Below are 71,446 nucleotides of genomic sequence, written 5' to 3'. Positions count from 1 at the left end.
CGCTTTAGCAGATCTTGCGTGTACTTTGTTTGGGAGATGAAGGTGCCGTCCTTGAGTTGCTTCACTTGGAACCCAAGGAAGTAGTTCAACTCGCCCATCATCGACATCTCGAATTTCTGCGTCATCACCCTGCTAAACTCTTCACAAGACTTTTGGTTAGTAGAACCAAATATTATGTCATCGACATAAATTTGGCACACAAACAGATCACCATCACATGTCTTAGTAAAAAGAGTTGGATCGGCTTTCCCAACCTTGAAAGAATTAACAATTAGAAAGTCTCTAAGGCATTCATACCATGCTCTTGGGGCTTGCTTAAGTCCATAGAGCGCCTTAGAGAGCTTACACACGTGGTCGGGGTACCGTTCATCCTCAAAGCCAGGGGGTTGCTCCACGTACACCTCCTCCTTGATCGGCCCGTTGAGGAAAGCGCTCTTCACATCCATTTGGTACAACCTGAAAGAATGGTGAGCGGCATATGCTAGCAAGATGCGAATTGACTCTAGCCTAGCCACAGGAGCAAACGTCTCCTCAAAGTCCAAACCTGCGACTTGGGCATAACCTTTTGCCACAAGTCGAGCCTTGTTCCTTGTCACCACCCCGTGCTCGTCCTGTTTGTTGCGGAACACCCACTTGGTTCCCACAACGTTTTGCTTGGGACGAGGCACCAGTGTCCAAACTTCATTGCGCTTGAAGTTGTTGAGTTCCTCCTGCATGGCCAACACCCAGTCCGGATCTAGCAAGGCCTCTTCTACCCTGAAAGGCTCAATAGAAGAGACAAAGGAGTAATGCTCACAAAAATTAACTAATCGAGATCGAGTAGTTACTCCCTTGCTAATATCACCCAGAATTTGATCGACGGGATGATCCCTTTGAATCATCGCTCGAACTTGGGTTGGAGGTGCCGGTTGCGCTTCTTCCTCCATCACGTGATCATCTTGTGCTCCCCCTTGATCACACGCCTCCTTTTGATGAACCTGTTCATCGTCTTGAGTTGGGGGGTGCACCGTTGTTGAGGAAGAAGGTTGATTTCGTTCATCTTGTTCCTGTGGCCGCACTTCTCCAATCGCCATGGTTCGTATAGCGGCCGTTGGAACATCTTCTTCATCTACATCATCACAATCAACAACTTGCTCTCTTGGAGAGCCATTAGTCTCATCAAATACAACGTCGCTAGAGACTTCAACCAAACCCGATGATTTGTTGAAGACTCTATACGCCTTTGTATTTGAGTCATAACCTAACAAAAACCCTTCTACAGCTTTGGGAGCAAACTTAGAATTTCTACCCTTATTTACTAGAATGTAGCACTTACTCCCAAATACACGAAAGTACGATACATTGGGTTTGTTACCGGTTAGTAGCTCATACGAAGTCTTCTCGAGGAGGCGATGAAGGTAGACCCTGTTGATGGCGTGGCAAGCTGTGTTCACGGCTTCCGACCAGAAACACTCGGGGGTCTTGAATTCTCCAAGCATCGTCCTCGCCATATCGATTAGCGTCCTGTTCTTCCTCTCTACCACACCATTTTGCTGTGGTGTGTAGGGAGCGGAGAACTCGTGCTTGATCCCTTCCTCCTCAAGGAACTCCTCCACTTGAAGGTTCTTGAACTCGGACCCGTTGTCGCTCCTTATCTTCTTCACCTTGAGCTCAAACTCATTTTGAGCTCTCCTGAGGAAGCGCTTGAGGGTCCCTTGGGTTTCAGACTTATCCTGCAAAAAGAACACCCAAGTGAAGCGGGAAAAGTCATCAACAATAACTAGACCATACTTACTCCCTCCTATGCTCAGATAGGCGACGGGTCCGAAGAGGTCCATATGCAGTAGCTCCAGGGGTCTTGAAGTGGTCATCACATTCTTGCTGTGATGCGCTCCTCCCACTTGTTTACCTGCTTGACAAGCTGCACAAGGTCTATCTTTTTCGAATTGCACGTTAGTCAAACCTATCACGTGTTCTCCCTTTAGAAGCTTGTGAAGGTTCTTCATCCCCACATGTGCTAAGCGGCGATGCCACAGCCAGCCCATGCTAGTCTTAGCTATTAAGCATGCATCTAGACCGGCCTCTTCTTTTGCAAAATCAACTAAATAAAGTTTGCCGTCTAATACACCCTTAAAAGCTAGTGAACCATCACTTCTTCTAAAGACAGACACGTCTACATTTGTAAATAGACAGTTATATCCCATATGACATAATTGACTAACAGATAGCAAATTATATCCAAGACTCTCCACTAAAAACACATTAGAGATAGAATGCTCATTAGAAATTGCAATTTTACCTAACCCTTTTACCTTGCCTTGATTCCCATCACCGAATACAATTGAATCTTGGGAATCTTTATTCTTGACGTAGGAGGTGAACATCTTCTTCTCCCCCGTCATATGGTTTGTGCATCCGCTATCAATAATCCAGCTTGAACCCCCGGATGCATAAACCTGCAAGACAAATTTAGGCTTGGGACTTAGGTACCCAACTCTTGTTGGGTCCTACAAGGTTAGTGCAAATATCCTTAGGGACCCAAATGCAGGTTTTGTCTCCCTTGCATTTTGCCCCTAACTTCCTAGCAACTATCTTACTATCCTTTCTACAAATAGCAAAGGAAGCATTTAGGGCATGATAAATTGTAGAAGGTCCATGAACTTTCCTATGAGTATTAACAACATTTCTCCTAGGCATATTGTGAATAACATTTCTTCTACCAACCTTTCTATCATGCACAACATGAGAACTAGAAGCAGTCATAGCATAAGAATCATAAGCATGTGAATCAAAAGCATCATAACTTCTAGAAGCATTTCTAGAATTTTTCCTATCATGATACAAAAAGGCATGGTTCTTTTTAGCACTAGTAGCCATAGGGGCCTTCCCTTTCTCCTTAGCGGGAATGGGAGCCTTATGGCTTGTTAAGTTCTTGGCTTCCCTTTTGAAGCCAAGTCCATCCTTAATTGAGGGGTGTCTACCAATCGTGTAGGCATCCCTTGCAAATTTTAGCTTATCAAATTCGCTTTTGCTAGCCTTAAGTTGAGCATTAAGACTAGCCACTTCATCATTCAATTTAGAAATTGAAACTAGATGTTTACTACAAGCATCAACATTAAGATCTTTACACCTAGTGCACGTTTCAACAATTTCTACACAAGATGTTGATTTACTAGCTACTTCTAGTTTAGCATTTAAGTCATCATTAACACTCTTTAAAGTAGCAATGTTTTCATGACAAGAAGATAATTCACTAGAAAGCACTTCATTTCTTTTAACTTCTAAAGCATAGGATTTTTGTGCCTCTATAAACTTATCATGTTCATCATACAACAAATCCTCTTGCTTTTCTAAAAGCCTATCCTTTTCATTCAAGGCATCAATCAATTTATTGATTTTATCAATTTTATTTCTATCCAATCCCTTGAACAAACTAGAGTAATCTATTTCATCATCACTAGACTCATCGTCACTAGAAGAATCATAAGTGACATCATTACGAGTGATTACCTTCTTCTCTCTTGCCATGAGGCAAGTGTGACGCTCGTTGGGGAAGAGGGATGACTTGTTGAATGCAGTGGCGGCGAGTCCCTCATTGTCGGAGTCAGACGAGGAGCAGTCCGAATCCCACTCCTTGCCAAGATGAGCCTCGCCCTTTGCCTTCTTATAATTCTTCTTCTTCTCCCTCTTGTTCCCTTGGTCCTGATCACTATCATTGTCGGGACAGTTAGCAATAAAATGACCAAGCTTACCACATTTGAAGCACGAACGCTTCCCCTTGGCTTTGGTCTTGCTTGGCTGTCCCTTGCGACCTTTAAGCGCCGTCTTGAATCTTTTGATGATGAGGGCCATCTCTTCATCATTAAGTCCGGCCGCCTCAATTTGTGCCACCCTGCTAGGTAGCGCCTCCTTGCTTCTTGTTGCCTTGAGAGCAAGGGGTTGAGGCTCGTTGATCGGTCCATTCAAGGCGTCGTCCACGTATCTTGCCTCCTTGATCATCATCCGCCCGCTTACGAATTTTCCGAGTACCTCCTCGGGCGTCATCTTCGTGTACCTAGGATTCTCACGAATATTGTTCACGAGATGAGGATCAAGAACGGTAAATGACCTTAGCATTAGGCGGACGACGTCGTGATCCGTCCATCGCGTGCTTCCGTAGCTCCTTATTTTGTTGATAAGGATCTTGAGCCGGTTGTATGTTTGCGTCGGCTCCTCGCCCCTTATCATCGCGAATCGTCTGAGCTCGCCCTCCACCAACTCCATCTTGGTGAGTAAGGTGACATCATTCCCCTCATGAGAGATCTTGAGGGTGTCCCAAATTTGCTTGGCATTGTCCAAGCCGCTCACCTTGTGATACTCGTCCCTGCACAAAGAGGCTAGCAACACAGTAGTAGCTTGTGCATTTTTATGGATCTGTTCATTAATAAACGAAGGACTATCCGAGCTATCAAATTTCATTCCACTTTCCACAATCTCCCAAATGCTTGGATGGAGAGAAAATAGGTGTGTACGCGTTTTGTGACTCCAAAATCCGTAGTCCTCTCCATCAAAGTGAGGAGGCTTGCCAAGTGGAATGGGGAGCAAATGAGCATTTGAGCTGTGCGGAATGCGCGAATAATCAAAAGAAAAGTTTGAGTTAACCGTCTTTTGTTTGTCGTAGTCGTCGTCCTTGTGGGAAGAAGTAGACTCGTCGCTGTCGTAGTAGACGATCTCCTTGATACGTCTTGTCTTCTTCTTCTTCCCATCTTTACGTCTGTGGCCCGAGCCAGAGTCGTTGGATTTGTCATCTTTTGGCTCGTTGACGAAGGACTCCTTTTCCTTGTCGTTGATCATGATTCCCTTCCCCTTAGGATCAATCTCTTCGGGCGGTTAGTCCCTTTCTTGAAGAGAACGGCTCCGATACCAATTGAGAGCACCTAGAGGGGGGGGGTGAATAGGTGATCCTATAAAACTTAAACTTATAGCCACAAAAACTTGTTAAGTGTTAGCACAATAAATGCCAAGTGGCTAGAAAGGAGTCTCAACAAAACACAATACCACAAGAGATCAATCACAGAGACGACACAGTGGTTTATCCCGTGGTTCGGCCAAGACCAACGCTTGCCTACTCCACGTTGTGGCGTCCCAACGGACGAGGGTTGCAATCAACCCCTCTCAAGTGGTCCAAAGACCCACTTGAATACCACGGTGTTTTGCTTGCTTTTTCTCAATCCCGTTTGCGAGGAATCTCCACAACTTGGAGCCTCTCGCCCTTACAATTGAAGTTCACAAAGAACACAGAGCAAAGGGGGAATGAGCAACGCACACAAGACTTCAAAAGATCAGAGCAACAACACGCACACAAGTCGCAACAAGAGCTCGCAACACAACTCAAAGAGTTCGCAACTCAACAAGAGCTCTAGATGCTATCACAATGAAACGAATGCGTGAGATCGATGTCTTGGTGCTTAGGAATGTTGTAGGAATGCTTGGTTTTCTCCTCCATGCGCCTAGGGGTCCCTTTTATAGCCCCAAGGCAGCTAGGAGCCGTTGAGAACAAATTTGGAAGGCCATCCTTGCCTTCTGTCATCGGGCGCACCGGACAGTCCGGTGCACACCGGACAGTGTCCGGTGCCCGATTCCTTTCCTTAAATGGTGAAGCCGACCGTTGCAGATCTGGGAGCCGTTGGCGCACCGGACAGTCCGGTGCACACCAGACAGTCCGGTGCCCCCTTCCGACCGTTGGCTCTGCCACGTGTCGCGCACGGATTCCGCGGCCGACCGTTGGCCCGGCCGACCGTTGGCTCACCGGACAGTCCAGTGCACACCGGACAGTCCGGTGAATTTTAGCCGTACGCCGTCGGCGAATTCCCGAGAGCGCTGAGTTCACGCCGAGTCAGCCTGGCGCACCGGACACTGTCCGGTGCACCACCGGACAGTCCGGTGCTCCAGACCGAAGCAGCCTTCTGGCTGTACACATCCAATTCTTTTCTTTTCTTTTTCTTCCTGTTTCCAATACTTAGACAAGTATATTAGTACACAAAACCAATGTACTAAGACTTAGAAACATACCTTTGCTCTTGATTTGCACTTTATTCATCCATGGCATAAATTCACATTTAAGCACTTGAGTTGGCACTCAATCACCAAAATACTTAGAAATGGCCCAAGGGCACATTTCCCTTTCACTTCTGGGCCCGCCTTGATGTCCGGTGGCGCACCGGACATGTACTGTAGAGTGTCCGGTGCGCCAGCATGGGCGTGCCTGACCTCTGCGCGCGCTGGCGCGCAATAAATGCGCTGCAGGTAGTCGTTGGCGCCTGAAGTAGCCGTTGCTCCGCAGATGCACCGGACAGTCCGGTGTACACCGGACAGTCCGGTGAATTATAGCGGAGCGGCTGGAGTGAAAACCCGAGGCTGGCGAGTTCCTGAGGCCGTCCTTCCATGGAGCACCGGACATGTCCGGTGCACACCGGACAGTCCGGTGAATTATAGCGCGAGTGCCTCTGGAAATTCCCGAAGGTGGCGAGTTCGAGTCGGAGTCCTCTGGTGCACCGGACATGTCCGGTGGTGCACCGGACACTGTCCGGTGGCACACCGGACAGTCCGGTGTGCCAGACCAGAGGTGCCTTCGGTTGCCCCTTTGCTCTTTTGTTGAACCCAACTCTTGGTCTTTTTATTGGCTAAGTGTGAACCTTTAGCACCTGTATAACTTAACCACTAGAGCAAACTAGTTAGTCCAAAGATTTGTGTTGGGCAATTCAACCACCAAAATTATTTAGGAACTAGGTGTAAGCCTAATTCCCTTTCAAAAATCATTTAGGAAAAGGTTTGACCCTATTTCCCTTTGATCTTTCCCTCTCTCAAACGGTCACTTAGACCGTGTGAGCTTTCTCCTTAATCAAACGGGTCACTTAGACCCCGCAAGGACCACTACAAACTTATTGTCTCTTGCTTTGATTACAAGTCACTTAGAGAACAAGAATGATGAAGAAGAAAGCCAACCAAGCAACAAGAGCAACAAAGAAACACAAGAACGATCCTCTCACAAGTCCTAAAGACTAGAATTGAATTGGGGACTTTGATCGGATCGAAGGCTTTGATTTGTGTCTCGGAGTGTTGTGTATTGCTCTTGTATTGAATGGAGTGTGATGAATGCTTGGATGGTTGAAGTGGAGGTGGTTGGGTGTATTTATAGCCCCCAACCACCAATTCAACCGTTGGGGCAGGCTGCTGTCGATGGGCGCACCAGTCAGTCCGGTGCGCCAGCCACGTCACCCAACCGTTAGGGTTCTAACGGTTTCGACCGTTGGAGCTTTGTCTTCATGTGGCACCGGACAGGTACTGTGCACTATTCGGTGCGCCTCTAGCGGCTGCTCTGACTTCTGCGCGCACTGTTCACGTTGCAGGCGACCGTTGGAGTCGACCGTTGTGCTAGCTAGCAGTTGCTCCGCTCGTGCACCGGACAGTTCGGTGAATTATAGCGGAGCGGCACTTTTGAAACCTGAAGGTGGTAAGTTGAGACTCGTACGACTCTGTGCACCGGACACTGTCCGGTGCGCTAGACTAGGGTTCTCTTCGGTTTCTTTTGCTCCTTTCTTTTTGAACCCTAACTTGTTTTTTATTGGTTTGTGTTGAACCTTTAGCACCTGTAGAATATATAATCTAGAGCAAACTAGTTAGTCCAATTATTTGTGTTGGACATTCAACCACCAAAATCATTTATAGGAAAAGGTTAAACCCTATTTCCCTTTCAATCTCCCCCTTTTTGGTGATTGATGCCAACACAAACCAAAGCAAATATATAAGTGTAGAATTGAACTAGTTTGCATAAGGTAAGTGTAAAGGTTGCTTGGAATTAAACCAATTGTTACTTCTAATAGATATGCATGGCTGCTTTAATTAATGCCATGTCAGGTCGCGTCAGTCACTTTTTGGAACACCTTTTCAGAAACCTGTGTAGCACTTTTTCAGCTTTTACTGTTTGAAGAATCTGTTTTTTTACTGCACAGATGCGTTAGAAATTTAAATTTTTTTGGTGTTTTCCCTCTGACCGTTTCTGGCCTTCTGACCGTGCTGCTCAGATGCGGTTGAACCGGCCCTGGGTGGGCGGTTAAACCGGTCCTGAGGACCAGCTCAACTGCCTATTTATATGTTGCCCCCCTTCTCTTCCCTCACTCCAACCATTCTCGACTTAGTCTCTTCGCTTTGTTTAGAGCCTTCTTCCTCACTCACTTCAACCGGTTCATAGTTCCAAAACCTCTCCAAACATGGTGCGTCGTCGCAACCCATCCGTGATTGAGTTCAGCAGCGACTCGGATGAGATTCAGAAGGAATCTCCCGTCCCCTCTCCTCTGCCTCGTCGCTCCCTCTCTAAGAGAGGACGCGGCTCTGGTAGGATGGATGGAGAGGGTTCTTCCATGCCCTCGCTGCCGGCTCGCGGGAGGCGCCAAAAGGTTGGCGCCACTCGACCTCGTCGCAACACTTCTTCCTCTGGATATGCTCCTTGCCAGGAGGAGGATGGGACTTTCGACGACTTCATCGACCTTCCGGCGCCAGATGCACTCTACGTCACCGGTCTGCACATGCATCCGGCGAACGTTACCCGTGGTCCACATGAACCTCCTGTCGACTTCTCTCTGAAGGGAGTAGACACCCTTCAACGCCTGAGGTTCACCAATCCTTCTCTCACTCCTCGTCATCCTGGTGTCCAGGACCCTCGGTTCTGGAATCTTTTCCAGGCTGATTTCTACAATTCTGTCATTTTATCCAAGAAACACCCAGTCGTCAGGCATAGGTTTATAGACTGGGAGGGATGTGAGAACATGGGAGATGCTGACATGATGTCAGCTCTCCGCAACTTAGAGAGAAAGGGGCTAAAAATATTATGACCATGGAATACCCCTGGAACGACGAGGTGGTAGCTCAGTTTTATGCCACCCTCTGGATCAAGAAAGTAGATGAGGAAGCCGATGGGTATGATTACCATGTCATGTATTTCTTCATCCAGAGTAACTGGCACAAAGTCAGTTATCGTCATTTTGCCCATATTCTGGGCTTCTCTGATGCTGATATTCAGGGCAGCAACATGCGAGTGCATGACATTAGGCTGCCCATGCGGGAAGAGACTGAATTTATTCATGTCTCTATGGATCGGGAGTTCTGAACGACCGCTAACATGCATAGGTACTACAGGTACCTTAACTCTTTGTCCAGGATGACCGTTCTCCCGAAGGGCGGGGATCAAATGAACGTCCTTGGGGAGAGTCGGGTCTTCCTTCTCCTCCTTGCTCCCAACAGTCTCGCCCGCATTAATGTGTTTGACATGATCTGGGAAGAGATCATCCGTGCTTCCTGGTCTCCTCTCAAAGGGTGTCTTCATGCACCCTTTATCATGAAGATGATCGAAGTGGTCACCCAGACTCACTTCGAAAAACTTGTCAAACACTCCCGCTACGTACCCTACTGGGTTGATTCCTCCAACCTAGCTGCTCGTACGAAGCGGGCTCCCTCAGGGTCTGGAGGCCCTGCCTCCTCTGATGAGCCACCTCCCCAGCCTCCTCATCACCCATCCTCCTCTCGCGCCGCCGCTGCCTCGCGTCCCTCTCCTGGCCGTGGATCTCCCATGCCACGTGGTCGTGGTCGTGGTCGAGGTCGCGGCCGAGGGATGGGTGCTTGCTTGGTCCATGTGATTGCGGCATTTTTCTCTATGTACCGGAACATTTCTGCTAATGTACATGAGCTGGCAAGGCGTCAGCGGGAGACTGACGACAATCTTCGTCGTCAAGCTTCCACTATGGGTATGCCCTTTGCCCCTCGCTCGCCTGATGTGCCTCTCCATCCTCCTCCCCCGGAGATCAATGAGTGGCACCGGCAGGCCTATGGGGTGCCATTTATGTCAGCAGACGAAGAAGAAGAAGAAGAAGAAGAAGAAGCCTACGTTGATGATCGCGAGCAGTTTGCCCCGCCTCCCTACCATGGGGATCCGGGTCAATCATCCTCTCACCCTCCACCTCCCTACTCGGGTCAGGGACCCACTCCCGGTGACCCTAGGTCGTCCGGCTCTGGTCACTATCCTCCTCCTCCCTACCCGGGTCCGGGACCCATTCCTGGTGACCCGCGGCCATCCGGCTCTGGTTACCATCACCACCCTCCACCTCCTCCTCATCATCGTACATCTTCGACATCTGGTTTTTCTGTGGGTGATGAGCCCCCTAGGGACTCCTCACTCGAGGAAGACGTGATGAGGACCTTCTTCCCTGACTACACATCATACCCTCCATCATATCCTCCGTCCTATCCTCCTCCTGGAGGATATTGATTCATGTATCCTTGTCTCTCTCTCTTCGTTTTTGGTACTTGTTGCCAAAAAGGGGGAGAAAATCCAAAAATTCTCGTCATTCTGTTTGTGGTTCTTTTGGTTATGTATTTCTTTTGGATTATTTTTTGTTTTGGCCACTGTTGTGGCTTGTATCCTCTTATCATTGTATGAAATAAAACTGCTGGTTTTTTATCCTCTTATCATTGTATGAAATAAAACTGTCGGGTTTTTATTCAAAGTGATATGATGGTCTTCTGGCCATCATCTTTTGTCCCATCAGTTTGTAATGATTGCTTTGCTATGAAGTAAAAATGATGTGTATTTAGAGATACTCATATGCATCACAACTCCTGTTATGACACTCTTGCACCCCTCGGATGGTTGTATTCAGTATGGTTTTTGTCACTATCTCTAAATGTGTTGCTCACATGACTTATTATGTCAAAACATTGGATTCACAATCGTGCACACATTTAGGGGGAGCCATCTACATACAATCATTCAAAAGAATTTTTCTATTGCAAATGTTTATCTTTTTGACCTTAATTGTTTTGGCATCAATCACCAAAAGGGGGAGATTGTAAGTGCAATCAACCCCAAGTGAGGGTTTTGGTGATTTAATGACAAAACAAATAAGGGTACTAACAGTTTTTGTTCTCAATGTATGATTAGAAAGAAACAGGAACTTAAGGAAGCACCAAGGACTTCATGCAACAGACGTATAAAATTTTATGTAAAATGTTGTGTTGCATGATGTAATTCTTCCTTATTCTTTTCCGCACAGGTATAAGTGTTTGCTATAGCTCAAGTCCCCAAATTCAAAAGCTATTTTTGAAAACCAAAAATCACTTTAACATTATTTGGTTGACCATGGTTAGGGTTGAGAAACCTAGAGTGTTCTTGCTGAAGGAGCTGAACTTCTTCAACTGCAGCTGAGCTTTCCAGCTGAACTTAACTTCAGCTGTGTTGAGCTTCTTCAGCTGCAGCTGAGCTTTTCAGCTGAGCTGGACTTCAGCTGAGTTGAGCTTTCAACTCCAGCTGAACTTCAACTTCAGCTGTGGACCTCTTTGACCATACACCAGCTGAACTTGCCCCCGGGCAGCTGAGCTGGGGTTTTCTCTCCAAAACTCTCTAGTCTAGACCAGCTGAACTGGTCCTGGGGGGCAGCTTAACTCGTCTCTGACCCCTCTGACTTCTGATCTACAGTCTGCCAGTCAGACTGGCAGTCAGGTCACCAGGGTTGTCAGGGGGCGGTTCAACCGGTCATGTCCTGTCTGACCCGCCTGCAGGTCAGTCTGCCAGCCAGTCTGGCAGTCAGACTGGCAGACAGTCTGATGACCTGTCAGGGGGCGGTTCAACCGCCCTAGGGGGCGGCTCAACCGGTTTTCTGCGAGGTTTCTGGTCAAACGGCTAGTTTTTGAGTCGTGACTATAAATAGAACCCTCTCTCTCCCTTCTTCAATGTGGCTGGACACTCACACATTTATTGCTCACCTAACTTGAGACAAAGCACTCATTTCTCCCATCTCTCTCACACTTAAATCTTCCTCAAGATTCAACCTTGTTGGAGGAGCTCTTGGGTGTGAGGTTTGTGCTTGTGCTCACAATTTGGCTTTCCTCTCCCATCCTTTTTACAAAGACTTGAGCTTGTGCAAACCCCTCTTGTGCTTTCTTGGTGTTCTTGAAACCTTAGGTTTCAAGATCTTTTGAGGTTGCTTGGGAGTCTCCAAATTTGTGGACGACCCCAAGAAGTTTGTATCACCCGCTCTTTGAGCTGAGATAAGAAGAGATTGCCTTGACCTTTGTGGTTGGTTTTTGGAGGATTAGGGTTGAAAAAGACCCGGCTCTTTGTGGGCTCCTCAACGGGGAGTAGGACACCTTTGTGGTGTGGCCGAACCTCGGATTAAATCTTGTGTCTTGTGTTCTTGCTTGTCTTTAACTTAAGATATCTTTACTTGCAAGATTGACATAAAGATTTTTCCGTAGAGTTTATCTAGAAGTGAAATAGCCTTTACATATTCATCTTTTCATTCTAACTTAGCTATACCTTACTTCTCACAAGAACTCGCGAAATACTTTTTCGAGTAGATTTTAGTCTAAAGTTTATAAAACAGTTGGATTGGTTCAGAGTGGTTCAACTTGCGCACGTAGCTGTTGAACCGGCCTGCACCAGTCGAACTGTGTATTTAACAATCTTTCGAAGTTTGTTGTGAAAATTTTCAGATTAGCCTATTCACCCCCCCTCTAGGCTACTTTCAAAGACACCTGCCGCAGGGCGGTGGAGTATGCAGGCTCACGGTACGGGACCAGGCTGAGCGGCTACACGGTTTCCAGACCCCCCCAGGAGACAAGTGCCCGTTCTTTAGAGCCGGACCTCAGGTTGTTGGACGCACAGGACTATAGTTTTAAATACTAGGACACCCGTCACGGAGTGGTGGAGTGTGCATGATTTTGGGTACGAAACCAGGCTAACTGGCCACACAGGCTTCGGACCACCCTATGGAACGGGCATCCGTTCTTTAGAACCGGCCCCCAGGCCTTCCCTTGTTTTTGTAAAGTAATAAATATTGTCTACTAAGCAGTATTTAACACTTATCTGTGTATCGCCTGTTCCTGCTGTGCAAGATGTTGTGGTGTTGAGTCCCCCTGGTACCTGGCCCCCGCCTGGGATGCAGGCTTGATGTGTCAAGGTTGGATACCAGTGTGTTCTGAAAGAGTTGTCAACAATTCTCGAGAGGGAGCCTCTCCAAGACCTGGATCTGTACACAGCTTTTAGCCAAGGAGCATTAGTAGTACACCCGTAGGACCCGTCATCTGACACTAGCCATCCTTTGATACGTGCTCGGGACTTGCAGGGTCTAGTCTGGGGGAGCCAAGTTGTGCGTCCGGACTCCCTAGATGGTGGTTCTAGGTACTAGGACACCCTCCACAGAGTGGCGGAGCATGCAGGCCCACGGTACGGGACCAGGCTGAGCGGCTACACGGCTCCGGGCCACTCCAGGAGACAAGTGTCTCTTCTCTAGTTACGGACCCCGGGTTGTCAGATCCACAGGACTTATAATTCTAAGTACTAGGGTACCCATCACGGAGCAGTGGAGTGTGCAGGCTTTTGGGTACGGGACTAGGCTAAGCGGCCACACAGGCTCTGTACCACCCCATGGAACGGGTTCCCATTCTTTAGAACCGGCCCCCGGGCTGTCGGGCCCTCCTGCTTTCGCGAAGAGGTCCTAACCTGCAAGCCTGGCTGTCCAATTCGGATGTCATTATGTTTGATGGAACGAGAACTGCTTGGGTGGGTTAGGTAAAATAACATCTAGAAGACTACAAGGTAAGACCATGGAGAAGTAGGACAATACTATCATAGAGGCGCATCTGAGAGGGTAGTGTTTCCTTTATAACTTATCATGCATGTGCGCGAACCAACAGGCCGGGTTTATGGGGACAGATCCCACCGGGTTGGCGTACACGTATGTGGTACCTAGTTACAATAGGGAAATAACTCGACCCCTCAGACCTGCTTTATAGATAGAACTTACAGATATGTTCCAGCACCAGGGGAGGTACTCCTTCAGTCGTAGCTAGACAGTCGCCCTCGGGTCAGAGTATTCCCGTCACCTTGAAGGGTCCTTCCCAGCTGGGGAGTGTTGCGGAGCCCTGATTTGGTCTGGTACTTCTGTAAGATTAGGTCCCGACCCCGGGTTTCCATCTGCGTTTGACGAAGGAGCCCCCATCCTTGGCCTTGGTCACTCCTAGATAAACCTGTCAGAAGTCTGGACCCGTGGGGGACAAAGAATGGTTTCCAGAGGAAGGCAGGCTTTAGCTCCATAGGCCGGGGGACATGGGGTCCCGTCGGTGGTTCGTCTAGTCGCCATCGGAGTGGGAGTCTCTAGTGAAGACGTCCTTTAGGTCCCCCTCGGGTGACTGGTACCCGAGGTCTCGCTCAGCCGCGGCTACCTTGTCGTCGTCGACCTTTTCCTTGCCAGGGCGACGATGAGGTGGGGAGCCGTCCTTGGAAGACTGCTCACGCCGCTCGCTGATGCGTTCGCTGATGCGTTTCGCGAGATCAATGATCTCACGACACTCCGCGGCGCTGTGGTGACCGTTGGGGTGTACAGGGCACGAGCCGCCTCTACCCCTTTGCGGACTTGGGCGTTTGTTGTGGTCGCCCCGGCCCCCAGTCGTAGCTGCAACGACCAGAGCGGTGGATCGCGGCCTCTGGTAGTCGCGATCCTTCTTCTCTTTCTTCTTCTCGTCCCGGGGGGCGGCACTCGAGCCGCCCGGCTGGGTGGCCCCGGTTTGTGGGGCCGAGTGCCATGCATGGCCCTCGGCGGCTCTGGCGCACTTGTCAGCCAGAGCAAAGAGCGTGGGGACAGTTTCCACGTCATGCGTGGCCAACTTCTCTAGCATTTTCTTGTCATGTACCCCCTGTCGGAAGGCCGTGATGATGGAGGCATCAGAGATACAAGGTATAGTACCTTGCACCTTGGTGAAGCGTGAGATGAACTTCCGAAGAGTCTCCCCGGGCTCTTGCCTCACCGCATGGAGGTGGGCCTCCACACCGTGTTGTTGGTAAGCGTTGGCGAAGTTTGCGACGAACCGCGCGCATAGCTCTTCCCAGGTGTAGATGGATCCTGGGGCGAGGTTCATGAGCCAAGTCTGGGCAGGTCCAGACAAGGCAACATGAAAATACGTTGCCATCACAGCGGTGTTTCCACCTGCTGCCGTGATGGCGGTGACGTACACCTACAGGAACTCCGACGGGTTTGATGTCCCATCGTATTTTTCTGGAAGATGCGACCGGAACTTGGGTGGCCATGATGCCGCACGAAGATGGTCTGCGAGGGCGGCGCAGCCCACGCCGGCCAAGGGGACACCCGTTTGGGACCGGGTGCCCATTGGGGTCTACGGTGTTGCCAGAGCTAAGTCTTGATCGAGGTTGCGGCCCTTGATGTTTTGGCAGCGCTCGCGCGCCCTTTCCAGGGAGATCCGGGCGTCCTCTCTCGTACGCCTGCGATTGAGCTCTGTTCGGAGGTCATCAGTCTGTGCACCCCTTACGGAAGGCGAGCGCACAGACGCTGTGGCTTCGCGTTGGCGCCGGGATGACCGGGGCCAGGATCTGGTCGAGGTAGAATGCTCCATACCGAGTAGCCGGTCAATGTCATCACGCCACTGCTTCATGGCCCCTGGTGAAGCCGTGGAGCTAGGGGGGTGGCGTAGCAACTCCCTGGCGGCAGATAATGTCGTAGGTGTTGCCCTCGATGGAGTCTGGGACACTTGCGCAGGCGTGTGCTGTTGCATGGCGTGTACAGCGGCAGCCCCAGACTCAAGGCGGTCGGGTACTCGCGGCACAGAGGACGCAACTTCTTGCTCCATCGCCAAATCTTCCGAAGTTTCGGCGCGGTGCTCGATGATTCGCACCATCATGCTGGGCGAGGGAACAAGCAAAAACTTCAAGCCTACCACCTACCTGGCGCGCCAAATGTCAGAGGGTAAATCTCTCCGGCCGGGTGACGGATTGCACCCGCCCTAATTCCTAAAATGAGGAGGGGGCTAAGCGTCTTGCTTGTTACTGAAAGGGAAATATGCCCTTGGGCCATTTCTAAGTATTTTGGTGGTTTAGTGTCCAACACAAGTGCCTAAGTGTAAAATGGTGGACAAAGTACAAATCAAGGATAAAGGTATGTTTCTCAGACTTAGTACATTGTTTTAGAGACTAATGTATTGTGTCTAAGTGCTGGAAACAGGAAAAGACCAATTGGAAAAGCCTTGGCTCGAGCAGCCAAGACTTTGCTCAGTCTGGAGCACCGGACTGTCCGGTGGTGCACCAGACAGTGTCCGGTGCGCCAGGCTGGCTCGAGGGAAAAGGCTGTTCTCGGGACTTCGACGGCGGTGTACGGCTATAATTCACCGGACTGTCCGGTGGGCCGTTCACAGGCGAACTCGTCGCTCTCGGGAATTCATCGGCGACGTACGGCTATAATTCACCGGATTGTCCGGTGTGCACCGGACTGTCCGGTGAGCCAACGGTCGGCAGGGCCAACGGTCGGCCGCGCGATCTGCGCGGGACACGTGGCCGAGCCAACGGCTAGAAGGGGGCACCGAACTGTCCGGTGTGCACCGGACATGTCCGGTGCGCCAACGGCTCTCTGGCTGCCAACGGTCGACTGCGCCATTTATGGAAGGAAATCGGGCACCGGACAGTGTCCGGTGTGCACCGGACTGTCCGGTGCGCCAGTCGACAGAAGGCAGGATCAGCCTTCCTAGATTGCTCTCAACGGCTCCTAGCTGCCTTGGGGCTATAAAAGGGACCCCTAGGCGCATGGAGGAGAATACCAAGCATCTCCTAAGCATTCCTAAGCACCAAGACATCAATTCCGCGCCTTTGATTCTTTGCGATAGCGATTAGAGCTCTAGTTGAGTGGTGAACTCATTGAGTTGTGTTGTGAGCTCTCATTGCGACTTGTGTGCGTGGTGTTGCTGTGATTTCTTGTCTTGAGTGCGTTGCTAATCCCTCCCTTGCTCCGTGCTTCTTTGTGAACTTTAAGTGTAAGGGCGAGAGGCTCCAATTTGTGGAGATTCCTCGCAAACGGGATTGAGTAAAGCAAACAAAACACCGTGGTATTCAAGTGGGTCTTTGGACCGCTTGAGAGGGGTTGATTGCAACCCTCGTCCGTTGGGACACCACAACGTGGAGTAGGCAAGCGTTGGTCTTGGCCGAACCACGGGATAACCACCGTGCCATCTCTGTGATTGATCTTTGTTGGTTATTGTGTTTTGTTGAGGATTCCTCTCTAGCCACTTGGCAATTTTTTTGTGCTAACAATTAACCAAGTTTTGTGGCTTAAGTTTTGAAGTGTTACAGGATCACCTATTCACCCCCCCTCTAGGTGCTCTCAATTGGTATCAGAGTCGTTCTCTTCACAAAGGGACTAACCGCCCGAAGAGATGGATCCTAAGGGGAAGGGAATCGTGATCAACGACAAAGAGAAGGAATCCTTCGTCAACGAGCCGAAGGACGACAAGCCTACCGACTCCGGCTCGGGCCATAGACGGAAGGAAGGGAAGAAGAAGAAGACGAGGCGCATCAAGGAGATCGTCTACTACGACGACAGCGATGAGTCTACTTCTTCCCAAAAGGACGATGACCACAACGACCACGAGAGAAGGAAATCGGTTAATTCGAACTTTTCTTTTGACTACTCTCGTATTCCGCAAAGTTCAAATTCACATTTGCTCTCCATTCCACTCGGCAAGCCTCCACACTTTGATGGGGAGGACTACGGATTTTGGAGCCACAAAATGCGTAGTCACCTATTCTCTCTCCATCCTAGTATATGGGAGATTGTAGAGAGTGGAATGCACTTTGATAGTTCGGATAGTCCCATGTTCATTAATGAGCAAATTCATAAGAATGCACAAGCTACTACTGTTCTTCTAGCTTCATTATGCAGGGATGAATATCACAAAGTGAGCGGCTTGGATAACGCCAAGCAGATCTGGGACACCCTCAAGATTTCTCATGAGGGGAACGACGTCACCTTGCTCACCAAAATGGAGTTGGTGGAGGGCGAGCTTGGACGGTTCGCGATGATAAGGGGCGAGGAACCAACTCAAACATATAATCGGCTCAAGACTCTTATCAACAAAATAAGGAGCTACGGAAGCACGCGATGGACGGACCACGACGTCGTCCGACTGATGCTAAGGTCTTTTACCGTTCTTGATCCTCATTTGGTGAATAATATTCGTGAGAATCCCAGGTACACCAAAATGTCGCCCGAAGAAGTCCTTGGAAAATTCGTGAGCGGGCGAATGATGATCAAGGAGGCGAGGTACGTGGACGACGCTTTGAATGGTCCGATCAACGAGCCGCAACCCCTTGCTCTCAAGGCAACAAGAAGCAAGGAGGCACTACCTAGCAAGGTGGCACAAATCGAGGCGGCTGGACTTAATGATGAAGAGATGGCCCTCATCATCAAGAGATTCAAGACGACGCTTAAAGGTTGCAAGGGACAGCCAAGCAAGACCAAAGCCAAGGGGAAGCGCTCATGCTTCAAATGCGGTAAGCTTGGTCATTTTATTGCTAACTGTCCTGACAATGATAGTGATCAGGATCAAGGGAACAAGAGGGAGAAGAAGAAAAACTATAAGAAGGCAAAGGGCGAGGCTCATCTTGGCAAGGAGTGGGATTCGGATTGCTCCTCGTCCGACTCCGACAATGAAGGACTCGCCGCCACCGCCTTCAACAAGTCATCCCTCTTCCCCAACGAACGTCACACATGCCTTATGGCAAGGGAGAAGAAGGTATGTACTCGAGACTCTACTTATGCTTCTTCAAGTGAGGATGAATCTAGTGATGAGGATGAAATAGATTATTCATGTCTATTTAAGGGCCTAGATAGAACCAAGGTAGATAAAATTAATGAATTAATTGATGGCTTGAATGATAAGAATAGGCTTCTAGAAAAACAAGAAGATTTGTTGTATGAAGAACATGACAAATTTATAGAAGCTCAAAAATCTCATGCTTTAGAAGTTAAAAGAAATGAAATGCTTTCATGTGAATTATCTTCGTGCCATGAGACAATTTCTAGCTTAAGGAGCATTAATGATGATTTGAATGCTAAGTTAGAAATAGCTAGTAAATCAACAACTTGTGTAGAAAATGTTGTTATTTGCAATAGATGTAAAGATTTTGATATTGATGCTTGTAGTGAACACATAGCTTCTATTGCAAAGTTAAACGATGAATTGGCTAGTCTTAATGCCCAACTTAAGGCTAGCAAAAGTGATTTTGATAAACTAAAATTTGCCAGGGATGCCTACACGATTGGTAGACACCCCTCAATTAAGGATGGGCTTGGCTTCAAGAGGGAAGCCAAGAACTTAACAAGCCATAAGGCTCCCATCTCCGCCAAGGAGAAAGGGAAGGCCCCTATGGCAAGTAGTACTAAAAAGAACCATGCTTTTATGTACAATGATAGAAGACAGTCTCATAGGAGTTGTAATGCTTTTGATTCACATGCCTATGATTCTTATGCCATGTATGCTTCTAGTTCTTCCTATATGCATGATAGAGATATGCCTAGGAGAAGTATTCATCATGTGCCTAGAAAGAATTTTGTTCATGCTCCTAGGAAAGTTATGAATGGTCCCTCTACAATTTATTATGCTTTGAATGCTTCCTTTGCTATTTGTAGAAAGGATAGGAAGATAGTTGCTAGGAAATTAGGGGCAAAATGCAAGGGTGATAAAACTTGCATTTGGGTCCCTAAGGAAATTGTGACTAACCTTGTAGGACCCAACAAGAGTTGGGTACCTAAGACCCAAGCCTAAATTTGTCTTGCAGGTTTATGCATCCGGGGGTTCAAGCTGGATTATCGACAACGGATGCACAAACCATATGACGGGAGAGAAGAAGATGTTCACCTCCTACGTCAAGAATAAGGATTCCCAAGATTCAATCATATTCGGTGATGGGAACCAAGGCAAGGTGAAAGGTTTAAGCAAGATTGCAATATCAAATGAGCATTCTATCTCTAATGTGTTTTTAGTGGAGAGTCTTGGATATAATTTACTATCTGTTAGTCAATTATGTAATATGGGATATAACTGTTTATTTACAAATATAGATGTGTCTGTCTTTAGAAGATGTGATGGTTCACTAGCTTTTAAGGGTGTACTAGACGACAAACTTTATTTGGTTGATTTTGCAAAAGAAGAGGCCGGTCTAGATGCATGCTTAATGGCTAAGACTTGCATGGGCTGGTTGTGGCATCGCCGCTTAGCACATGTGGGGATGAAGAACCTCCACAAGCTTCTAAAGGGAGAACACGTGATAGGTCTAACCAATGTTCATTTCGAAAAAGATAGACCTTGTGCAGCTTGTCAAGCAGGTAAACAGGTGGGAGGCTCTCATCACACCAAAAATGTGATGACAACATCAAGACCCCTGGAGCTGCTACATATGGACCTCTTCGGACCCGTCGCCTATCTAAGCATAGGAGGAAGTAAGTATGGTCTAGTTATTGTTGATGACTTTTCTCGCTTCACTTGGGTGTTCTTTTTGCAGGATAAGTCTGAAACCCAAGGGACCCTCAAGTGCTTCCTCAGGAGAGCTCAAAATGAGTTTGAGCTCAAGGTGAAGAAGATAAGGAGCGACAACGGGTCCGAATTCAAGAATCTTCAAGTGGAGGAGTTCCTTGAGGAGGAGGGGATCAAGCACGAGTTCTCCGCTCCCTACACACCTCAGCAAAATGGTGTGGTAGAGAGGAAGAACAGGACGCTCATAGATATGGCAAGGACTATGCTTGGAGAGTTCAAGACCCCCGAGTGCTTTTGGTCGGAAGCCGTGAACACGGCTTGCCACGCCATCAACAGGGTCTACCTTCACCGCCTCCTCAAGAAGACTTCATATGAGCTGCTGACTTGTAACAAACCCAATGTATCGTACTTTCGTGTATTTGGGAGTAAATGCTACATTCTAGTGAAGAAGGGTAGGAATTCCAAATTTGCTCCCAAAGCCATAGAAGGGTTTTTATTAGGTTATGATTCAAATACAAAGGTGTATAGGGTCTTCAACAAATCATCGGGTTTGGTTGAAGTCTCTAGCGACGTTCTATTTGATGAGACTAATGGCTCTCCAAGAGAGCAAGTTGTTGATCTTGATGATGTAGATGAAGAAGACGTTCCAACGGCCGCGATACGCACCATGGCGATTGGAGATGTACAGCCTCAGGAACAATTGGAGCAAGATCAACCGTCTTCCTCAACTATGGTGCAACCCCCAACCCAAGATGACGAACAGGTACCTCAAGTGGAGGCGCATGATCAAGGGGGAGCACAGGATGTTCAAATTGAAGAGGAAGAAGCACCTCAGGCACCACCAACCCAAGTTCGAGTGACGATTCAAAGGGATCATCCCGTCGACCAGATATTGGGTGATATTAGCAAGGGAGTAACTACTCGTTCAAGATTAGTTAATTTTTGTGAGCATTACTCTTTTGTCTCTTCTATTGAGCCTTTCAGGGTAGAAGAGGCCTTGCTAGATCCGGACTGGGTGTTGGCCATGCAGGAGGAACTCAACAATTTCAAGCGCAATGAAGTTTGGACACTGGTGCCTCGCCCCAAGCAAAATGTTGTGGGAACCAAGTGGGTGTTCCACAACAAACAGGACGAGCACGGGGTGGTGACAAGGAACAAGGCTCGGCTTGTGGCAAAAGGTTATGCCCAAGTCGCAGGTTTGGACTTTGAGGAGACTTTTGCTCCTGTGGCTAGGCTAGAGTCAATTCGTATCTTGCTAGCATATGCCGCTCACCATTCTTTCAGGTTGTACCAAATGGATGTGAAGAGCGCTTTCCTCAACGGGCCAATCAAGGAGGAGGTGTACGTGGAGCAACCCCCTGGCTTCGAGGATGAACGGTACCCCGACCACGTGTGTAAGCTCTCTAAGGCGCTCTATGGACTTAAGCAAGCCCCAAGAGCATGCAGGGTGATGACGCAGAAATTCGAGATGTCGATGATGGGCGAGTTGAACTACTTCCTTGGGTTCCAAGTGAAGCAACTCAAGGACGGCACTTTCATCTCCCAAACGAAGTACACGCAAGACTTGCTAAAGCGGTTTGGGATGAAGGATGCCAAGCCCGCAAAGACGCCGATGGGAACCGACGGACACACCGACCTCAACAAAGGAGGTAAGTCCGTTGATCAAAAAGCATACCGGTCAATGATAGGGTCTTTACTTTATTTATGTGCTAGTAGACCGGATATTATGCTTAGCGTATGCATGTGTGCTAGATTTCAATCCGATCCTAAGGAGTGCCACTTAGTGGCTGTGAAGCGAATTCTTCGATATTTAGTCGCTACGCCTTGTTTCGGGATCTGGTATCCTAAGGGGTCTAACCTTGACTTAATTGGATACTCAGATTCCGACTATGCTGGATGTAAGGTCGATAGGAAGAGTACATCGGGGACGTGCCAATTCTTAGGAAGGTCCCTGGTGTCATGGAATTCTAAGAAACAAACCTCCGTTGCCCTATCCACCGCTGAGGCCGAGTATGTTGCCGCAGGACAGTGTTGCGCGCAACTACTTTGGATGAGGCAAACCCTCAGGGACTTTGGCTATAATCTGAGCAAAGTCCCACTCCTATGTGATAATGAGAGTGCTATCCGCATGGCGGAAAATCCTGTTGAACACAGCCGCACAAAGCACATAGACATCCGGCATCACTTTTTGAGAGACCACCAGCAAAAGGGAGATATCGAAGTGTTTCATGTTAGCACCGAGAACCAGCTAGCCGATATCTTCACTAAGCCTTTAGATGAAAAGACCTTTTGCAGGCTGCGTAGTGAGCTAAATGTCCTAGATTCACAGAACTTGGATTGAATTATAGCATACATGTGTTTATGCCTTTGATCATGTTCATTCTGCATTTTGTTGCTTATTGTGGTGCTCAAGTTGTACAAACACTCCCTGGACCTCACAAGTCCTTTTTGCAAGTGATGCACATATTTAGGGGGAGCTGTGCTACAACTTGACCCTTTGAGACTAACCATGTACTTGAGTTTGGTTGTTTTAGCCTCAAAGGAGGATTGAAAGGGAAAAGGTGGACTTGGACCATGCAAGACTTCCACTGCACTCCGATGAAAACAGTAACTTTTCCAAGTTCATCTTTATACTCTTATTGCCTTTGTGTTCTCATTTGATGATTTTGGTGAGGCAATGGGGTTAAAGGGCCAAGATTGATCCCGTTTTGGTGCTTGATGCCAAAGGGGGAGAAAATAAAGGCCAAAGCAATAGATGGATCAGCTACCACTTGAGAAATTTTGAAAATAGTAGATTAGAGCTTTTGGTTTGTCAAAACTCTTTTATTGTCTCTTATGTCAAAAGTTGGCCTCTTGTGGGGAGAAGTGTTGATTATGGGAAAAAGGGGGAGTTTTTGGAATCCTTGATCAAATTTCTTTGGAAAACCTCTCTTTATGTCTCTACAAGTGGTTTTGACTTAGAGATAGGAATTTGAGTTTGATTTGCAAAAACAAACCAAGTGGTGGCATAGAGTGATCCATATATGTCAAATTTGAATCAAAATAATTTGAGTTCTTATTTGAAGTGATTTTGTACTTGTTCTACTTGCTTTATGTTGTGTTGGCATAAATCACCAAAAAGGGGGAGATTGAAAGGGAAATGTGCCCTTGGGCCATTTCTAAGTATTTTGGTGGTTTAGTGTCCAACACAAGTGCCTAAGTGTAAAATGGTGGACAAAGTACAAATCAAGGATAAAGGTATGTTTCTCAGACTTAGTACATTGTTTTAGAGACTAATGTATTGTGTCTAAGTGCTGGAAACAGGAAAAGACCAATTGGAAAAGCCTTGGCTCGAGCAGCCAAGACTTTGCTCAGTCTGGAGCACCGGACTGTCCGGTGGTGCACCGGACAGTGTCCGGTGCGCTAGGCTGGCTCGAGGGAAAAGGCTGTTCTCGGGACTTCGACGACGGTGTACGGCTATAATTCACCGGACTGTCCGGTGGGCCGTTCACAGGCGAACTCGTCGCTCTCGGGAATTCATCGGCGACGTACGGCTATAATTCACCGGACTGTCCGGTGAGCCAACGGTCGGCAGGGCCAACGGTCGGCCGCGCGATCTACGCGGGACACGTGGCCGAGCCAACGGCTAGAAGGGGGCACCGGACTGTCCGGTGTGCACCGGACATGTCCGGTGCGCCAACGGCTCTCTGGCTGCCAACGGTCGACTGCGCCATTTATGGAAGGAAATCGGGCACCGGACAGTGTCCGGTGTGCACCGGACTGTCCGGTGCGCCAGTCGACAGAAGGCAGGATCAGCCTTCCTAGATTGCTCTCAACGGCTCCTAGCTGCCTTGGGGCTATAAAAGGGACCCCTAGGCGCATGGAGGAGAATACCAAGCATCTCCTAAGCATTCCTAAGCACCAAGACATCAATTCCGCGCCTTTGATTCTTTGCGATAGCGATTAGAGCTCTAGTTGAGTGGTGAACTCATTGAGTTGTGTTGTGAGCTCTCATTGTGACTTGTGTGCGTGGTGTTGCTGTGATTTCTTGTCTTGAGTGCGTTGCTAATCCCTCCCTTGCTCCGTGCTTCTTTGTGAACTTTAAGTGTAAGGGCGAGAGGCTCCAATTTGTGGAGATTCCTCGCAAACGGGATTGAGTAAAGCAAACAAAACAATGTGGTATTCAAGTGGGTCTTTGGACCGCTTGAGAGGGGTTGATTGCAACCCTCGTCCGTTGGGACGCCACAACGTGGAGTAGGCAAGCGTTGGTCTTGGCCGAACCACGGGATAACCACTGTGCCATCTCTGTGATTGATCTTTGTTGGTTATTGTGTTTTGTTGAGGATTCCTCTCTAGCCACTTGGCAATTTTTTTGTGCTAACAATTAACCAAGTTTTGTGGCTTAAGTTTTGAAGTGTTACAGGATCACCTATTCACCCCCCCCCCCTCTAGGTGCTCTCAGTTACAAGGTTGGTGGATGAACACACGAGAGCACACAAGGGTTTAGAGTGGTTCGGGCCGTCGGGGCGTAACACCCTACTCCATTGTGTAATGTATTGTGAGTCTGAGCTTGGATCTGCTTTGTAACGTCGCATGCCTCCCCTTTTATAGCTGAATGGGGGCATGCACAAAGACACTGAGCCCTGACATGTGGGCCCAGGGACATAGAATATAACACTTGGGACTATAAATATTTTCTGTCAGGGCAATCTCCTTGTGTCCTGTCACTCGAGATCTGTGTATCTTTGGCGTGCAGGGGAAGCTTCTTGTAGAAGGGATAACATAGTGCGCTGCCTGGCACGGGCGCGCTATTCACCAGCAGACCTAGCAGGCGCGCCGCCTGCTAGATGACCTTGACGTCGCCTGCCAGCGGATGGGACAGGACGCATTAAATGCTGAGAGGGCACGTCGCCCGTCAGCGCAGTGGCAGGCGGCGCGTCCTCTCCTCAATAAGTGCAGGCGCTGCACGGCTTTACGTCAGGCTCGGTCCAATGGCTTATGTCATGGGCCACAAGCAGCGGGTCTCCGTCTGAGCGGGAAGTGAAGGGCAAGGCCTGGACACGTGTCAGCACCGGACCCCTACTCACGCCAGGGTCCTCCCCGTTCCGGGACCTTGCTGAGGTTCAGACCTTACTCGGAGGCTCCGGACTTATATGTATAGGGGTCTGGTGTCCTTCTGTGGAGGTCCGGACCCCACGATACATACTGGGATGTGCTATCTTTCCTTGCCATGTTGCGCCCTTTGGCCTGCCCATGCGGTGGGGTCAGGCACCGTCCTCCGCGTGGCCTGGAGACGTTGCATAGGTGCGACGCCTTCATGCTGTAGAAGAGGATACCCCTGATTTAGGGTATCGATAGACTTGGTAAAATTGCTATATCACCTGACCATTCTATTTCCAATGTTTTTCTTGTAGATTCTTTAGACTATAATTTGCTTTCAGTTTCTCAATTATGCAAAATGGGCTACAACTGTCTTTTTACAGATATAGTTGTTACTGTCTTTAGAAGAAGTGACGATTCAATAGCATTTAAGGGAGTGTTAGAGGGTCAGCTATATTTAGTTGATTTTAATGAAAACACAGCTGAACTCAACACTTGTTTAATTGCTAAGACTAAAATGGGTTGGCTCTGGCACCGCCGACTAGCCCATGTTGGAATGAAGAATCTTCACAAGCTTCTAAAGGGAGAACACATTATGGGACTAACAAATGTTCATTTTGAGAAAGACAGGGTTTATAGCGCATGTCAAGCAGGAAAGCAAGTTGGCGCTCATCATCCACACAAGAACATAATGACGACTGACAGGCCGCTTGAACTACTCCACATGGATTTATTCGGCTCGATCGCTTACATAAGCATCGGCGGGAGTAAGTACTATCTTGTTATTGTGGATGATTATTCTCACTTCACTTGGGTATTCTTTTTGCAGGAAAAATCACAAACCCAAGAGACTTTGAAGGGATTCTTGAGACAGGCTCAAAATGAGTTCGGAGTGAGAATAAAAAATATAAGAAGCGACAACGGGATGGAGTTCAAGAACTCACAAATAGAAGGATTTCTTGAGGATAAGGGAATCAAGCATGAGTTCTCTTCTCCCTACACACCTCAACAAAATGGTGTAGTAGAAAGGAAGAATATAACTCTACTGGATATGGCGAGGACCATGCTTGATGAGTACAAGACACCAGATCGGTTTTGGGCTGAGGCGATTAACACCGCCTGCTACTCCATCAACCGGCTCTACCTTCACCGAATCCTCAAAAAGACATTAAAAGGGAATTAGGCTTACACCTATTTTCCTAATTGATTTTGGTGGTTGAATTGCCCAACACAAATAATTGGACTAACTAGTTTGACCTAGTCTATAAGTTATACAGGTGCCAAAGGTTCACTCTTAGCCAATAAAACGACCAAGAAATGGGTTCAACCAAAAGAGTAAGGGACAACCGAAGGTTGCCCTGGTCTGGCGCACCGGACTGTCCGGTGTGCCACCGGACAGTGTCCGGTGCACCAGGGGACTCCAAGCCAAACTTCACACCTTTGGGAATTTTCAGAGGCGCTTCGCTATAATTCACCGGACTGTCCGGTGCACACCGGACAGTGTCTGGTGCTCCAGAGGAGAGCGACTCTGAACTCGCCAGCTTCGGATTTCCGCTCCGCTATAATTCACCGGACATGTCCGGTGCACACCGGACTGTCCGGTGAGCCAGCGGAGCAACGGCTACTTCGCGCCAACGGTCAACTGCAACGCATTAAATGCGCGCCAGCGCGCGCAGAGGAGCAGAGCACGCGCGGGTGGCACACCGGACAGTCTACAGGACTTGTCTGGTGCACCACCGGACAGCCAGGCGGGCCCACACGTCAGAGCTCCAACGGTCGGAACCCAACGGCCAGGTGACGTGGCTGGCGCACCGGACACTGTCCGGTGGCGCACCAGACTGTCCGGTGCGCCATGCGACAGCAGCCTCCACCAAACGGCTAGTTTGGTGGTTGGGGTTATAAATACCCCCAACCACCCCACATTCAAGTAATCCCAAGTTTTCCAACTTCCAACCACTTACAAGAGCTAGGCATTCAATACAAGACACACCCAAGTGATCAAATCCTCTCCCAATTCCACAAAAGCTTTAGTGTTAAGTGAGAGTGATTTGTTGTGTTCTTTTGAGCTCTTGCGCTTGGATTGCTTTCTTTCTCATTCTTTCTTGAGATCATACTCACTTGTAATTGAGGCAAGAGACACCAATCATGTGGTGATCCTTGTGGGAATTTTGTGTTCCAAGTGATTGAGAAGAAAAGCTCACTCGGTCCGAGGGACCGTTTGAGAGAGGGAAAGGGTTGAAAGAGACCCGGTCTTTGTGACCACCTCAACGGGGAGTAGGTTTGCAAGAACCGAACCTCGGTAAAACAAATCCGCGTGTCACACTCTTTTATTCGCTTGCGATTTGTTTTGCACCCTCTCTCTTGGACTCGATTATATTTCTAACGCTAACCCGACTTGTAGTTGTGATTAACTTTGTAAATTTCAGTTTCGCCCTATTCACCCCCCCCCCCCATAGGCGACTTTCAGACATCATACGAACTCCTCACCGGTAAAAAGCCCAATGTTTCATATTTTAGAGTCTTTGGTAGCAAATGTTTTATTCTTATTAAAAGATGTAGAAAAACTAAATTTGCTCCTAAGGTTGTAGAAGGCTTTTTACTTGGTTATGACTCAAACACAAGGGCATATAGAGTCTTCAACAAATCCGCTGGATTAGTTGAGGTTTCTTGTGACATTGTGTTTGATGAAACTAATGACTCCCAAGTGGAGCAAGTTGATCTTGATGAGCTAGATGATGAAGAGGCTCCATGCGTCGCGCTAAGGAACATGTCCATTGGGGATGTGTGTCCTAAGGAATCCGAAGAGCCCACACAAGCACAAGATCAACCGTCATCTTCCAGCCAAGCATCTCCACCAACTCAAGATGAGGAACAGGCTCAAGATGATGAAGATCAAGAGGATGAGCCACCTCAAGAGGAGGACAATGATCAAGGAGGAGATGATAATGATAAAGACAAGGAAGGTGATAAAGAAATACAGGGTCAAAGACCGCCACACCTAAGAGTCCACCAAGCAATTCAACGAGATCACCCCATTAACTCCATCCTCGGTGACATTCATAAGGGGTAACCACTAGATCTCGAGTTGCTCATTTTTGTGAACATTACTCTTTTGTGTCCTCTATTGAGCCATATAGGATGGAGGATGCACTAAGAGATTCGGATTGGGTGTTGGCAATGCAAGAGGAACTCAACAACTTCACGAGGAATGAGGTATGACACTTAGTTCCACGTCCTAATCAAAATGTTGTACGTACCAAATGGGTGTTCCGCAACAAGCAAGATGAGCATGGTATGGTGACAAGGAACAAAGCCCGACTTGTAGCCAAAGGATATTCACAAGTCGAAGGTTTGGACTTTGATGAAACTTATGCACCCGTAGCTAGCCTGGAGTCAATTCGTATATTACTTGCCTATGCTACTTACCATGGTTTAAGCTTTATCAAATGGACGTGAAAAGTGCCTTCCTCAATGGACCAATCGAGGAAGAGGTCTATGTTGAGCAACCTCCCGGCTTTGAAGATAGTGAGTACCCTAACCATGTCTATAAACTCTCAAAGGCGCTCTATGGGCTTAAGCAAGCACCAAGAGCATGGTATGAATGCCTAAGAGATTTCCTTATCACTAATGGCTTCAAGGTCGGTAAAGCCGATCCTACACTCTTTACTAAAACTATTGCAAAAGATTTGTTTGTATGCCAAATTTATGTTGATGATATCATATTTGGGTCTACTAACAAATCTACTTGTGAAGAATTTAGTAGGATCATGATCCAAAAAATCGAGATGTCTATGATGGGGGATTTGAAGTATTTCCTAGGATTTCAAGTCAAGCAACTCCAATACGGCACCTTCATCAGCCAAACAAAGTACACTCAAGACATACTTAACAAGTTTGGAATGAAGGATGCCAAACCCATCAAGACACCCATGGGAACAAATGGGCATCTCGACCTCGACACGGGAGGTAAGTCCGTAGATCAAAAGGTATACCAGTCAATGATATGATCTCTACTCTACTTATGTGCATCTCGACCGAATATTACGCTTTCTGTATGCATGTGTGCAAGGTTCCAATCCGATCCTAAGGAAGTTCACCTTAGGGCCGTGAAAAGGATCATGAGATATTTAGTTTACACTCCTAAGTTTGGGCTTTGGTACCCCAAGGGATCCACTTTTAATTTAATAGGATATTCAGATGCTGATTGGGCTAGGTGTAAGATTGATAGGAAGAGCACATCAGGGACTTGTCAGTTTCTAGGAAGATCACTGGTGTCTTGGGCTTCAAAGAAACAAAACTTAGTAGCTCTTTCTACCGCTGAAGCTGAATACATTGTCGTAGGCCATTGTTGTGCGCAATTACTTTGGATGAGCACTACAGGAAACGCCTAAATTTTCGTGGGCCAAAAACCCACGAAAATAAGCCTAAACCGACGAAAATAGCCGCCGAAAATAAGTTCGACGAAAATAGGCACCTATTTCCGTCGGTACCGACGAAAAATACCTATTTTCGTTGGCTTTCCCAAGGCCGACGAAAATAGTTGGTCGACTGACTATTTTCGTGGGCCCGGTGGTGGCCGACGAAAATACGTGCCCAGGCTATTTTCGTCGGCCAGGTGGGGCCGACGAAAATACGCGCCCGATATTTTCGTCGGCCACCACCGAGGCCGACGAAAATTGATGGTCCCCCCAAACAGATTTTTCTGCACCTATTAATAATTCACAGCAAAATACACAATATCACAATTCACATATACAGATTCACAAGCAAAATACATAATTCACAAAACACATTCACATATACATAAATAGTCCATAGTCCATTCAAATAAGTCCAGAGTCCATAAGTCCATTGTCCATTTCAAATACACAATTCACAAAACACACTCACTACTCACTACTCACTACTCACTCCGGCGGGCTGTGGGAGTTTTGGCCACTCCCTCTAGAACCATGGACGAGGAAGTCTTGGACGTTGGCAGCACCCTCCGATCCATGAGCATGTGACGCTGAACCCTGCAATTCATCAATCATTCAAATAAGGCTGTATTTTGCTATCCCTATACCTATACATTGCTGTGTTTGGTCAATATTTTCATAAAACTAAACATGGAACGTCACCTGTGATCCATGGTGAGGAGGAGGTTGTGCATGCATCCACGGGTACTGTTGTGCTGGCCACCCCAGAGGTGGTGGCACCCACCCCGTCGGTGGCGGTGCCATCCACGCTTGAAATGGCTGAGAGCCCGCCGGTGGCTGGGAGACCGGTGGCACCCATCCCGGGACTGGCTGCGATCCTTGGGGTGGTGGAGGCGTCCAAGTGCCTGGAGGTGCCTGCGTCCACCCAACATCGGTCCACTGTGGCTGCGACGTTGGAGCTTGTCCTGGCCACTGTCCCCATCCTTGTGCCTACGAGCCATTTTTGATAATAAAAAAGAGTTGCTATGGAATTGAAGTGTTCAGATAGTGTTACCTGGGGAGGGCGAAAAGCGGGCAAGTTCATATCAGGGCCGAGTCTAGTAGTCATTTTCTGCAAATGGATGCAACGTTAGAATCGCAACATTATACTTTGAATTCAATGACGACACGTGACGAGATAGACGAATTACCTGAAAATAAGAAGCCATATATTGCGTCAGCTGCCCAACCTGCTCCTGCGCTGCTCGAGCCTGCTCCTGTGCTGCTCGAGCCTGCTCCTGTGCTGCCCGAGTCTCCTCCTCCAGCTGAGCCTCTTGAGCAGATCTGGAGGAGCGAGAACTCCCTCCCGAAGACAATGCCTTCCCTTGACCTATTGTCCTGTTATACTCCACAACGCCGGTGCCAAAGGCAAACCTGCATGATACACATAGTTGAACCATTAAGTGGACACATTCTTGTTAATGAAATCGTCGAATCAAACACAAACACCTCACCTGCCATGCTTTCTACCCCCACCACTGTGGTACAACGCCGAGGCATCTAAGTCTGAATGCATTCAGTCGAAGTCAGGCCCATGGCGTTGAGTCATTTCCTCCCCATATGCATTCTGCAAAGAAAGTTAGAGTTGGAGTTAGACACAAAATATGCAATTTAATTCGTAAATACAAACTTGTTTACCATTTTCTCCCTTGCCGCCTCGCTGCATAGCACATCAGGGTTAGCCGAATCAGGGCCACGGTGACCATGGACGTAAACCTCCATAAAACTTGGAGCAACTCCACTTTCAGCTTCCTGCATGAAAAAGAAGAGTTAAACCATAGAATTTTCATAGATGTAACATACAAGTTTGATTTATATACTTACCATGCGGCGTGCAGTACCAAGGTGTCCATCAGCGCCGTACCTGTGCCCCGGTCCTTCAGTGCCACGGTTGGTATGGTGCTTCTGGGACTCTGCAATCCACTCTGGTGACGCCCATCTCTTAGCCAACCACCTCCAGGCTTCCATGTCCTTCGCCAGCCAATCCACAACACTCTCCAGGTACTGCTCCTCTGTGAGGTAGATCTCATTGGCCCCTAATGCTTTGCTCATTTTCTGCCCCTTTATCTTCTTGTAGTAGTAGTTGACGGCCGCGATGCGAGCATTGTACATGGCATCCTTGATTACCTTATCAGCGCACTTCCGAAAGTGCCTCTTCACACGTGCCCACTGAGCCTGATCCTCCTCGATCTCATTCGGCAATTGGAACCTCCCCTACATATCAATGGAGAAGTTAAGTTAAAGTAATATTAGGAGAAGCAATAATTCAGTGAATTGCTTATATACGAAAGTAAACTCACCCAGAACTCGTCCCACACAGCCACCTGACAAGTCCTTCATTTTTGTTCCGAACTTCCCCCTCCGCTACTGCTTTCCCCTGGCTCCCCTGGCTGGACATAGTCCTTTAGACCCCAGTCGGCCCACTGCATAGCTGCGAACCTCTCGCCATTGAGCTCCACCATGCCAGGGTAGTAGAAGCGACAAAGGCTACCCAACACCGCGTTCACCTTGGGACGTCTGCCTGTACCGTCCCAATTCAAGTCTTCCCATGACCTACAAACATTAATAAAACAAGTAAACCAGTGCAATCACGTTCACATTAAAAAATTAACACAACAGAAATAAGCCCCACCATTCTCCATGCGGCCGGATGAGCCTCCTCTCGGCAGGTCTCGGACCAAGCGCATTGCTCTTTTTATACCTAAGTATACAAGTAAATTCAATATGATGAAATGATTAAAAACTAATATCAATTAAACTAATATGCATAATAATACCTGAAGGACGTAGAACCATCTGACGCGTCGCCCGCGCTGCCTGCCCCCATAGGGTCAACCTCCTCATCCTGCTCACCCTCCTCATCCTGCTCACCCTCGTCACCCTGCACATGAGCATCCTCCTGAGGAGCCTCCTGCTCACCCTCCTCACCCTACACTTCTAGACAGTCGAGAAGTTGTTGCTGCCTCTGTCGGCTCTGTGAGGTGCCCTGAAAAAGCCCACTGCCTGAGCTGTCCTCGCTGGCCGCGCTGCCCCCACTCCTCGATCTCCTATGCTTGAACATGTTCAATTATAGATAAATTAATGTCAAACCACAGTATATGAAACAAATAATATGAAAATTAATAATGTGAAAATTGGAATACATAGCTTAATTGATTAACTAAAAGAAATATACTAATCAAAAGTCATCTGCATCCGATGATGCTTCTTCGGCTCGTTGTTTATTCATACGCTCTTGATTTTGTTGGATCCTTACTGATCTTCTAACGATGACAAGTCGTTTGCGCTTTGACCTAGGTTCTTCAATTAAGTCGCTTGAATTGCAACAGAGATTTTCAAGGCCTTCTCCATTGGTCACATGGAATCGGTGAGCTATGTCTTGATTCGACGCCGCTTCTGGTTGAAAAACAGCATCATCGTTGTCCCTGCTCGTACTCACGTAGTCAGCACTCTCTGGAGCGACGACTTGTGGGTTGACTTTGATTGCAACCCACTAAGCCCTAAGGCTTGGGTGAGGATATGGCAGGTAGTACACCTGTTTTGCCTGATTTGCAAGGACAACATCGCTCATACTGCTCGGAATCCTAGAGCTATGCCTCACCTCGACATTACCATACTTGTCGACACGAGTCCCACTATGAGCATCAAACCAGTCGCACTCGAAAAACACGACTTTAAGTTCTTTGGGGCCATCAAAAATCAACTCTACAATGTTTTGAAGAACACCGTAATAGTCCACTACTTTGTCATCGTCAACATATGAACTTGCCAACACACCACTATTGGTGGTGGCTACCAATGGTCGACTCTTCTCCAATTTCGCGGTTCGGAAGCGATATCCATTTACATCATAGCGAGTATAGTTCCGGATGGACACAGAGGTATGTGCCATTTGCTGCAAGTCCGGGTGCACAGAGTTTTTGGAAACCTATACAAGGAATTAGTATATGCATTATATCTTCCAAGTCCAAAATTCAAAGATTAAGTATGGACAATGAGAGAACGACAATTACTAACATAATTACGAAACCACTGCATGAAGTTTGGTCCACCTTTCAACCCATCACGTCGAAGATTTTCTAATTGGATGGTCGTAGGTTTACTAGTAGATTTCCAACATTCTTCATCAAACATGCTGGACATATTAGAAACATGGAGATTACACACTATAGATTACACACTATAGATTACACACTATATTAGAAAATGGATGTAACTATGAGGAAAACTTATTCGAACGCCTCCTGTGTGCTGTCAATATTGCTATATATATATATAGCATTAGCGTGTTCAAATCTGATGCTTCAATGTGACGTACACTCCCTTTTCCAACTGCTTTACCCGGATTCGCAAAAATTTGAAGGGTGCTTTGGGGTGATTCATTTTCGACATGAAGTCGCACTGAAGGCACAAACACATTGTTCGCTCGAGCGAAATACCTGGTTGAGAATTGAGATATCTCCTTAAGGGAAAAAGCCTCCGGAATACACCCTTCGACTCTAGCCTTGTTGCGAACAGACGCCCTGAGCTTTTTCAACGCCCTTTCTATAGGATACATCCACCTGAATTGCACAGGTCCGCCTACCAAAGCTTCCCAAGGCAAATGCACAATTAGATGTTGCATCACATTGAAGAATCCTGGCGGGAAAACCTTTTCAAATTTATAAATAAGAATTGGAATTTCTTTCTCAAATTTCTGCATCAACCTCTTCGATACCGTCTTTGCGCATACTTCCCTATAGAAGTAACTCAGCTCTGCAAATATGCTCCAAAGCTCATCCTTAAAATAGCCTCGAAACATCACGGGCATCAGCCTCTCCATAATAATATGGTAGTCATGGCTTTTCAAACCGATCAATTTACCGGTCTTCAGATTGACTGTCCATTTCAGATTTGCTGCATATCAATCTGGAAATTTCAGATTCTTCAACCACTTAAATATTTCTTTCCTTTCATCTGGCTTGAGGCAGTAATCAGCTCGCGGTCTACTCTCATGCCCTTTATCGCTTACTTTCAACTCGAGCATCGGTCTCTTACAAATTTCAGCCATGTCTTTTCTTGCCTTCATATTATCTTTCGTTTTATCAATCACATCGAAACATGTGCTTATGATGCTTTCAGCAACGTTACGCTCTTGGTGCATCAAGTCTATGTTGTGCGGCATGATCAAGGCTTTTGCATACGGAAGCTCCCATATTGATGAAATATGGGTCCAGTTGTGGTCCTCCCCATAGCCTTGGAACCTATCATTTTCTCCTTGCTTCAGACAAGCATGCCATGCCATTATCTGCGGTGCAGTTTGCCTCTTTGGTGGCCCATTTCTGATTTTGGCTCCACTTCTGAATGCAGTAAGCGAATTCCTGAAATCATGCTTGAATGGAGTCCAACGTCGATGAGCATCAAAGAATGACACTTTCCCACCATGCTTCAATCTGAATGCATCCGTATCATTCATACATATGGGACAGCACAACCGACCATGAACACACCATCCAGACCAATCTCCATACGCCAGCAGATCATGCACTGACCACAAATAAGCAGCGCGCATGGTAAACTCCTTTTTAGTATGGCTGTCATAAGCCTTCACACCTCTCCACAATTGTTTCAGCTCTTCAATTAAAGGGCGAACAAACATATTCAGCTTTGGCCCTGGATGCTCGGGGCCTGGGATGACTAGTGCAAGGAACATGAACTCTTCTTTATTGACCAACTCAGGAGGAAGATTATATGGCACAATGAAGACAGGCCAACACGAGTAAGGGCTTGCACTGGTATTGAAAGGTGTGAATCCGTCCGTCGATAGACCAAGTCGTACACTCCTAGGGTCGTTTGCAAATTCGGGATCAAACTCATCAAATGCCTTCCACGCATCACCGTCCGACGGATGGACCATTATGTCTGGATCAGTGACGAGACGTACACCATTCTTTGGCCACGTCATATGCAGAGCTATTTCCTTGTCGAGGAACAACCTTGAAAGCCGAGGAATGATGGGCAACCGACGAAGTTGCTTAGCTGCGACCTTCGTAACTACCAATTCACCCTCATCATTTGTCACCTCGACATATCTAGAAGCTTCGCAATGCTTACAACGGTCCAGCTTGTCATCCTCCTCAAAGAATAGCATGAAACTGTTGGGACACACGTCGATCTTCTCATATGTCATCCCAAGACCAGCCAACATCTTCTTTGCGAAGTACATATTCTTTGGCAACTTATGATTCTCCGGGAGAACCTCGCCCATCAGTTGGACGATGTCGTTGTAAGCACTGTTTGAAATGTTGTGCTTCGACTTTATCGCCATTAGTCTTGTGAGAGTCCCAAGAACTGACATCTGAGTGTGCTCGTGCAGTCTCTCTTCTCCCGCGGCGAGTAGCCGGAAGAATTCTTGAGCATCGCGTGGAAGCTGCCCCGGCTCCTCAGCGTTCATTTCAACATCCCTACCAAGATCATGCAACATGTCGTCCATCCTATCATGATCGTCATCAAGTTCCACCTCCGCGTCAACATGTCTAATATACTCTCCATGCCGGTACCATACAAGGTAGTTCGGCATAAACCCACTTTTGCAAAGGTGTTTCTCCATTTCTTCCTTCTTTTGAGGCCACTTGTTCTCGCAGCGATTGCAAGGACACTTCACTAGACGACCAGTTGCATCTTTGAAAGCGTGCCCAAGAAAAGTCTTTGTTACAACCATCCATTCATTCGAATGTGCCCCATCCTTTCTCCACCCGTCATACATCACCCTCCGATCACCGTTCATTTCAAAGGCTAAACAAAAGACAAAGAACATCAACGATCGTCCGTGGCTTAGGTGAACTCCCTATTAGGCAAAGGCCCTAAACCCACCCAAGAGTGTAGACCGATGCTTGTGATTTGTGACGTGTAGCCTACGATTGCCGCGAAATTTCGGCAGCATAACCCTGCTGCTCTCCAAGCACACGCCTGAACATGGTGTGTTGGAGAACAACTGAGTTACACAACCGAAATTCCGCGTAAATCGTAAGGCACATATCACAAATCACAAGCATCGGTCTACACTCTCAGGCTGTCCAAAATACGTGGACAATTCTGGAGCGGCGAACCTCACAAGCCAATGTGACGTTCGCCGTTCCCGAACGGGTGACGCATACGGTTCGCTACGGTTAACGATTAAAACTAAACTCTAAACATTAAAACATAACTCGGAGACAAATATGAATTTGAATTAAAGCAATCAACAGTTAAACTAATCACAACACAACAAGATGACTAATATAAATTAATGACCTCGGAGCCTCGGCAATTATACTTGCCTGATGGCGAAAATGCGGGCGAGGCGAGACGGGCGACAGCGCAGCTGGGAGACCTACGCGACGGAGCGGGCGGGCGTGTGGGCGGCGGCACGGCGCAGGGAGGCCGTCGCAATGCGGTGCAGCGTGCCTCGGGCGGGACGACGGCGCGGCGAGGGGCGGGCGGGGTGCCTCGGACGACGGGCGTGCGGGCAGCGGCGTGGGGCAGCGTGGGGCTCGGCGGGGCGGGCGTGGGGCTCGGCAGGCGTGCACGGGCGAGGGGCGCGGCGTGCAGGGGTGGGCGTGAGGCGTGGGCCTCGGCGGCGTGGCAGCGTGGGCCTCGGCTGCGTGGCGGCGTGCAGGGGCGGGGCAGCATGGGGCTCGGCGGCGACGCGGGCGTGCGGCGGCGCGGGCCCGCGGCGGCGCTGCTGTGAGGGCGCGTGGGCTCCCTTAGCGCGCGGGGCGGTGGCGTGGCGCGTCGGCGCGGGCTAAGCGGGCAGCGGCGTGGGGCGGCGGGCGGCGTGCGGCGGCGCGGCGAGGCGAGGGCGGGCGTGGGGCGGCGGTGTGGCGAGGCGACGGCGGATTGAAACGAGCGGTTTGAAACGCGCGATTGAAACGAGCGAGAGAAGGCCGAGGACGACGATGTAGGGCCTCTATTTTCGTCGGCCTCAGTGAGGCCGACGAAAATACAGGACGTTAATGGCGTATTTTCGTCGGTGTGGCCTCGGCCCACGAAAATACGCGTCCGACGAAAATAAGTTTCTGTATTTTCGTGGGCCTGCCGACGAAAATATTGGTGGCATGGGCCCACGAAAATACGCATTATTTTCGTCGGCCTAGTGACCGATGAAAATAACTTCATTATTTTCGTAGGCCGGCCGACGAAAATATCTCAGCCCACGAAAATTTAGGCGTTTCCTGTAGTGGAGGCAAACCCTCAGGGACTATGGCTACAAATTGAGCAAAGTTCCTCTCCTATGTGACAATGAGAGTGCAATCCACCAAGCACATAGACATTTGATATCACTTTCTAAGAGATCACCAACAAAGGGGGATATCGAGATTGCTTATGTTAGCATTAAAGAACAATTAGTCGATATCTTTACCAAGCCATTAGATGAGAAAACCTTTAGCAAACTTAGGAATGAGCTAAATATTCTTGATTCTCGGAATTTTGATTGAAACATTGCACACATAGCTCATTTGTATACCTTTGATCATATCTCTTTCATGACTACGACTAATGTGTTGTCAAGTGTATTTCTATGCTAAGACGTAGATTGAAAGGGAAATAGAGTACTCGACGAAGTCAAGGCTTCCACTCCACTCTATCGGTATCTTTTATCCTTCGTTGTCACTCCACACTACTCTTCGATTGGTATAATCTTTTCACTCATATTTACTTGTACCAATGGGGGAGAAAGTAAAAAGGGCTCTCAAGAGTCTCCGTTTTTGGCGATTAATGCCAAAGGGGGAGAAATATTAAGCCCAAAGCAAAAGGACTGCACCACTAAACCGCACCACCAACTTCAAAAATTTTCAAAATGAAGATTTATTTGGTTTTCACAAAAGTTTGTTTTTTAATTGGTATATTGTGATAAGCAATTTCTTCAATTGGTATATTTTCAAAATTGGTATATATTGAAACTCTCTTGAAAACTAAGAGGAGAATTTCATTCAGGAGGAGTTTTGTTTAGTCAAAGGAAAAGCATTTGAAACAAGGGAGAAATTTCAAATCTTGAAAATGCTTCTTGCAATCTTATTCATATATCTTTGACTAGTTGCAGAAGGATTTTGAAAAGACTTTCCAAAAAGAATTTGTAAAAACAAAACAAGTGGTGCAAATGTGGTCCAAAATGTCAAATAAAAGAAAGCAATCCATGCATATCTAGTGAAACTATAAATTGGTTTAATTCCAAGTAACCTATGCACTTACCTTATGCAAACTAGTTCAATTCTGCACTTATATATTTGCTTTGGTTTGTGTTGGCATCAATCACCGAAAAGGGGGAGATTGAAAGGGAAATAGGGTTAACATTTTCCTATAATTAATTTTGGTGGTTGAATGCCTAACACAAATAATGGACTAACTAGTTTGCTCTAGAGTATATGATCTACAGGTGCATAAAGGTTCAACACAAACCAATAAAAGATTGAAGATAGCGTTCAAATTCAAAGGAGCAAGAAACCGAGTGTGTCGTGGTTTGGCGCACCGGACTGTCCAGTGTGCCAACGGACAGTGTTCGGTGCACCAGGACCGTACAGAGCTGAACTGGCCACTCTCAAGTTTCTTCAGGCACTCTCCGCTATAATTCACCGGACTATCTGGTGTGCCACCGGACTGTTCGGTGCACCAACGGAATAACGGCTATCCAGCGCAACGGTCGACTGCAACGGCACCTGACGAGCGCTATAGTGCGCAACAGTGCGCGATAGAGTCAGAGGCGCACCGGCCAATGATCAGGGATGTCCGGTGCGGCACCGGACTGTCTGGTGCTACTAGAGGACAAAGCCTCCAACGATCAAGAGTTCCAGAACCCTAACGATTGGGTGACGTGGTTGGCGCACCGGACCCATCGACAGCAGCCACCCCCAATAGCTTGTTGGTGGTTGAGGGCTATAAATACCCCCAACCACCACCACTCCAAGCATCCAAGTTTTCCAAGGTTCTCATTCAATACAAGAGCTAGTGCATTCACTTCTAAACACAAATCAAAAGAATCAAAGTCTCTCCAAGTGCCAAATCCACTCCAACCACTTAGCAACTTCAGAGAGAGAGTTTGTTCGTGTTCTTTGTGCTCTTGTTGCTTGGATCGCTTCCTTCCTTCCTCATTCTTGTTCCCAAGTGAATTGTAATCAAAGCAAGAGACACCAAGTGTGTGGTGGTCCTTGTGGGGGTCTAAGTGACCCGTTTGATTAAGGAGAAAGCTCACTCGGTCTAAGTGACCATTTGAGAGAGGGAAATGGTTGAAAGAGACCCAGTCTTTGTGACCACCTCAACGGGGACTAGGTTCAATAGAACCGAACCTCGGTAAAATAAATCATCGTGTTCATCTGCTTTATTTCTTGGTTGATTTGTTTTCCCCTCTCTTTCGGACTCGAATTCATTTCTAACGCTAACCCTGATTTGTAGTATGTGATTAAGTTTATAATTTTCAGATTTCGCCTATTCACCCCCCTTTAGGCGACTTTCAGTATCGAAAAAGAAAATTTCTACCCCCAAATTCAGGGCGTTACAAACCTATCCTCCTTAAAAAAATCTCGTCCTCGAGATTCAAGGTTGGTCAGCAAAGAGTTTGGGGGCTTCACGCCTCCGAGGTAGCAGCGCAACGCGAGGGAGGAGGGAGGGGACGGGCCAGGATGTCACAGATGTACCACCACTTGTGCACCTCCATGGCGGCGAGGTGCTGGTCAGCGGGCCATGGTGCAAACGAGCTCGGTGCGGCGTGTGCTCTAGAACTCGTTCTCCCACAACTCGACCTCTGTGGTGGCGTCCATGTCGATTGAAGGTTGTTCAGCAGCAACAGCCTGCGAGATCCGCGCGGGTTTGGGATGGGAGGAGGTGAGGTGGCGGACCTTCCATTGACGGCGCGGGCGCACGAGGAGGAGGTGGCGGACGCAAGGCGAGGAGGATAGACATCGACGACGCGTCAGTGTGATGGCTGGGCGGGGATTGCGGTAGAGAGCGGGGATTGCGGGAGACACTGATGATGTCGGGCGGGACGGGGCGTGGCGCGTGCTTCACCAAAAGGTGGACACCCACTCTACCATCGTGTATATATATATATATATATATATATATATATATATATATATATATATATATATATATATATATATATATATATATATATATATATATATATATATATATATATATTTGATATCACGCGTAAAACAAATATATTACAAAACACAACATATATTTGTTTGGGTCTCATTGCTAAATTTTAGTCTCGATCACATCGAATAATTATATGCTAGTTAGAAATATTAAATATAATTTAATTACAAAATTAATACACGGATACAAATTTATTAAATATAACTACTTCACGATTCACCTATATGATGATTAATTAATCATTGATTAAGCTTAAAAAATGTCTCCATATTTACTCTTTATTTAGATAATTAATTTTATAATTATACTATATTTAATATTGATATTTAGTTTTTAAATATTTGTGTGACACTAACCAGTTATTCGAGCCAAACACCAGTATCTAACCCACACGGCCCACCTGCACCGAGCGGTTGCCGCCGTTAAACCCTACCGCTGCTCTCGTCACCATCTCTCCGACTCACCCCTCTGTCCTCGCAAGCCGCCGCCGGCCAAGTCCTGTCCCTCTCCCTTGTCTGGTTCGGATCGTCGTTGCTAGCCAGGTAAATCTGACTGATTCTTCTCCTTACCTGCTTCTCCCGGTGTGGATCTCGGCTCTCGACGAGTTTCAGAGGGGTTGTTCGTAACATCTGCTAAGATCCGTGGCGGCTGTTTAGGTGCTGGATCCGTAGCGGCGGCGGCGGCCATGGACAAGAGCATGCTCGGCGACCTGGACGGCCTCCCCGAGGAGGACAAGATGCGGATGGCCGCCATGATCGACCAGCTCCAGATCCGCGACAGGTTCGTGCCATACCAACGCATCCGTCTAGTCTAGTCTCGGTTGAGTTGAAACGAAACGCGCCCCTGTGTTACACGCGTGTAATAAGAGCAGGGAGCGTGAATTGGCATCTGGGGAGTGCCTTGGCGAGTTGATCGTGGTGCTCACCTACCGTAGGTTTTCAGTGAAAAGTATTGAAATTCGCAAGTGATTGGCACACTTGTACGATGCATTGCAACAGAAGCGTTTCGATAGGTATCCACTAGATCTATGCGATTTTAGCAGCTTGCACCTTGTACGTCCCAAACCGTGCGAATGAGTATATGCTCTGCCTATTTCCTTTGTCGATTGGAATGTAAGCATTGGTTTCTTAGGTAGAGGCTGTGTATGGCAAGCTGCTCAGTGATAGATAGATAGATACTTTAGTTTGTCCCAGCATTATCCGAATGAACAACCTTGGGTGGGAATGGGAAGGTTAGTCCTATGGAGGCCAACTGCTTCCATTAGATTCAGAAGCTGCCATACTGTCAGGTGAATTGGTGTCCAGAGTTTATAGACTCGAAAATTCCAATTGCTTGCTAGCCCTTTTAGTGACTCTGGTTGTAAACAAGTATCGTGTATCCATGTGAGTCGGAGTTGATAGTTCCAAGGCTTCTCTCTGTCGGTTCCGTTTTGTCAGGGATGTGTGCTTTGTGTATTATGTATGTGAAGTTCTGACACATTGGATTTGTTGGTTGGTGATTCTAGTCCCAAACCAAAAACCTTTTTATCAGTGATTCGCAACTGCTGCACCCAAAACTGCTCATTGATTGGTTTTACAGCATTTTTTAGATACCTAAAAAGTGCTGACTTTTGGTCAAGGCACAGATACTGGAGCCAGAAATGCAAGTGTTGTTATCTTGTTGCTTAAAAAGCGTGAGAAATTATTGAATGATCACGTCTCTGCTTGTATCACTGTGCGCAGCCTGAGAATGTACAATTCGCTGGTGGAGAGGTGCTTCACGGACTGCGTGGACACGTTCCGGCGCAAGAACCTGGACAAGCAAGAGGAGTCGTGCGTCCGCCGGTGCGCGGAGAAGTTCCTGAAGCACTCCATGAGGGTCGGCATGAGGTTCGCCGAGCTTAACCAGGGTGTGGCCACGCCGGACTAAGAAACACGCTGCCGCTGGCTGGCTGCTCTCGTTGCGCGCCCGCCGCCAGGTTTCTGGCTTTCGCTGGCACAGATTTGTAGCCGACAAAAGGATTTCAGCACTTCCCCTGCCTGAGATATATGCGTTTTAGAGCCGAACGCTGGGTGTCAGATTGAATAAAAACTGCCTTGAGAAGTGTTGTATTTCGTTTCATACTTGTGTCAACGATTTCTTCTTTTTTTTACGAGCCACATAAGTGCGGTTTTTTTATATATAAGCTGTTTGTTTTTTTTTCTCTCTTATAAGCAGCGAGCAGGCATCCTGGATGAGGTGAATCCGTCGACTAGTGTCAGGCTGCGGTACAGCCCAGCTGTTTCAGTTGCATCGAGTGATCTGGAAAAGGCTCAGTTCCTTAAAGCATGCGGTATCTTCCTCTCATGGCTGCAGCTTATTCATCAGTCAAACCTCGTGCCTAGCCTTCTAATCCGTGTTTCTGACCTTGGAATAAAAGCGAAGCCCCTCATTAGATCTGCTTTGTTATACTACTACTAGTAGTATTATCTGACCAATTTCAGAATAGGTTCCCCTGAATTGCAGGCGTGCGTGCGTGCCTTGAATAGAATTCACGGTGACGCTTGCTTGTTTGTGTGAAACCAATTTCAGAATAGGTTCCCCCTGAATATGAAGCTTAATAAAAATGGATCATGCTCTTTTGCTACAGCAGCTGGTAGGTACGTGTACGCCGTCCAACGGGCAGGGCGGCTCATCAATTGCACAGCTTGTTGAGTGTTGCTTACGTTGATCGCTTGCTACCGTACTCCCGTAGTCCAACAATCACCGTGCGCCTTGGTGAATGATGTATGTAAATGTAATGTACTCACCCCTTGGTTACAGAGAGACAGACAGAGAGAAAGAATGTAATTCTTGTTTTTTCGATGAATCAGGTAGTCCAATAGTAGAGCTACGACGGAGCTAGCGGGAAATGCCACATGTCTCCATCATCTAGATGTGGCAATGTCAACGCATATTTTGTTTTCAAAACAATCGATTAAAGTCAGCAGCACATTGGAGACCCGGAAGGCGACTGCAGACTACTCCTCCTGTCCCTCTACTCTACTACCTGATGGCCGATGCCAAAAGCCGTAGTAGCATTTCATAATCAAATCGACGGACGGATTCATCCAGCAGTAATGTAAATTCATGTACAGTGGAGTACGCATTGTACTCCATGACCTTCCCTCGCGATCGATCCGATCGGCAGCTCCAGTGCCACGGCGATATGCCATAAATTCATGATTCATCCATCAGTCTCTCTCTCTCTCTCTCTACCATGTACAACAGTCCATACAATCATGTGATTTGTCAAGTATTTTTTCTTCAAGAACACAACGTCACATATCCGGTGGCTAAGGTTTACGAGCAAGATCTATTCAGCCTAACACACCCTCTAAGCATGCAAAAAAAATTTAAAAAAAGATGAAGACCGGAACGTGACGTAAGCCTTGTATTGACTAACAATGTATGTATACTTTTCCATTCTCAAATGGAGCGAGTAGGTTTTAACCACACGGCAAATATACCTCAATGGTTTCAAATAAAACACACACGGCATGACTCATGAGCTTGAATGTCAGGCCACGTGGCGGCGTCCGATGACTAGATACACCCATCACAACCACTCTGCAATGCATCAGGGCGACGTTTCTATACAGTAGACTTTCACCGTGAATTTGTCGCCGATAAAGAAAAAACAGTGCATCTTTTCGTCAGGTTTCAAGTCTAGCAAACGGCACGAAATTTTTAAATCAGTTTTTTTTTTCTTCTTCCAGTTGTTCCATTTTGGGCCGATTCCGTCGTTCATGGAACTGGGAATCTGAAACGCCGGGCCCAATGGTTCTCAGAAGTCAAACGCAGGCTGCGCCTGATTGCCTGCGGCCAAGCTTTTCTATCCACCTTCTTTGACCGCCATTGCTCTCGTCAAAGAGCATTTCAGCAACCACCTCCCTCCTCTACAAACGATAATAAAGCCCTACCTCTCACATCGGCAACAGGACGAGGCCAGGGCATCCACGACCACGACACGGACACAGGGAGCCGCCCGCCATGCCACCGCACGGCGGCATGCTCGCGTACGCCGCCCTCGCGCTCGCGGCGCTGCGGCTGCTGCTGTCCTACAAGTCGGCGCTCTACGCGCTGCGCCGCCTGTGGCGGTGCGCCGACGAGTGGGCGCAGGCGTACCAGTACCACGAGGTGCCGCGCTTCGCCGGGGCCCAGTGCGGGTGCGACGGCGCAGAGAACCCGCTGTTCCGCAAGGTCGCCGCGTACGTGGCGGCGCTGCCGTCGCTGGAGGACGCCGACGCTGCGTGCGTGGTGTCGTCGGCGTCAAGGACCAACGGCGGGCTGTCCCTGCAGCTCGGCCCGGGCCACACCGCGAGGGACACGTACCTTGGCGCGCGCCTCGCGTGGACCAGCGCGGGCGGCGAGCGCCTGGTGCTGCGCGTGCGCCGCCACGACCGCTCCCGCGTGCTGCGACCTTACCTGCAGCACGTGGAGTCCGTGGCAGAGGAGATGGAGCAGCGCCGCCGCGAGCTGCGCCTCTTCGCCAACACCGCCGTGGACGCGACCACGGGCGCGCCGCGCTGGGCGTCGGCGCCCTTCACCCACCCGGCCACGCTCGACGCCGTGGCCATGGACCCGGACCTCAAGGCCCGCGTCCGCGCCGACCTCGAGAGCTTCCTCAAGGGCCGCGCCTACTACCACCGCCTCGGCCGCGTCTGGCGCCGGAGCTACCTCCTCTACGGCCCGCCGGGCACCGGCAAGTCCACGTTCGCGGCGGCCATGGCCAGGTTCCTGGGCTACGACGTCTACGACGTCGACCTGTCTCGCGCCGACGCCGCCGGCGACGACCTCCGCGCGCTGCTCCTGCACACCACCCCGCGCTCGCTCGTCCTCGTCGAGGACCTGGACCGGTACCTGCAGGGCGGCGGCGGGGACGCGGAGGCGCGCGCGGCCAGGGTGCTGAGCTTCATGGACGGCATCGCGTCGTGCTGCGGCGAGGAGCGTGTCATGGTGTTCACCATGCGCGGGGGCAAGGACGCCGTGGACGCCGCGGTGGTGCGCCCGGGCCGGCTGGACGTGCACATCCAGTTCACGCTCTGCGACTTCGAGGCCTTCAAGGCGCTGGCCAGCAACTACCTGGGGCTCAAGGACCACAAGCTGTACCCGCAGGTGGAGGAGGGGTTCCACGCCGCCGGCGCCCGCCTCAGCCCGGCCGAGCTTGGCGAGATCATGCTGGCCAACCGCGCGTCCCCGAGCCGCGCGCTCCGCAGCGTGATCACCAAGCTCCAGCGCGTCGCGTCCGGAGGCGCCGCGCCGCCGCGGAACCCGGCGCACAGGCGGAACACGAGCTGGTCCGGCGCCTGGACCGGACAGCAGTGGGAGGACCAGGCCCAGCCGGCGCGAGCCAGCGCGGTCTCCGTGGAGGTCGACGAGACGGCCGCCGGGGCACCGGCGACGTGCGGCGGGGTGTTCGGAAAGGAGGCGCCCATGAGGGAGTTCAAGAAGCTGTACGGGCTGATCAAGGTCAGGAGCCGGAGGGAGGGCGCCGGCGCCGTGCCACTGGAAGGCGACGCGCACGGGCCGCCGACGCCGGGCAACCATGACAGGGAGCGGTGATCGCCGTGGATGGTAGAATTGTAGTGGTGTGCAAAAAGAAAGCATTTTTATTTCTTTCTCTTTTTTTTTCTTGTTATTGTTACAGTTTATCACACTACTCTACTAATGTGTCAGTGACTGCAAGTAGGAATGGCAATAGATGAATTGGATGGATCAAAAATCCGCCTCCGATCAACCTGGCCACGGTCTCAACTGCGAGTGTAATTTTAAACCCACAGTCGAACCCGTCGAGTTTCAGGTCACCTCAGGTTTTTACTTAGTGTGCACTTTTAAACAATATAAGCAATTAAAACAATAATTCAGTTATATTTATAGATTTTAAGTCTTAGCAACAAAACATCCATGAATCATTAGCCAAGTTACTTGTTCAAAATAATCATTGTTAGATCTTAATCATTTTTAACCAAAACAAAGAATAAACTAAATTTTAAATCAGATGTGGATCACCGGGTTGCAATGGAAACCCGTACCCATACCGGCAAAACTTCAAGTCGGATGCGAGTTGCGTACGTCGGGTTTGCGGGTTAAAATGTGAGTTATGTACGTCGGGTTTGCGGGTTAAAATAGTCATCCATGACCGGAAGGACGAACTAGAATTGGAGGAAGATAAAAAATGGAAGGATTGTGAATGATGTACATGAGAGGCATTCTTGTGTGGTCTCAATCTCTAGAAAGCAACCAATGGTACTCCGTCAGAGCGAAAAGACTTATCAGAAAACTGAACGAAAGGTGATAGAAATTTTGTCCACGGAATATCACCACCTCGTACCGGTAGGGCACCTCGCACCCTCTGCAAGTTTGCGTGAAAGATCCTACGCCAGAGGCGTGCGCGTGCTGCTGGAGAAATCAGTGCAGCTGCAGCTGCAGCTGCAACATCCAACTCCCACAACACCCGGTCCCAAATATCAGTTGTTGGAATTGACTCGATCGCGATCGCCGGCAGGTAGTTATTGGCCGGTGCCTGCGGACGGCTTGTCCAGCGCCGTTCAACTTCAGTGCCTTGTCTTTTCTGCAGGGACCATGCCAATAACGCACGGACTGGACACTCGTCACGCGCGCACCTCGCCGTCGCCGGTCGCTCCCTGCCCGGTGGCACCGCGCGCACGCTGAACCTGGGCTGGGCTGGATGGTTGCGCAGCCATCTGCACAAGGTGGATTCCCTCCCGTCCGTGAGTGCATTATTGATGAGCTAGCTGATTTGTTTATGATTGCGCATGTACGGGTAATGGGCGCAGGTGACAACATGACTGCTCACAGCAGCACAGGCAGGGTTCCCAGCCCAAAGCCTGGATGCGGGGACACTCCATTGTACTACAGTAGCTACTCATGCATTCCGCTGTCTACAGACGCGATGCAATTATTGTCGCAGTCTTGCTGACTTCTGAGGTACAAGTACAATGGTACTATACGGACGCTATACCTATTACTACCACTAGTAGTATATATTAGAGGCTGGCGTCATAGCCATCTTAATGATCAAGTAGATGCGCATCGCAAGACGCCTTAAAAGCTCACTGAACAAACCAAACCCGAGTCAGAAATCGAACGGGTCGACTGAATATACATAACAGTTCAAATCCGAGGCCAACGATCATAAACCCCGCTCCATCAAACTCATTGCAGGTTCTTCGATTGCACCCGGAGTTGGCCAATGATCCTTCGAGTCCTTGTATTGTATGCAGCCAGTTAGCCAAGCCTCAATTGCACGGGCTTAGAGCATGTGGCTTTTAGTCCCCCTCAGTAGTAGTAGTAAAAAAAGGGGGGCAGGCTCCACCGCATCATGCTTCTTCGCTCTCGTCCTCTCTCATATCCAGGATTTCTTCTTGGCAGTAGAGTACATTTAGCTCTTCTTGCAGCTGGTAGCAGCACAGGGGGTCATAAGTAAGACAAGTACACAGCTGCCTGAGTCGATCGTTTATTATGGTTTTGAAAGCGTGTTTCTGCCAGCCATTGCAAGGATGCAGTATCTTACTGGTCTGGGAAAAGGATCTCTAGAAGCAACTGTAGTTCACAGCAAAATTATACAGTAAAACAACCCAAGGTTCTAAGAGTTATAGCGTTGTCTTGAGGGGGCTACGGAGTATTAAATAGTGCACATAAAATAGTAAGTGTGATTCGGAATGCCAACAAGGTGAAGAAGGGTAGCTAGAAATACAGACCTGAACATGTTTCAGCTTTGCCGCAATTAATTCGTCAGTCAAAGAAATCATCCTGCAAGGGGAGAAAACATTACCCATCTTTGACCACAAATAACCATTACTCCCTACGTTATAAATTATAAGAAGTTTTGGCATTTTAAGACACACTACTTTTATTATAAATTATAAGGTGTTTTTATCTTTTCTAGATACACTACTTTTTACAAACTGTATATCTAATGCAGGCAACAACTAATATGCAATTAAACCTTATGTGTAAGCGTGCAAGCGAGTCTCTTGGTCCATTATTAGATCATGATCTAACTGTAGACATAATCGTGGTTTGTTAGGGGGTTTTCTATAAATCTACACGAGGTGGTGGTGGAAGGGTTTAAATCATAATTTAACGGACCAGAAATCTCGCTTGCATATTAGTTGTTGCCTCTAATGCATAGCAAAAGTTTCGTATCTAGAAAGTCAAAATTGTCATATAATTTAGAATGGAAAGGAATACTATACAGTGAAAACAATGAAACGACATACTTAAGAAAAAGGCATGTAAATAAAGTTTTAGAGCTTCTAGAGCATAACAAACTAAAAAACAAGAAAATCCATGGGTCCTAGTATTCGTAGAGTATGATACTTGTCACTACCAAAGTCTCAACGATCATTGAGGACAACTTTTTTCAGGCAACCTGATCCATTCTAATATGAAAAAATCAGTTCAAGATACAAGTTCCCAATCCATTCAAGTTGATAGGACTTCCAAATTCAGATAAAATAGAAAATTACCCACTATAACTCAGCTAAATATCAATCAAGATGTCATGGATATTAACAACAGATAGAAATATTGAATGAGGCAGAAAATTATTCTTCCAAACATGAAGGAACTATTCAAAATTTGAATTCTTGAATGTGCGATTGTCACCTTATAAATGGAACGGACCTACCTAGATTGTAACTCAAAAATTTTAACAAGTAACGAGTGTTCTCTCTCAGCAGTAGCAGCTTCAACCTGCCAAAATATTCATGAATAGATTTATAATAATATTGCCATCAAGTTTTTCTCGTGGGGTGGGGGGGGGGATCCTGAAATTAAGATGAGCTTGTACTTACCACTGTATCACTCGTCGTGCTCTGGACTCTTGACTGAGCTGCTGATAAAATCAATAGTTTTAATAATTGTTGGAAAAGAAAAGTACATTCAGCAGCACAGAGAAAAATTTGTACCATCGACTCTCTCATTTTGTTGCAAGCTACTTAGTAGGTTCGTAATCAGATCCTGTAGCAAGGAAATTTGAAACTGTTACAAGGCTATAAATAAATGAACATGTTTATAATATATTGAGTTTGTTGCATACTTGCTGGAATGCAGTTTGCTTCACAAGGTTTTGAAGATGCGGAATCAGAATTGATGTAGATACAGAGCTATTGCAGAGTTCCTTCCTTTGATGATTAGTAGACTGCAAATAACAAAATTTCCAGTGACAAAACTGTGTGATGTATCTTCAAGAGCAAGGAAACAGTTTTGCTTCCAGAAATATATATAAAGATAACATCAACATTGTTTCTGAGATAAAAAAGTCAAAATTTAGCATATAAATCTGTTGGCACAAAAGATACTTAGAAGTTTTAGTCCGTAACAAGCACAATTCAAGAAGATAGTGTACCGTTGTCTTATCATTCGCTGACCAATCACCAACACTGGCTGATTTTCTCAGTGAAGGCCCCTGAAAAAATGGATATATCTAAAGCAAAGTAACAGTGCCTTATGAACAAGGGACCAAGGAAAATTCTTACCTCTTGCAATTTACGTGAGGCACTGCTCCCTGGAATTTCTTGAACCTGTGAGGTAGACTTTGATTATTTGTCAGAAGTGATATGATCTTATTCAGTTAAGGGAGGGCTACCCACCTTTGCAAGATCCACATTCTCAGATGTCACTGAGAAGCGGCCTTTAATTTCCACCATAGTGCGCTTAGGTTTATCACCCAAAGAGCCTACATAACCTGTAATAGCCAACAGGATATCATACCTTCTCAACACAGAAATAACTAGAGCAATTGGCATAATAAATAAAGAAATATATTTACATTCCAAAAGTCAAGCACAACTTACATATCCTGCAATGCTACATCTTCTATAACTAAATAGGAGATCCGCACTAGCAGATATCTCTGCAATTTGGTGAAGCCACATCATCTTATCCACCCAGTTACCTCTGATAGCACGAAACTTAATAAAAGTTGGACTACTACATCAAACCAAACTGCACTATACAGAAGCGCCGGTGAAACTCCAGGCAATTAAGGAGTTACAGCGATCAACAGGTCTCGACTAATGTGTGTCGTGACTCCTTTCTGTCCCATCCACTATCAAATTCCATTTGAGATATAATGTAGCTGACAGCTCTAGTACAACCGAGACGATATAAAAGCTATCCCTGTATGTCTTATGTGCATCCAGCCTATGTATATCTCCAGGCTCCAATTGCATGGAGAGAGAAAAAACAATGAACATCTCTTTTTCTGAGCTCCTATTGATTAAGCTTCACATGTCTTTCATCATTCTGTATGCAGTGCACGCTAACCATGCCATTCACCCAAAAGTCGTGTTGGGCGGGGGCTCGGGGCTCCACTCAGGCATGTATGACGGGATGGCGAACAGGTAGGCACACACCTTTGGGGCACCACAACCATAGTTTTTAAGGTGGTAATGCGATCAATCCCCATTTTACCTTTTAAGCGTTAAGGCGTAAGGCGAGGCGACGCCTTAGTAATATATAAAAATAGGAAATAAAAACAGAAAATATAGGAATATAGCCTCAAATGGATAGAGAGAATAGTAGCAAATAGAGAGGGTGACAGCAGATGGAGCAGGACGCCCACAGCCCAACGCCCCAGCCCAAACAACACAGCACGGCTGGACACTGCAGCCTGCAGTCCTACACCCCATTACCAGCCCAATTACCCAAAGTCGAAGCCTGCAGCCCAAAGGCCAAACAGAGAAACACTAAACCACATAACCCTAAATCCTCCTTCCTTCCCCGGCTGGCGGCTCCAACAGTTCCTGTTCAGCAGGAACTCTCAGGAGCAAGGCTGCCGCTCGTCGCGAAGCTCGGAGGGAAGCCTCTCCCGCCTTGGCCACCCGTCGTCTGTAGGGACCACCTAGAGAGGTCCAATGCAGCCACCGCCGCTGGAGATCCGGAGCACCTTCAACGCATCCTCAGTATTCGTTTGTTTCAAAGCCGACCGCGTTCTCAGCCTTTAGCCGCTTAAGAGCAACTCCAATAGTTCTCTAATAGACTTCCTAAATCAACAATTTAAGTAGTTAACATAAAAACTCATCTCCAACAGTTCTCTAAATAAACTTTCTAAATTCAGCAACTTCTCATTTAACCTTATTTCCTCTCTACAATTGGCAACCATTTAGCAACTCCCTAAACAAAAATGTTTACTGCATTATATAGATAATGAAGGTAATTGATGACATTTGTGACTTTTATTTTTTTATGTGGATAGATACAAAACAAAACTACAACCTATATTTAGAGAACTATTGAAGAACTCACATTTTTTTACTCCCAAAGTTATTTAGAACCTTCTTAAATCTGTGATTTAGAGAGCTAAAATTTACATAACTATTGGAGTTGCTCTAAATGAACTTTCTAAATTTAACAACTTGTCATCTAACCTCATTTTCTCTCTACATTTGGCAACCATTTAACAACTCCCTAAACAAAAATGTTGAATGCATTATATAGTTTTTGTGACTTATTTTTTATGTGGATAAATATAAAACAAAATTACAACCTATATTTAGAGAACTATTGGAGAACACACATTTTTTTACTCTAAAAGCCATTTAGCAACTTCTTAAATCTGTGATTTAGAGAGCTAAAATTTACATAACTATTGGAGTTGCTCTAAGGTACTAGCTCAACATCCTTTTATGGCGTCCTGCAGAGCGACGCCTTAGAGACACTCTAGGCACCAGGGCGATGCCTTAGTCTCAGACGCAAGGTGAGGCGAACGCCTTGCCCCTAATACTCGCCTTACCCCTTGAGCGACGCCTTAACAACTATGATCACAACGCTGAGTTGCACAACCACTTGTATGGCAGCATGTATCGACAACCGACGGGAAGGTAAAATAGTGGAAGCCACACACCTAACCGTAGATGACCTCCACCGCCACCTCCATGGGGAGGGGGCACATGAACAATGGCGAGCCCAAAACTTAAAGGATGGGTATTTAAAATTACTGAGATAAATTTTTTTGGTATATATAATATTGTATAAACCCTAACTATTTGGTATGTATAATACCATAATATATTACATAGCAATAATTTTAAAGCATACACAAGATATGTATCATACAAAATCAAGTCTTAGATGCATAAAATTGATCAAAAATTGAAATTCTTCAATACTAGTGATAAGAGCCAACATTTGGATACCCATGAATTATTGTGGGCCCGCTCCTGCACGTGAGCGCCGTCACTACATCGCTGACCATGGCCTAGATATTCATCCAGGACAGTCGAGTGCCACGGGACATGCGCACGACCAACATCTCTGCGCCCAGAGCCACTACCGCCAACACGTTGGCCGAGGTCTGGTTTGTGTACAAACACAGTTCGCCACCATGCTGACATCGATGGTTGTGGGATGCATGCCTCCTCGCTCAGTTACCGAAGGAATGCACGGATCATGCACTTTTGCGCCAAAGGCCAGATGCAGTATGAGATTAGGTGCAACATGATAGCGGACCCTAGGATGGGCCCATGTGGTATTCCAGCTTTACGAACTCTGGTTATTTATTAATGATTTTGCATAGATCTTTCTACCTAGAGCAAGATGGCATCCTCACACACATGGGAGAGCATCAAGCTCAGGGTAGACATACAAGAAACAGTGTTGTCGTCGTTCATGAGCCATGAAGCCACGCAACCACTTAGGGTATGTTTGGTTGCGGGACAGCTAGGACAGGGACGTTCCCTGGTGTCCTCTCTCGTCCCTCCAATTTTGAGGGATAACTGGGGACAACACTGGGATAGTCTTGTTCCAACCCTTGACTCTGAACCAAACAACCTTATTTGAGGGATCATCCCATCTCGTCTCGTCCTGTCATTGCAATCAAACGCACCCTTAGTGTGTCGGAGAAGTGTCGTGGAGTAGAGCACAAAATGCTGAAAAATGGCACCAAGCCGTATCAATCATTTTGTCAGCGATTGGAGTCTGAGGGAGAAGGTTGTCAGCGGCAATAGACATGATGGAATTCAGAAAGAGACCCCATGAGAGAAATCTGACAAGAACAGGGATGGAAAGATATTTTTTGAGGTGAAGTTGCTTGCTACCTTTACTGATGCAAGCTCGTCCGTAAAATGTGTACCCTCCCTCTCGTCTTCACCACTCTGGTGATTGATATTGAGCTTTGCCCGGATGGCATGTTTCTTCAACATCGTCAGTATACCTTAGATATTCTGGAGCGCGCAAGCATGTTCGACTCTACAAGCCTTGTGAGACTTTGGTGGACGAGTAGGCAAAGGTCTCCGATGATGGCGACCCTGTTAGCGACCCCACTACCTAACAGAGCCTTGCTGACGCCCTTTAGTACCTCAATTTCACCAAACCCTACATCATGTATGTTATCCAACAGATTTGTCTTCACATGCATGATCCCCGGGAGCCACACCTAACCAATTTCAAGCAGATCCTCCGGTACCACTTTGGTACTGACGACTACGAGCTTCTCCTTCGGCGTGCCTGCACCCAAAAGCTAGATGTCTACACTCGTCAATCCACCTTTGTTCATGTTGTGTTCTTGGGGACAACCTAATCTCCTGGTCCTCCAAACGTCAGCTCGTGGTCTCTCGCTCCAATGCTGAGGCGGAGTAACGCGACATGGCCAATTTTGTGGCCGAGGCAAGCTGGCTCTACCAGCTTCTTCAGGAACTCTAAAGCTCGCTCACTAGAAGTACCCTCGTCTATTGTGTTAACGTCAATGATGTCTACTTCTCTGCCAACCCGGACTAGCACTAGCATATGAAATATGTTGAGATTGATCTTCACTTTGCCCGTGAACGTGTTGCCATCGAGGACGTTCGTGTTTTCCATGTCCTGGCCAGCTCCCAATTTGCAGACATCTTCGCCAAGGGTCTATCATTCTCGGTGTTTTCGGAGTTTTGGTCTAGTCTCAACATCTACTGTAGCTAGAGTTTCGACTATGGGGGGTGTTAAATAGCCTTGTTTATGGTTGTGTTTAGACCTATTCAAACGTCGGGACAGGTCGGGTTCAGGTCGAGTCAAGGTTAGGTCGTGGGTCATTTGGCTTGGCCCGCGCCTGACCCGTGCATAGTGTCGGGTCGGTCGGGTTGGCCCATGCCTTCCTGATGGACACATCGAGTCAGGTTTTTTTGGGTTGGGTTTTGGGTCAAAAATCATGGCTCGTGCCCGACTCGTGACTTGTTGCGGGTCAAAAAATATGGCACGTGTCCGCTCGTCGCATTGGTCGGGTCGGGTCTAGGTTTTTTCAGGTGGGTCAGGTCGTGTAGCCCATGCTCAGGTCTAGTTGTGTTATGGGCCTTCTATGGTCCAACACACTAGACACTTTAGGGTTCGTGTGTATATTGGTGTAAGTCGTAACCATGAAATGTTCTAGTTTAGAATGGAATATTCTTCTCCCAAAACTATGCATCCAAATGCTACACTAAGTAGGAGTATGTACCATCTGCATTTCCATGTTAACATGTCTAACAGAGGCATATTCCATACAACCATACCTTATAAGAGCTATGTACATGTGTCATGCGTGATTGGTCAAACGAGAAGTCTAATATAATGGAGGGTCATCATTTAGATATATAATATTTTCATAATTTTATTATTTCTCACTATATATTCTCTTATATAAATAATCTATAGAATTTCCACAGCAACGCACGGGGTATAATCTAGTTAACAACAATGCACAGGCAAGTCTGTACATAAATAAAAGGAAACAGCAAATGAAGGTTCAAATCCTACCTGCAGAAGATCGAATAGGAGCAGAAAGACTATTTGCAGAAGCACGAGTTGGAAGTGACAGAGGGCCACTAAGATTATTGGCTCTTGAAAGACTATTTGCAGAAGCACGAGTTGGAAGTGACAAAGGACCACTAAGATTATTGGCTCTTCTTGTACCATTCTTTTGTTTATCAGATACAGATTGAACTCCTGCATCCCTGCCATGAGTAATAGTGATGATAAAGAATCTTGGAATATACAATGCATAAGCTAATATTAACTAATATTTTTCATTCAAGAACTCAGAAATCAAAATGATGTTTGGTGCCTTTGGACACATGTATCCAAATTATGTAATGCCTCGTCCGAAGCCAAGAATTTTTCGAGGTTTTTTTTACAGAAAGTAAGTCAGATTAAAGTATCTGGTAATTAAAATGGAACATGTTCAGTAAATATTGTTAGGCACACCTTTCAATAATGTGGCCCCTTTCAGTCATCGAACTATTATTCGGACCAGATTGCAGAACTGGACCTGAGTATGTCCTCTGTTTTTGCCTGAAATCACATCTATAATCTTTCCCATCAGCATCATGCTTCGACGTCGAGGGCAATGAATCATTTTCTGATTCTGGGTTTTTACGTCCATCAGGCTTCCTTTCACTGTAGGCATTCCCATTGTTGGAAGACAATATTTCATTTATTTCGGGACCATTTTGACCAGGATTTGCTGGCACAGAAGAACGATCACTGAAACATAACAGAAAACTATAAATGAACTACCCTACAGCAACTGAAATATGCATGAAGCCCACAGGTTCCTCTGTATTCGGATAAATCAATATGGAAAATAAAAAACAGAAAACTATTGGGAACAAAGTTAATATTGAGAATCGAAGGATGCTAAAACGTTGTAGATTCACTCAACCTGCAGTTATTTCCATTCGATGGTGCTGTCTTTCCAAAATAATCGTCAGAAGATGTATCCTGGTAATAGCACATTCAGAAATGACTTGCACATAAACCATACACTTCTCTCTTGCTAAACACACAGAGCAAGCAGATGCCTTTTGTAATTTCAAATTTCAAATAATGAAAAACTGTGAAACATAAAACAAAAGGATTGCATATCTTTTATTTTTGTATCCAATGGAGTGAATCCAGAAATGCATCCACAGATCTACACAGCATTTCAAAAAAAAACTCAGCCTGCGGGGGTAAGACCGTCTATATTAAGAAGACATTCTCACGCAGGTCGAGAAAACCCCCCAACCCCTGCCCCTCCCATAGATAGGGATGGCAGCGGGTCGGATTTTGTTCGGGTATAATAATACCCGACCCGAAATTGAACCCGAGTCATCTACAAATATTCATACCCACCAAGTCAATCGGGCGAGAAACTGTACCCGTACCCGTGCCCATCGGGTATCCACCGGGTATCGGGTATCCAGTGGATATGTTATTGTAGACTAAATAACATTCGGTTAGTGTTATAATAAATGCTTAAAATATTTTAGTTTCTATCTAAGCACCAATGCAACACGAGAATGACTATATTTGGCTACATGTCAATACAATATCTTAACTCATAATTATCACATCCAATAAATTTAAATTTGAGTACAGAGAATAAAAGATTAATGAGTTCATGATAGTTGACAGTCATAACATTGTCAATGTCTCATTGGTCTCGATTACATTACAATTGACTATTAACACAACACAAATTAATATTCATTAATCAACAACACATGCGGGTGAGTTTTTCTAGTGAATGTAGCACATTTTTAGTGGATGTAGACACCTTTAAAGATGTATATTGATATTTCGGGTATCCACTGGATATCCATGGGTAAAGTATTTTACCCATACCTTACCCGATGTATTTCGGGTATCCGACCCGATAGAACCCGCGGGTGAGTTTTTCTACCCATATCCATATCCGTCGGGTACGAAACCCGCGGATATCCATACCCACGGGTTCAACTGCCATCCCTACCCATAGACAACGGCACCGTAGCACATGTGAGAACGACCGCGACCAGGGGCGGGCCTTAGACCTGTGCTTTGGCATGGGACAGACGAGGGGATTTTTTTAATCACAGCTTCAAAATTCGCTCCCATAAGGAGTCGAACCCAGGACCTGAGGAGTGTTACTCAGACCACCTAACCAACTCGGCTAGAGGCCCTTTCGCTCTACACAGCATTTCAGCCGCGCTTAAACATGTCTTACTGTCTGAATCCAACATATGATGATCTAATTTCTCTTCTTTTTTCAAAGACACATGGTAACATTTTCCATAGTGAATATACATATGAATATACACATAAAGAAAAAAGAGTCAAGCAAACCTTATCAATGTCAGTTATTCTACCAGTGTCATCGTCTTCTTTTATTTCAGGTGGATCATCATCACATATCTGCAAAGTTATATAGCTTACTTGTAACTTGTAAGGCAAAAAATACTGCCAACTTTAGAACATAAAACTAAGGTATCACAGGAATAAAAGATAAGAAAACATATTCCTTTACCAGTGATGCCTGAGCCTTTAGATCCTCAATATCGAAGTTCCATGCACTGACACCTCGTTGGTACTCACTCTGTCACATAACCATAGAACCTTCAGAAATAGTCACATCGATGAAAAAGGACAGAAGTAAATATTGCATCTATGCCTATGAAAATACATGATGGTGTGCTAATGAAACAATACAGTAAGCAAAATACATCTTCTGAGTAGTCATGGCATTATCTAAGCAACTAAACATAATGTTTGCTGATTGTTTATATATGGAATGAATAGTTGATAGTTATGTGAGTGTCATATCCATATACTGGAGTCGAACAGATCTTGGGGTGTTCAAGGGCTTAGCTTTCAGAATCCACCCATGGTTTGTGCTTAAAAATTTCTGCAACTCTGAAGAGGTACACATAGTAGGGAATAGAAGCGCCTCCCTAGAACAAAAGAAGATTGCAAATTCCTGACGAGCTAAAATAGATATTTCATATGAACCATTGCTTACTAAGAGTCGTATTTGTATCATATAGCTTAAAAGCGATCATTTTATAGCATCAGTTTTATCCCTACGAAACTAGCATTGTATGTGTCGTCGTGGAACAACGGCGGGGTACCGAGCCTACCCAAAAGATGAACGTTACAGATAGAACGAGGGGTGTAGGTTGGTCGTACACTGATCAGGTGCAACTTGGTGCCAGTACGGGGACAATTTAGAGAGGTTCGAGCCACGAGACGCGTAATACCCTACATACTCTTGAGTGTGAAGGATTGATGAACACAAATGGGAATAAGATTACAAGCTCAACTAACAATTGAGCACAATGACCTCCTAGCTCTCCCTTCCTGTTTGAATCGAGTGGGAGTTCTAGCCTAATGGTCCCTAGTTCACCTTTATGAACTGCCCTTATAAGTATGTCTCAATTTCAAGGTTCCTGGTTTCGAACCCCCGGTCCCCTATATTGTTCTTGTCCTCCCTTTTATAGACCAAGGAAGGAGAGACGATTGTATATCGACTAGACTACGAGTCCTGCTTAGCAGAGACCCAACAACTCTTAGACTGTAATGTCACACATCACATTTAATGTAATGTACAGAAGAGTTGAAGTGTATAAATGGAATGTATATCTTCTCCCAACAGTTTAAGCTTTTGGGTTGAACTGGTTAATGCGTCGACTCTAACATGATATCAAAGCCAAAGGTCTCGAGTTTGAATCATGGCAAAGGGTCCTTTTGTGCCTCCGCCCATTTATTGTCATGTTTGCTCCTTCCTCTCTTGCTGCATGTGAGTGGAGGTGTTGAAGTGTATGAATGGATTGTCTACCTTCTCTCAACAGCTTAAGCTTTTGGGTTGAACTGGTTAGTGCGTCCACTCTAACAAGAAGCCTTATCCGAACTACTAGCACCGTGTGACTGCCAGAAGTATAGCCTGAACGTGGTGTCGCACCAGCGGGGCCACTCTGCCCTTGGGGCAAGGGGGGCAACTATATTCCTTGGTATGTTTGTGTTTCAATACTTGGTCAAATCATAAATTCCTATCTTCTCGGGAGACCTTGGGCCCCGAGGAGCCCCAGGACATGGCCACATCAATTATCTAAGGTCGAGAGCCTCAGAGATCTAGAGACCTGAAGGGGGCTTCGATCGGCCGAAAGAACTAAGTATGGAAGCGACCTATGGCTGGAGCATCCGAGGGCCCCAAGACCTCGAATTCTAGGTCGTTCTGTCAGACAGCAGTGGTGAAACCGTATCAACGCTTTAGAAGGGAGCACAGGTCGGCTATAGCCAGACCACCAGTAATTTCTTTTTATCGGGGTCCTTGGAATGCATCTTGGCAACATCCGAAGGTATGTCCTTCCCCAGACGCTAATAGTATGGGTTGTGAAATGAGTTCTAATCTATAGCATGGTTCCTAATTACTCTCTCGGAGTCCTTGTTCAACCAATAAACATTAGAAATTATTAGCATACTCAACCATTGGCATAATACTATCACAATCTAAAATTCTTTCTTTTATAAAGCAACCATTTTGCTCATATATGTATTCCTACCATCTTCTATGAAATAAAACGATGCATAAGATTCACCAATATGAAGGATACATCTAGCCTGCTTCAGGAAAAAAGTTTTGAGTAGAGAAAAATAGGCAAAGTACACTTTCACGAACCATAGAAAGTGCTTCTTGTTCTGAAGAAGGCATTCTCTTCAAAGCTAGTTGTGCTGCATCCTTTAGCTGAAAATACAGAGTCACTCACTAAGAAACACTATCACAAGCATTGTGTAAAAAAATAAATGAGAAACAAATCATAGAAACCAACCTGGAGTGCCTTTACACGGTCCCAAAGAGGGGGCAAATCAGTTAAAATGTTCTTAACAGTTAGCTCCGGAGGTTTTGCATTCTTGAAAAAAGAATGCTTAAGTAATTTTTCAGCTGTTGGCCTCTTCGTTTGATCTTTCACCAAGCACATCGCAACCATTTCCTTGAAGGACTGATTACAGCTGAAAAACTTTCATTAGAAGAGCAACCACAACAATCTAACCTAAGGCCCAGACTCTATAAAAAAAATGACTGTGACAGCATTCTAGAACAGAAAGCTTGTGACAAAATCACAGAAAAAATATAATCAGAAAAAATTCACTGCCCAAGAATTTACCAAAAGGACTAGTACTACCTTTGAAAATCTTTTATCACGGTCATAGTCAAGACCTGGAGGAGCATTTTGGAGCGTCATGAGAAGAACCTGAGTCACCAAGGAACTACACAGTTAAAAATTATTTTTTAAAAAAAAGTGAACTTCATGGAAATAGCTATTGAGCCAGAAAGTTTGTAAAATCAGATAGTTAACTTCATAGACAAGACTATTTGACGCCTATAATAGTTTTACAAACCGATCACAATCAGCAAATCTAAATAACTATTCATGAAAGAATATGTGGAGAATTTATAGGATCTCTCTTTTTCTAGCATGTTCCGAGAGGATTGATGTGGAGGCTACAAAAAGAGTCTCTAATTAGTAATACTATGATAAGATTGGATAGTAAAATGATTAAGACCATATATGCTTGCACTGTAACTGTCTAAATAAGTTACTTCATGAAATTTCAAATAAAAGAAAACTCATGCAATCAATCATCAATCTTTCAGGCTCCCAAGGAACTATTATTACATATGGTGAGAGCTGTCTCACTGAATCACTAGGTCGCATGTCCAAAGCAACCTCTCCGCGCTTGTGGGGGGAGGTTTGCCTCGGTTTATCTCTTCCCTAGACTCCATTCATGTTGGAGCTTCCAGCACTGGGTCTGCTCGTGTTCCGTAAGAGTGAAAAGGAAAAGGCTTTAGCAAATTTGCAAAGAGAAAAAGACTTGTTACCTTCATGGGAGGGTACTTCGAAAAGGGAGCATGTCCATGTGCCAGCTCTAGTGCAGTTATTCCAAACGACCATATATCAGCTCTGTACAAGAGTTGATAGCTGTTAGAAGATGTAGCTTACAATAGCAACCAAGAAAAGTAAAAGTACACGTAAGAAAGCTACGACACGTTAAACAGACATGGTTATTACATCAGTAAAATTGTAAGCAGTATAAGTGAAAAACGATAATAGAGAAGTTTTCCCAGAAACCTCAAACTAGAACCAACCAGAACCTAGTGACCACCTAGTTTCTGGTAAGAGTTCCAACTTGATGTGCTGAACTCACATTTAAACACTACAAGTAAAAGTAAATTCCAATATATATTTACTCGGTCTCAGGTTTATTAAGCAATGCTAGTTGTCAAAGCAGAACTAAGCATGTGCTAGTAGAAAACATGAGATAGGTATTGATATTCAGCACGTACTTGAAATTATATCCAGTTCCAGGCTGGAGAACTTCTGGTGCCATCCTAAACACCAAGTAAAATAAGAAAAAAAAAACATGTCAGATTATGCATAAAAATAATTATTTTCTATTGAAACTCTAGCAGAAGAAATTTATAGAAAAGAAACATAGTTACCAGCATGGTGTTCCAACAAATGTATTCCTAGCCCTTTGTCTATCGCCTCTATCAAACATGCAAGCAGAGACACCAAAGTCCCCGAGCTTGACTACACCAGGATTATCAATAAGGATATTACCTGCCTGCAACAATGATATGTTGAGAAAAAAGCTGATATGTTGAGAGAGAGAAAATACTGCCAAAACTAATCTCAAACAACTCCTACAGAGCTAACCTTCACATCACGATGAATATGTCCTTGCCTATGGAGGTAGTCTAGAGCTTTGAGTGTTTCCTTTAGAATAGAGGCAATAATTGGCTCCTCAAAACCATCGGGATATGCAACCTTCATTAGGTGCAAGCATGAACCCTCTGACATGAATGGCATTACCACCCAAAGATTATGACCCACAACAAATGAGCAGTAAGACCTGATGACATTAGGGTGATCTATCAAGCTCATAGTTTGAGTCTCCTTTCTTACATCATCCTGCATACAATAGATATATGCACTACAGTGAGACATTAATTGCAGTGTTTGTTTTTACAAAGGGGCGGAGCAAGAGAACCAAAATTCGCTTGAAACTACAAATGTGCTTATTTATTATTACACATCTCCTAGACTTCAGTTGCCTGACCTCTCAGGCGACAAGTTCAAGACACGGTTTACTGGTTTGCTGCTGAGCTGACAGAATGAAGAAGACGTGTGGTAGTTGGCCAACATATGTTGTCTGATCTTTTGAAAGAATACAGGTGCCTGCTTCATAGCAATTCCCTTATTATTACTGATTCTGAAAAGTGATTTCATGAACAGGTTCCGGTGATGTTAGCCTAGCTAACACAAGTGCTGCTATAATCCACGCCAATGGGGATACAATTTTTTCAGAACAAAAGCTACATTAGAAAGGATATAGCATGTTTTTAGCAAGACTAACCGAGATCACTAATCACATCCCAACCTAGAAGCCCCAGGTAGCCGCAGCCGTAATTGCAAGTGACCAGCACCAACTGTATAAGCGAGCCAACTGAGACTGATAACAAAGGTAAGAATTGAAGCAGTCGAGTTTCCTGATTATCCCCAACTCTCTAACGCGTAACCAGAGTGAACTAGTGAAGAGCCCGACTGTTGAGCTAATCGCTTCGGCAAAAAAAAAGTACAGTTAGATCGATCATTCAACTAATTGCACCAACATCAGGTGCTTCTATCCGACCTCTGCATCCATCATCAACATAAATCAACAGTCACTATCGAACCCTAGGAATCGAGCGAAGAATGAATGAGGTTTCGAGGGGAGCTCACGAGGTTACTGTTGACCCGATCGAGATCCAGACACTTCACAGCGACCGTCCGGCCGGTGGGAATGAACTCCGCGCGGTATACGACGGCGTTGGCGCCGTATCCCACTTCCTCCAGCAGCCTGTAGTCGGCGGGAGACACGGTAAACGCCGGCGCCGGCATAGGCGCGGGCACCGCGGACCGCCGTATGCTCCCGCTCCTCACCATGGTTCCGAGCGGAGCGTGCTCGGAAGCACCGGCGCCGAGTTCCGGCGATCGCCGGCGGCGGCGGCTGGGTGATTGGCCCGTGTCGTGTCGCGCGCGCTGGGGACTGGAGAGGGAAGCAAGGGAGAGGGAGGGGGGAGACGGGGGAGATTGAGAGGAGAAAAAAGGAGTGGGGATTTTGGGAAAGAGAGGGGTAATTATTTCGGCGTGACGTGGCCGGCGTGGCACCCGAGAGGCGGAGTCTAATTGGTTGGCTTACCTGCGGTACTCCCGATGACGTGTGGGTCCGTACTGGTGGGGTCCGTGAGGCAGTCTCGGCGGTGGGTGGTGGCTGCGAGGGACTGGAGTGGCTCGGGGCGGCAGATGCAGCCGACTGTCTGTGAGAGATCTCCGCCTCCCGATATCGGCCTGTGATCAGGATCTTGTGCGGGGGTGCCTTTCTGTGGCTGGAAATGTTTCCTTTTTCACTATTTTACCCGGCAAAAGGAAAGGACGCTGAGCTCAAAAAATCCTCCTAAATTTATTTTTCCCAGACACATAATAGAAATAGAGGATATATGTGTGTCTGGTCATTCATGTAAATCCACTCATGTGCATCCTACACTCCTATAATCATCTTCGAAAGATTATACCGATATAGATTTTTAAAAAAAAACGTAAACTGTTTACAGTAAACAATAGCATATAAAAGTTGGCCAAAGTTAATATAATTGCAGTGGCAACAGTAGCCAATAATATCCAGAGGATAGATAAAATATCTAGCAAAGATGTATAGGGATAGAAATCAAGCTACCGGATATAATACGAGGGTGAGTATTGAAAGTGTTGTTATCATGGTCTAACTATCCGAATCAAAAAAGGAATACCAAGTAAAAAATGTATATATGGCAGAAGATTATTTATAACAAAATTAAGAGGTAACCATAAGAGTGGTTGGCAACGTGGACTTAAAATTCATTTTTTTTTCGTAGACGCTAACATGCATGTTCCACGATTATAAACTTTACTTTTAAATTATGTGATATATTACACACACGTTGGCCATGTTTGAGTATATGTTTATTGAGGGTTCGGTATTCTCTTTTTGTTGGTTATGGAAAAGTGGATTACACGGATGCTCTCGATTTGGTCAGGTACGAATGGCTTGATGTATGCTAAGAGGTGTTTAGTTTTTAGGTGCTAATTTTTAATCTCTCTATTTTAGTTCTTAAATTGCCAAAGGCATGAACTAAATAAAAAAATTATTTCTATTTTAGTCTTTGTGTTTAACAATTTAATGATTAAAAGGGATTAAAAATTAGTTTATAGAAACTAAACAGCCCTGAGACAGATCGAGACAGGGTGAAAATGTGCGCAAAAAGAACCCACAAAGAGCTACACTGTGATTGCACAGCCGCGAGTGGCATGCGGTCCAGATGGGATCCAGGCCGCTAGCCCCTGCTGCGCCTGGCTGGCTGGCTGGGAGCGAGCCGGACCCAAAGTACCACGGCCGGGTACGTACGCTCGTACGAAACGGGCGAGCTCTGCTCTCCGGGCCCAGCCCCCGCTCGGTCCGCGCCGTACGACCCGCCGACTGGAGGGGTCGGTGGTTGGTAGGGCACTAGGGCTGCTTGTAGGTTCGTAGTTAATTTGGCTAGGTTTAAATTGACTCGTTTAATTTTTTTATAAGCTAAACTAATACTCCCTCCGTCTCAGGATATAAGGCGTAACCACTTTTTATTCTTGTCCCACAATATAAGGTGTGCTCTCTCTATGCATACGTATATCGATGCAGTGGTATAGAGACAATTAAATGTATTTCTTAGTCTTTGAACCAGAGGTGGTTACGCCTTATATACTGGGACGGAGGGAGTATCAATGAGTCAGCTCACGAGCTAAATGATCTACCACATTTCAGCAAAACAAAAGTATATACATATTATTTACGTAATAATTGTTGTGTGTTACTATGGCCTATAAGTTAACTTAATGATCGATGAACTATGTCTACATGTTAAATTGGTCTATACGAATATAAATGTGATTTAAATTGATAAACATGTGTGCGATTTGATGAGTGATGAATTATATTAATTCGATGTTACATTGATGTGGTATATAAAACTATGAGTATAATTATTATTTTTCTATTATTAAATTAGTTTACAATTAACTACAAATTGATTATTATGTATAAATTGGTTTTTTTCTCTGTCTCAATCTAAATTAGCTAAGCTGAGCTAACTTTATGTTTCGTTAACTTAACGAGTCGAGTCATCTCGTTATCTTAATGACCTAACTCGAATTTGGTCAAACCGAGTCGAGCTGTCTCAATATCCAGCCTAGTGGTTGGGTCGATGCTGATATACCGCCACGCGCGCGGGCGTCGGCCTGCATCTGCATGCAATGCGTGCATGCATGCCCGCGACCTGGCACAGCGCACAAGAGTCCAACGTACGGAGCGGCCGTCTCGTCGCGTGCGCGTGCATGGCTGCGACACTAGAGGCTGGAGCACATGGGAGGCCTGCCCGTGCCTGGGACCGCGTCCACGGGCAAGTGCGCATTCGCAAGTCGGCCGACAGCCAGCGGAGACGTCACGATGAGTGCCTCCGCGCGCGCATCCGCCTGTGGCCTTTTGTCATTGTGTGTCCGCTCAAGCTCGTGATGCGTGTTGTACGGGACGGAAAGGAACCTTACGAGGAACAAGTGAAGTACGATGCACAACACACAACACAGTTGGAGTGCATGTGTGCATTGGCCACTAGCAAGGGTGATAGTCGCCTAGAGGTGGGTAAATAGGACGAAACTGAAATTTACAAATATAAACACAACTACAAGCCGGGTTAGCGTTAGAAATATAAACGAGTCCGCGAAAGAGGGCGCAAAACAAATCGCAAGCGAATAATGAAGTGAGACACACGGATTTGTTTTACCGAGGTTCGGTTCTCGCAAACCTACTCCCCGTTGAGGAGGCCACAAAGGCCGGGTCTCTTTCAACCCTTCCCTCTCTCAAACGGTCCCTCGGACCGAGTGAGCTTCTCTTCTCAAATCAAAGTCGGGAACAAAAAAACTTCCCTGCAAGGGCCACCACACAATTGGTGCCTCTTGCCTTGATTACAATGGAGTTTTGATCACAAGAACAAGTGATAGAGAAAAGAAGCAATCCAAGCGCAAGAGCTCAAAAGAACACGACAAATCTCTCTCGCTAATCACTAAAGCCTTGTGTGGAATTGGAGAGGATTTGATCTCTTTGTACGTGTCTAGAATTGAATGCCTAGCTCTTGTAAGTGGTTGAGAAGTGGAAAACTTGGATGCAATGAATGGTGGGGTGGTTGGGGTATTTATAGCCCCAACCACCAAATGTGGCCGTTGGGAGGCTGTCTGTTCGATGGCGCACCGGACAGTCCGGTGCACACCGGACAGTCCGGTGCCCCTGCCACGTCATCACTGCCGTTGGATTCTGACCGTTGGAGCTTCTGACTTGTGGGCCCGCCTGGGTGTCCGGTGCACACCGGACAGGTACTGTTTGCTGTCCGGTGTGCCAGCATGGGCGTTTCTGACCCCTGCGCGCGCAGAGCGCGCATTAAATGCGCGGCAGAGAGCCGTTGGCGCGGAGAAGACCGTTGCTCCGGAGGCGCACCGGACAGTCCGGTGCACACCGGACAGTCCGGTGAATTTTAGCGGACGAGCCGTTGGCGTTTCCCGAAGCTGGCGAGTTCCCGAGGCCGATCTCCCTTGGCGCACCGGACACTGTCCGGTGTACACCGGACAGTCCGGTGAATTATAGCCGAGTTGCCTCTGGGAATTCCCGAAGGTGGAGAGTTTAAGGCTGAGTCCCCCTGGTGCACCGGACATGTCCGGTGGCACACCGGACAGTCCGGTGCGCCAGACCAGAGGTGCCTTCGGTTGCCCCTTTGCTCCTTTGTTGAATCCAAAACTTGGTCTTTTTATTGGCTGAGTGTGAACCTTTTATACCTGTATAATCTATACACTTGGGTAAACTAGTTAGTCCAAAGATTTGTGTTGGGCAATTCAACCACCAAAATTAAATAGGGACTAGGTGTAAGCCTAATTCCCTTTCAATCTCCCCCTTTTTGGTGATTGATGCCAACACAAACCAAAGCAAATATAGAAGTGCATAATTGAACTAGTTTGCATAATGTAAGTGTAAAGGTTGCTTGGAATTGAGCCAAATATAACTACTTACAAGATATGCATGGAATGTTTCTTTCTTTATTTAGCATTTTGGACCACGTTTGCACCACATGTTTTGTTTTTGCAAATTCTTTTTGTAAATCCATTTCAAAGATCTTTTGCAAATAGTCAAAGGTAAATGAATAAGAGTTTGTAAAGCATTTTCAAGATTTGAAATTTTCTCCCCCTGTTTCAAATGCTTTTCTTTTGACTTAACAAAACTCCCCCTAAAAGAGATCCACCTCTTAGTGTTCAAGAGGGTTTTGATATACCATTTTTGAAATACTACTTTCTCCCCCTTTTGAACACAATAGGATACCAATTGATAAATACTTTTGGAAAGCACTAAGTTTTTGAATTTGGTGGTGGTGCGGCCCTTTTGCTTTGGGCTCATTTCTCCCCCTTTTTGGCATGAATCGCCAAAAAAAACGGAATCATTAGAGCCCTCGAAGTAATTTCTTCCCCTTTGGTCATAAGTAAATGAGTTAAGATTATACCAAAGACGAAATCCGGTCCTTTTGCTTTGGGCTTTTACTTTCTCCCCCAAAGACAAGGTCCTTTTCTTGGAGCGATGGCGAAGGATGAGTTACGGAGTGGAAGCCTTTGTCTTCGCCGAAGACTCCAATTCCCTTTCAATATACCTGTGACTTGGTTTGAAATAGACTTGAAAACACATTAGTCATAGCATATAAAAGAGATATGATCAAAGGTATTCAAATGAGCTGTGTGTGCAATCTAGCAGAAGAAATTTCTAGAATCAAGAATATTTAGCTCATGCCTAAGTTTGGTAAAAGATTGTTCATCAAGAGGCTTGGTAAAGATATCGGCTAATTGATCTTTAGTGTTAATGTAAGAAATCTCGATATCTCCCTTTTGTTGGTGATCCCTAAGAAAATGATACCGAATGGCTATGTGCTTAGTGCGGCTATGCTCGACGGGATTGTCGGCCATTTTGATTGCACTCTCATTATCACATAGCAAAGGGACTTTGGTTAATTTGTAACCATAGTCCCGCAGGGTTTGCCTCATCCAAAGCAATTGCGCGCAACAATGACCTGCAGCAATGTACTCGGCTTCGGCGGTAGAAAGAGCGACCGAATTTTGCTTCTTTGAAGCCCAAGACACCAAGGATCTTCCCAAGAACTGGCAAGTCCCCGATGTGCTCTTTCTATTAATTTTGCACCCCGCCCAATCGGCATCCGAATAACCAATCAAATCAAAAGTGGATCCCCGAGGGTACCAAAGCCCAAACTTAGGAGTATAAGCCAAATATCTCAAGATTCGTTTTACGGCTGTAAGGTGTGATTCCTTAGGGTCGGATTGGAATCTTGCACACATGCAAACGGAAAGCATAATGTCCGGTCGAGATGCACATAAATAAAGTAATGAACCAATCATCGACCGGTATACCTTTTGATCCACGGACCTACCTTCCGTGTCGAGATCGAGATGCCCATTGGTTCCCATGGGTGTCTTGATGGGCTTGGCATCCTTCATTCCAAACTTGCTTAGAATATCTTGAGTATACTTTGTTTGGCTAAGGAAGGTGCCCTCTTGGAGTTGTTTGACTTGGAATCCTAGAAAATACTTCAACTCCCCCATCATAGACATCTCGAATTTCTGTGTCATGATCCTACTAAATTCCTCACAAGTAGATTCGTTAGTAGACCCAAATATGATATCATCAACATAAATTTGGCATACAAATAAATCATTGTCAAGAGTTTTAGTGAACAAAGTAGGATCGACTTTTCCGACTTTGAAGCCATTTGCAATAAGGAAATCTCTTAGGCATTCATACCATGCTCTTGGGGCTTGCTTGAGCCCATAAAGCGCCTTAGAGAGCCTATAAACATGGTTAGGATACTCACTGTCTTCAAAGCCGGGAGGTTGCTCAACATAGACTTCTTCCTTGATTGGTCCGTTGAGGAAAGCACTTTTCACGTCCATTTGATAAAGCTTAAAGCCATGGTAAGTAGCATAGGCTAATAATATGCGAATTGACTCAAGCCTAGCTACGGGTGCATAGGTTTCACCGAAATCCAAACCTTCGACTTGGGAATATCCCTTGGCCACAAGTCGTGCTTTGTTCCTTGTCACCACACCATGCTCATCTTGCTTGTTGCGGAAGACCCATTTGGTTCCTACAACATTTTGGTTAGGACGTGGAACCAAATGCCATACCTCATTCCTCGTGAAATTGTTGAGCTCCTCTTGCATCGCCACCACCCAATCCGAATCTTGAAGTGCTTCCTCCACCCTGTGTGGCTCAATAGAGGAAACAAAAGAGTAATGTTCACAAAAATGTGCAACGCGAGATTGAGTGGTTACCCCCTTATGAATGTCGCCGAGGATGGTGTCGACGGGGTGATCTCGTTGGATTGCTTGGTGGACTCTTGGGTGTGGCGGTCTTGGTTCTTCCTCATCCTCCTTTTCTTGATCATTTGCATCTCCCCCTTGATCATTGCCATTATCTTGAGGTGGCTCATCTTCTTGATTTTGCCCTTCATCAACTTGAGCCTTATCCTTATTTTGAGTTGGTGGAGATGCTTGCATGGAGGAGGATGGTTGATCTTGTGCACTTGGAGGCTCTTCGGATTCCTTAGGAGACACATCCCCAATGGACATGTTTCTTAGCGCAATGCATGGAGCCTCTTCATTACCTATCTCATCAAGATCAACTTGCTCTACTTGAGAGCCGTTAGTTTCATCAAACACAACGTCACATGAGACTTCAACTAGTCCAGTGGACTTGTTAAAGACCCTATATGCCCTTGTGTTTGAGTCATAACCAAGTAAAAAGCCTTCTACAGTTTTAGGAGCAAATTTAGATTTTCTACCTCTTTTAACAAGAATAAAGCATTTGCTACCAAAAACTCTAAAGTATGAAATGTTGGGCCTTTTACCGGTTAGGAGTTCATATGATGTTTTCTTGAGGATTCGGTGAAGATATAATCGATTGATGGCGTAGCAGGCGGTGTTGACCGCTTCGGCCCAAAACCGGTCCGGTGTCTTGTACTCATCAAGCATGGTTCTTGCCATGTCCAATAGAGTTCGATTCTTCCTCTCTACTACACCATTTTGTTGAGGGGTGTAGGGAGAGGAGAACTCATGCTTGATGCCCTCTTCCTCAAGAAGGCTTTCAATTTGAGAGTTCTTGAACTCCGTCCCGTTGTCGCTTCTTATTTTCTTGATTCTTAAGCCGAACTCATTTTGAGCCCGTCTCAAGAATCCTTTTAAGGTCTCTTGGGTTTGGGATTTTTCCTGTAAAAAGAATACCCAAGTGAAGCGAGAATAATCATCCACAATAACTAGACAGTACTTACTCCCGCCGATGCTTATGTAAGCAATCGGGCCGAATAGATCCATGTGGAGTAGCTCAAGCGGCCTGTCGGTCGTCATGATGTTCTTGTGCGGATGATGGACTCCAACTTGCTTCCCTGCCTGACATGCGCTACAAATCCTGTCTTTCTCAAAATGAACATTCGTTAATCCTAAAATGTGCTCTCCCTTTAGAAGCTTATGAAGATTCTTCATCCCAACATGGGCTAGTCGGCGGTGCCAGAGCCAACCCATGTTAGTCTTAGCAATTAAGCATGT

At 46.5% G+C, this 71,446-nt stretch overlaps 3 protein-coding genes across 6 annotated transcripts; 2 read left to right on the top strand and 1 right to left on the bottom strand.

The window, feature by feature from the left end:
- The first annotated feature begins 41,396 nt into the window (after positions 1–41,396).
- On the top strand, positions 41,397–43,056 carry LOC100285519 (uncharacterized). The gene is made up of 3 exons (NM_001147695.1): positions 41,397–41,518; positions 41,633–41,756; positions 42,698–43,056. Exons 2-3 carry the CDS (start codon positions 41,662–41,664, stop codon positions 42,882–42,884), a joined length of 282 nt encoding a protein of 93 aa, NP_001141167.1. The 5' UTR covers positions 41,397–41,518; positions 41,633–41,661; the 3' UTR covers positions 42,885–43,056.
- A 132-nt stretch (positions 43,057–43,188) lies between these two features.
- LOC100283968 (ATP binding protein) lies at positions 43,189–46,698 on the top strand. 3 transcript variants are annotated; one of them, XM_020552417.2, is made up of 3 exons: positions 43,189–43,287; positions 43,585–43,721; positions 43,808–46,698. In XM_020552417.2, the coding sequence occupies exon 3, from the start codon at positions 44,967–44,969 to the stop codon at positions 46,536–46,538; it is 1,572 nt and encodes a 523-aa protein (XP_020408006.1). In that variant the 5' UTR covers positions 43,189–43,287; positions 43,585–43,721; positions 43,808–44,966; the 3' UTR covers positions 46,539–46,698. The 3 variants fall into 3 exon arrangements, with proteins under 3 accessions (XP_020408006.1, XP_023158081.1, NP_001150338.1); XM_023302313.1 differs by having other exon boundaries at positions 43,585–43,731; NM_001156866.1 differs by lacking the exons at positions 43,189–43,287; positions 43,585–43,721 and having other exon boundaries at positions 44,881–46,698.
- A 1,146-nt stretch (positions 46,699–47,844) lies between these two features.
- On the bottom strand, positions 47,845–63,884 carry LOC100285555 (ATP binding protein). 2 transcript variants are annotated; one of them, XM_023302443.1, is made up of 22 exons: positions 63,473–63,884; positions 62,408–62,662; positions 62,191–62,315; positions 62,035–62,079; positions 61,570–61,651; positions 60,872–60,940; positions 60,518–60,688; positions 60,367–60,432; positions 58,219–58,287; positions 58,038–58,106; positions 56,614–56,672; positions 56,157–56,435; positions 55,710–55,906; positions 50,594–50,688; positions 50,480–50,524; positions 50,350–50,409; positions 50,041–50,142; positions 49,910–49,961; positions 49,796–49,836; positions 49,630–49,694; positions 48,698–48,749; positions 47,845–48,394 (listed from the first exon to the last, which is right to left on the bottom strand). In XM_023302443.1, exons 1-22 carry the CDS (start codon positions 63,674–63,676, stop codon positions 48,317–48,319), a joined length of 2,280 nt encoding a protein of 759 aa, XP_023158211.1. In that variant the 5' UTR covers positions 63,677–63,884; the 3' UTR covers positions 47,845–48,316. The 2 variants fall into 2 exon arrangements, with proteins under 2 accessions (XP_023158211.1, NP_001151918.2); NM_001158446.2 differs by having other exon boundaries at positions 47,876–48,394; positions 49,796–49,833; positions 63,473–63,844.
- Between the last annotated feature and the right edge of the window lie 7,562 nt (positions 63,885–71,446).

Source organism: Zea mays, chromosome 1 (assembly GCF_902167145.1).
Source record: "Zea mays cultivar B73 chromosome 1, Zm-B73-REFERENCE-NAM-5.0, whole genome shotgun sequence".
Taxonomy (NCBI): Eukaryota; Viridiplantae; Streptophyta; class Magnoliopsida; order Poales; family Poaceae; genus Zea; species Zea mays.
The sequence above is the reverse complement of the archived record's forward strand: the minus strand, read 5'-3'. Positions and strand labels throughout refer to the sequence as shown.

What these genes read in the sequence shown, in the direction of transcription:
- LOC100285519 (NM_001147695.1), top strand. Translation starts at nt 41,662, where the DNA reads ATGGACAAGAGCATGCTCGGCGACCTGGACGGCCTCCCCGAGGAGGAC. An exon ending in CAGCTCCAGATCCGCGACAG is followed by an intron (nt 41,757 to 42,697) that starts GTTCGTGCCATA and finishes CACTGTGCGCAG; the next exon opens with CCTGAGAATGTACAATTCGC.
- LOC100283968 (XM_020552417.2), top strand. Translation starts at nt 44,967, where the DNA reads ATGCCACCGCACGGCGGCATGCTCGCGTACGCCGCCCTCGCGCTCGCG.
- LOC100285555 (XM_023302443.1), bottom strand. Translation starts at nt 63,676, where the DNA reads ATGGTGAGGAGCGGGAGCATACGGCGGTCCGCGGTGCCCGCGCCTATG. An exon ending in ATATTCATCGTGATGTGAAG is followed by an intron (nt 62,316 to 62,407) that starts GTTAGCTCTGTA and finishes TCATTGTTGCAG; the next exon opens with GCAGGTAATATCCTTATTGA. An exon ending in GTGATAAAAGATTTTCAAAG is followed by an intron (nt 60,689 to 60,871) that starts GTAGTACTAGTC and finishes AGCTGTAATCAG; the next exon opens with TCCTTCAAGGAAATGGTTGC.